At 38.6% G+C, this 72089-nt stretch overlaps 3 protein-coding genes across 4 annotated transcripts; 1 reads left to right on the forward strand and 2 right to left on the reverse strand.

Annotated features, from left to right (window-relative positions):
- Nucleotides 1–17286: 17286 nt before the first annotated feature.
- On the reverse strand, nucleotides 17287–26060 carry LOC110890123 (uncharacterized protein At4g15545). 2 transcript variants are annotated; one of them, XM_022137695.2, is made up of 10 exons: nucleotides 25615–26060; nucleotides 25453–25521; nucleotides 23602–23655; nucleotides 23396–23459; nucleotides 21608–21682; nucleotides 21282–21518; nucleotides 18154–18199; nucleotides 17996–18074; nucleotides 17806–17915; nucleotides 17287–17476 (listed from the first exon to the last, which is right to left on the reverse strand). In XM_022137695.2, the coding sequence occupies exons 1-9, from the start codon at nucleotides 25903–25905 to the stop codon at nucleotides 17823–17825; spliced, it is 1008 nt and encodes a 335-aa protein (XP_021993387.1). In that variant the 5' UTR covers nucleotides 25906–26060; the 3' UTR covers nucleotides 17287–17476; nucleotides 17806–17822. The 2 variants fall into 2 exon arrangements, with proteins under 2 accessions (XP_021993387.1, XP_021993386.1); XM_022137694.2 differs by having other exon boundaries at nucleotides 17289–17476; nucleotides 17786–17915.
- A 3939-nt stretch (nucleotides 26061–29999) lies between these two features.
- LOC110890122 (putative late blight resistance protein homolog R1B-17) lies at nucleotides 30000–31853 on the forward strand. Its single transcript, XM_022137693.2, has one exon. The coding sequence runs from the start codon at nucleotides 30368–30370 to the stop codon at nucleotides 31817–31819; it is 1452 nt and encodes a 483-aa protein (XP_021993385.1). The 5' UTR covers nucleotides 30000–30367; the 3' UTR covers nucleotides 31820–31853.
- Nucleotides 31854–33294: 1441 nt separating this feature from the next.
- On the reverse strand, nucleotides 33295–36761 carry LOC110890121 (protein unc-45 homolog A). The gene is made up of 3 exons (XM_022137692.2): nucleotides 36489–36761; nucleotides 34514–34702; nucleotides 33295–33948 (listed from the first exon to the last, which is right to left on the reverse strand). The coding sequence occupies exons 1-3, from the start codon at nucleotides 36651–36653 to the stop codon at nucleotides 33586–33588; spliced, it is 717 nt and encodes a 238-aa protein (XP_021993384.1). The 5' UTR covers nucleotides 36654–36761; the 3' UTR covers nucleotides 33295–33585.
- Nucleotides 36762–72089: the final 35328 nt, after the last annotated feature.

The raw sequence follows: 72089 nt of genomic DNA on the forward strand, positions 1-72089 counted from the left end.
AAAAACATTGTTCACATCATCTGACACATCCATCATTGCCTTAAATCAAAGAAAAAGGCAAAAGCAGATTGATGAAGAAGATGCACAGAGAGAAGCTGAAATCATGAAAGAGGCCATCAAGAGAATGTATGAAGAGGATCCTGCTTCAAAGCAACAAGAAACTGCCAAAAGATTAATGAGCAGGCCTCCTTCTCCAAACTCTCATCAAATAAAGTCCATCCCAAGAAATCCATTGAACTCAAAAATACTAAAGTGGAAGTCTGATAAAAAGACCCATGTATTGACTCTGCTCAAGTCCAATGGAAAAGTTGAACACATTTCAAGGAAGGATGCATTAGGTCTGGATGCAGGTGATCTCCTAGATATTTTAGACCTTCAACTTTGCAGGGATGAGGATGATGAAGACTCCATAAACTTTGAATTGCAATTCAAAGGGCAAATCAGGGAGAAGCTGATGAGAGAATAAAGATCATGAATAATGAAGTGTTTTGGCATCATATGTTCTAGGGGGAGATTGTTGGCCCATGCATTCAATCCCAGAAGAACAGATGATAAGGAAAGCCAAAACTGGTTCACAACAGTTGATCATCATAAGCAGAGCTTGTTCTAGATTCTCCCCATGACAGTGGCTATCTATCATCTGATGCACTCTAAGTACTGATCTTCTCAACAACTAATAGCCAAAGACCTGATGAAGTATAAAGACTGAAGCCCTAACTACTGTTGTCTCTCAAGTACTAATGAAGATTAAAGCACTGCTCATTCAAGGACTGATCACCCTTTGAAGAAAACACTGATCCTCAACATCAGTGCTTAGGCTACAACAGTGGAAAGCTGCAGCAGTGTTTATGTATAATCAGTGTCTAATGTAATCAGTGTTTTCTATTATCAGTGTTTAGAGTTTGTTAGGTTGTTAGATGTCACTTTCTAGGTGACGTCAGCAAAGATGCTCAGTGGTTTAGTTTGTACTATAAATTGAACAGTATATGTACTGTTCTATTAGCTTTTTTGCACCAAGTCATCTTGTACGAACAAATCAGTGAGCTCAGGCTGAGGGGGAGTCTAGTTGCATGCATGCATAGTTGAATTTTGTAACAGATACAATCTTTTGACTGAATGAAATCATGTTTGCTGAAAACTATTCTTCTTTGAGTGTGTGTTAAAATTTATTTCCATTTCCACTGCACATTAAACTCTGTTTTCATCTTCCATCTTTGTTAAACAACACAATCTAAGAAACTCAGATCCTAAGAATTTGCCCTCCAAAAATGTCATATGTACACTTCATTCGTAGCAAACACCCACGCTGGCACATAATCGGAATAGAATCCAGAGCTTCTGGATTGTCATTTAGTTGCAGAACGGTGTTGAGAATTTCAGCAGACACATCCACATTCCATTGCTTTACTTGCCCGCGAATGATCTCCTTTCCGTCAACCTCTATCACATTCGTCGAATCCCAGAATTCTTTCACTAGTGTCTTGTATATCGGCATCTGATGAGTAATCGCCTCATTTATCCTTGACTCGCGTAACCACCTTGTAATTTCGTTGAACTCAGTTATCTTTCCTTCCGGATCCAGGTACGCGACCATATTGTGGCGAGGCTCAGACATTATTTGTTCCTCGGTTTTATCCGTCTTCTTCATAGCGGGCTTCCGTTTCTGTTCCTTAGGAGCCATTCTACACATGAAAACGTCCACAATAAGAAGATAAACAAGGACAGTTGATACATGATCTTGAACATATGCACATTGTATAGTGACATTCAACAGTGATCACAACACACTGTGAAAAACCCAATTTTTCACTAAGTGTGGAACCCACGAAGAACCTATTTTATACTGATGAACTACTGGACGAAGAACCACCCTTGGACGAAGAACCTATCTCTACGGAGAATCAGGTTCTTCGTGACCATGACCTACGAAGAACCTAAGTCAAACTAAGTCTCTATTCTTCGTTAAGCACAGGGGTTCTTCGTCTACTCTTAACGAAGAATGGTTCTTCGTCTGCAATAAAAGGGAGGTTTTTCGTCTGTTCTTAGTTCTTCGTCCCCAATCAGTTCAAATGTTCAATAATTCAATGTATTAATTCAAGTGTATCCAAACTGACAACAAAGGTCATTTATAACAATCTGACAAATCGAATCAATATAGAAACCCAGGTGTACAAGAAAACATCTTAACAACATCTAAAACAAAATCTTGACACTAAAAACAAGAACCCCTGTTCTAACGATTAAAAATCCAAACAGTCAATCTCATTCAAAACTCTCAATCCATTAATAAATATCATCAACCTATTCATCTAGTTTCTGATTTTGGTCAAGAACAGAGGTTTCGAACAAGAAAGATAATTAAAATAGGGTTTTTAACATGAATATTTTGAAGAAACTTGGTTCGATACCCACACATACACCTGTTACAGATCTTCATATATCTCACAATAATATTAAAGCCAAATAAAACATGAACAGATTTGAATGTGGGTTTTATTAAACATTTGAGAACAAAAGGGCTTCAAACATTCATCATACAAAAACAGAGGGTTTGTAAAGTCTTGATTAGGATGTTGATCCATTACTTTACCTAGGTGTAAGACAAGAATGGGTTTGAGTCGGTTAGGGTTTTCTCGAAGAAGAAGATGAAAATGGGGTTTTGCATAGAGAAGATGAAAAGTGAGTTTGAATTTGTGATAAAGATAACTGACAAGGCACTCATTTTTATACCCTGTCCCCTACGAAGAACCCTCTTTCACGAAGAACCTGAAATGGGTCACGAAGAACCTTGATGGGCTAAAACAGTTAAGCCCAAATACCTTGATCCCCGAAGAATGGGTTCTTCGTCGATTGACCAACCCAGCGAAGAACGTGTCATGAAGAATGGTTCTTCATTGACTTGAGGTATTCTTCGTTGACCAGAGGTTCTTCGTTGAACCTTTGGTTCTTCGTGACTTTCCCGAATACAAACCAGCATTCTGGTTGTTTCGAAGCTAGTTACGTGTCTGCACACCACTTTGGACATCTCCTATAATATTCTGCCGAGGATGAGTATCATGGATTCGAGTTTCAGGAACATCAGGAACTCGAGCATTTGTACCAAATTGTTGATATTCAAATCAACAACGAAATCGATGCCTGGAGACGTGGTAGATGTGGATGCATTTCCTTCAGCATTGTCTTGATTCTGCACCTGAGAAGTTGCTTCAGAAACACGTTGAACAGGAGCTTGGACAGGAGCTGAAGTTGCTTCATTTACATCATGAAACTCCTCATCTTCCGATGAAACATTATAATCAGCTGCATCTTCAAACTCCTCATTTTGAACAACATTATTGACCGAAGTAGACTCTTGTCGGTTAACCATTATTGGTCGCACTAATGATGAGTCAACTGCAGCATCACCTTCAAGTAACATTTGTGTTGCTGCAGACGCATCATCAAAAGTTGGCCGATTAAAGGAATCAAACAGTCCATCATAATCAAACATCCAAGGAGCACCCGGAGCTCTCACAGATTTAGTGTACCTTGGAACCTTAACTTCACCCCATTCTTCAATCCTTTTAGTCATCAGATTCTACACCCTGAAATTTGGAGTCACATACCCAAGAAAGAAACCTTCGATAGCCTTTGGACCAAACTTACAATGTGGATCGATCATAGTGCATGGAGCTCCAAAAGGTTCTAAGTAAGACATATCCAGTTTCCTTTTATGTAACAATTCGTAAGATGTTTTCCCATGCCTTTTAACAGTAAGAACTCTGTTCAAAGTATAACACGCAGTCGCCAGAGCCTCTCCCCAAAACTAAATAGGAAGCTCCGACTCCACTAACATAGTTCTTGCCGTCTCGATAAGCATTCTATTCTTCCTCTCAGCGACACCATTTTGTTGAGGAGTATAACAAGAACTGTATTCATGCAGAATTCCCTTAGAAGTACAAAACTCGCCCATAACCTGATTCTTGAATTTCGTGCCGTTGTCACTTCTGATTCGCTTTACTTTCAACGTGTACAAATTCTCAAGTAAAGTGAGAAGATTTTTGAGGATTTCCGCCATCTCACTCTTGTGTGCCATCACTGCTACCCATGAAAATCTTGAATAGTCATCAGTAACAACCAAACAATAAGCATCTCCAAACATAGTCTTGTGCTTCATAGGTCCAAAGAGGTCCATATGAAGACGTTCAAGAGGCATGTTGACAGTGTTGACTTTCTTGATCGGATGTGACTTCTTCGCTTGCTTTCCTTTTCGACACGATACACAGACGTCTTGTAAATGAAAACTCTTGACTGAAACACCATTCACAAGATTATTTCTCACCAAATGGTTCATTTTCCTCAAGTAAATGTGACCCATACGTCTGTGCCAAGATATAGACTCCTTTTCAGTGGCCTTTGAGACAAAACATGTAACTTGTACAGACGAAGTAATAGCTTGGCTCATGTCAAGAATATACAAATCATTGATTCTTGGAGGCGTCAACACAATCCATTCTTTGGGAATCTTGAAACCGGGTTTCAGCACATAACAACTGGTATCATCAAAATGAACCGTGAACTTCTTGTCACAGATTTGCAAAACACTAAGAAGATTGTGATCAATTTGACGAACATAATTGATCTTGTCAAAACTCACAACACCATTGGAAATCATTCCTTCTCTAGTGATGTAACCGCCTTTTTCTCCAGCAAAGGCAACATAACCTCCCCTAATGCTTTTCACATCATACAGGAGCCTTAAGTCGCTTGTCATGTGCTGGGATGCTCCACTGTAAACAATCCAAAGACTATTCACAGTTCCTCCTAGAACACCCTGCACAATACAATACACTACACAATCAGTTTACGATGGGGACCCAAGCCTTAGTGGTCTTGGGTCGACCCTTATCATCAAGAAATGTGATTTCTATTTCTTGATGATTTGGAAATGGTGTGCCTCCCCTTGAAACTGTACCAGGTTTAGGTTTCCAAGATTGTTGTCGTTTACCAGATTGATTGTTATTTACATATTTAGACATTTCTGGTTCTAACGAGTTTGATGAACTTGGTTCCTTTTTTACAACATCCAGTTTTAACGGTTTCTCGATTACCTTAACATTTTTACGTCGTTGTTTTGCTTCTTGTTCCTTAACAGTACGTCTGTCTTGTTTAGGTGACGCAGGGCGATGTTGGTAATCCTTTTCAGGAGGGGCATTTTCAACAAACTTTGGTTTTGGTGGGTTTGTACAATTTTTGATTATATGACCAAACTCCCCACATTTAAAACATGATCTCCTTTCAACAAATTTAGGAGATTCCGTTCAATGTCCCGGTGTTGAACTTGTAGGCCTTGAGGTACTTGTTTCATTATCACACCCATTTGTATGTTGAGTGTAATTGTTTTCACTGTTACGTTTCAAAATTTTGACTTGTTGGACAAAATCAGTATTAGATTTGTTTTCAGAAGTCTCAACTTTGGCAGTACCGCTTGAGGCCACAAATTTAACATCCTTTCCCTTTTTCTTGTTTCGAGCCCCTTTTGGTTCAAACTTAGGTTTTTGAGCTCGTTTTTCCTGTTGTTTACTTTTAGGGGCGATTGGTTGTCCCTCGGTTGGTAATTTTTTATTCCCATATTGTTTTCTAACTTCAGATTTTGGAATAGGATCACACTGAGTTACTGTAACTCTCGGGATCGCCTTACCCAAAAACTTACTAGTAGAATCTTCTAAAACTCTATCAATCATGGATGGATTAAAGTTTTTAATTGGGAAATCCTTGTTAGAGTAAATTTTATCATCACCAATAAAAGTATACAACACATTATCGCCCTTAAACGTAGACACAGATTCCTCCACAGATTTGATCGAATCAATCTCTTGTTTTGCAACTGATTGCGCAATAGGGGCAACTGGAGTAGGAGGATCACACAAGATATGATTCTCAACTGGAATTTCTACTCCTTTTTCTTATCAAGAGATTGATCTTGATCACTCACATCTGATTCATCATCTGACGAAACATAATCCTCAATTATTGGAGGACTTTGTTCCGCAATACAAGACACATTTTCTGTCTTTTCAGATTCCTTTGATGAATCGTCCAGTTTGAACCCTAATCCTGTTGCAAACTCTTCGGGATTAAGAGGTACAGATGGTTCAAACCGTGGCATTTCCTCCTCATCAGGCAACTTGGTATAATTGTGTCTCAACGGAGGTGGACACGATTTATACCCAATGTGCTTAACATCTCCTTTCAGCTTTTGAACCTCGATGATATGATCGAGCACATATCGGGAGTTAGAATAACTCTCCAATTTGAGCTTGGTTGCATCATGCTCACATTTGGCAATGGCTAACTCCTTTTTTTGTTTCTTCAATGATATTAATATAGTTATTAATACCCGTATGCTTGTTCAAAAGTGTTTTTGTTAATTCAGATACACTTTTCTTGAGCGTTTCAATTACAGATTTGAATTCTTTTTCATTATGAGTTAGAGCCATATTTGCCTCCTTGAATTTTGAAAGATCAACTACCAACCCTTGATTGTGACTAGTAACTACTTCAAGCTTACGTTTCAATTCTACACAATCATTGCATACGATAGGAGTTTCGGTGTGTACCTTATTAGTCGAAGCTGCAACATTTACCATAAAGGCGGTTTGATAAGAAAAAGATCCATCCTTGGTGAAGAATTTTTCCATTTCCTTGGATGCAACTTCAGCTTTCCTTATCAACACAGATTTCTGACTTTTAAGCTCCTCAGCTTCTTTCAGCAAACTGTCAACCTCAGCTTCTTTCAGCAGACTGTCAACCTCAGCATCAAGATTTTCCTTTACATCCGAATCTAAACTATAACCTCCCGCACTTGAGCTTTCCTCATCCGAACTACCACTATACCCAGAACTGTCATCATCCTCAGAAAACTCCTCTCTGTGAACATGTTTGATGTAATTGATGATCTTGGCATAACAAGCAGTTCCTCCATTTCCTTCATTTCCCTGATTTCCCAGTTGAACTGACCAGTCACATCCTTCATCTACATGAACTACTAAGGCACTGTTTGAATTTGAAGGCCCCGACTGGTTTGAGTTACCCAGGTTGTTAACTGCAAGAATGCTCCTTTCATTGTTAACTTGATTTGCGTTGGATGAGCTTGATTGGTTTCGGAAAGGATTTTGATTTCCTTGTCTGCTGGGTCGAGTGCATTCCCGTTTGAAGTGACCTTTCTCACCACAATTGAAGCACGTAACTGCATCCTTATCAAAACCATACATAGTATCCCTTTTACTCTCCAAGCTTGTTCTACCTGTTCTTCTCATGTAGTCCTTAGCTCTTCTCACTGCACTTGCAAACGCCCATTTTATATCCATTAATTCCATTTCCTCCCTGTCTATTTGTTGATAGTCTTCATCTGTCAAATTAATGTTTCCAATTTGACCGGCGACTAATCCACAATAAGCACTCACCATTGTGTTTAGAAGTTCTATATGTTCCCGAGCACCTTCCACACTGACTTTGGTGAACTTTGAGGTATCAAATCTGACAGTGTTGGGGTTTGAATGTTGAGAATTGTTGTTGTCATAAAAGGCTTGTTGAGGAGCTGGTTGAGAAGGTTGTTGTTGAGCTTGTTGTGGAGCAGCTTGTGTGAAGGGAAAATAGGCTTTAGAATCAAATGAAGAAGGTTGTTGTTGGGTTTGTTGAGGAGCAGCTTGTGGAAAAGGAAGATAGGCTTTCAGATCGAATGGTCGCCCATAAGGGTCTGTGAGAGGACCAAAAGATTGAGCTGGCTTGGGTGGTGGTTGATAGGCTTGTGGGTCAAATGGTTGTCCATAAGGGTTTGTATTTGACACAAACGCGGTTTGAAGCTTCAGTTGCTGATTGGTACTAACTCCAGTGTTAATACCTCCAAAGTATATCTCAGGGTTTTGGGGAACTGGAATTCGTTTTGCCTTTCAAATTTCTTCTTCATCCTTGTTCTCAAGCTTTTGAATGAATTCATAAATACTAAGTGTATCTAAAACACCGGTATGCTTTATCAAGTCAATGAATTGACTCCACTTGGGTGGCAAAGCATCAGCAAAACGCATGACCATTTCTTGTTGTGTAGCAGTAAACATGTATGAGTGCATCTCACTAAGCAAATGGTAGTACCGAGTAGCCATGTCGTATAATGTTTCATTTTCCATGAACATAAATCCCTCAAACTCCTTCTTTAACAAATCATGACGAATCTTTCTCGTTGCTGCATTTCCTTCTCCCCTCGCTTCCAAGATGTCCCACAAGTTCTTTGTACTGGTACAATAAGCGAATTGATGATAAATATCCTTATGAAGTGCTTGAATAAGGATAACAAAAGCTTTCTTCTCAAGATCATAAGCCTTCTTATCATTATCGCCCATTCCCGCCAAAGTAAGTGGATTGGACCCTGCTTCTTCGAGAGCTACATTATACGGTGTAGTAAAGCATGTCCACAATTCGGTATTTTGCCCTAGAACATACGTATGAAAACGACCTTTCCATGTTGGATAATCGTTCATGTGATTTAGCTTTGGTGGACGATTATTGCTTCCCATTTCACTCTCGTTTAAGAGAAGATTTTGAATGCTATGATTCTGATTTGCGACACATGCCCATTGATTCGCAGTAATTTCTTGTTTGGGCATTAATCCTTTGATCCATTGTGAAGGATCTTGGCTTGTACTTGAGTTATCACTCCAATCCCAAGGATTTGAGCTCATTTTGGATTGTTATTTTAAGATGAGTACTTGAAAGTTTGAAATAACTAACAATGAGTAAAATAAAAACTTTCTGTCAAAACTGTCCAACTATTGAGTCACGAAGAACTATACCACGAAGAATGGACTCCACGAACAACCAATTTCAACGAAAACTAGGTTCTTCGCAGGTAAAGGTTCTTCGTGTGAAGTCAACTCACGAAGAATGGGTTCTTCTTCGGAGATCAACTCACGAAGAACAGGTTCTTCGTCTAAGGTTCTTCGTCGATGATGTTTTTCACCATAAGGTTTTTCGTTGAATGGTAGGTGAAAAGTTACTCAAAAAGGCAGAATCTTATCCCTGAATTTTAGAATGGTGTTTGGTGAATGCCTCAAACTGGTTAACAAACAAACATTCAAAAATTTCAAATTTTAGAAGAAGTACAGGAATATCCTTCAACAAAAGGAATATTCCGGTGACTTCTCCGGTCAAACCCTTGCCGGAAAAATTGTCGAGCCAAAGTTTTGCAAGAAATTTCAAGAAAAACAGTATTTTAGCATGTTACCATGTATTTTAACAAGGTTTTTGTAAAATTTTTCAGCAAAACAACAAGATTTCTTAAGTTTTCAGACCATTTTCTAACAAAAACTTCAAATATCTTGTTTCAAGCTCAAGAACACTTCCAAGATGCTTCACAACTTGTTCAAACACACTACTATGCTTGGTCTTCAACAAGAAAGAGAGCCAAAGCTCTGATACCACTTGTAGGTCCACTCGGAGGATCAAGAAACCTACTTTCTTGTTGTTAGAACATAAATACAAGTGCGGAATCCTTGTAAATATGCAACCAAAGCAAAGTATAAAGCACACACGTAACCAAAGATTCACTTATCTTGATTAAATGGAAGAGAACACTTACAAACACATACACACAGTGTTTACAGACTCACCAAGCTCTCTTAACTATTCTGCACAACACAAACTATCTTATATAGACCTCACAGCCCAGTAACATCACGAAGAATGTTACTGGGCCCACGAAAAACCAAAGCCTACGAAGAACTAGGTTCTTCGTGAACCATCACTACGAAGAACCCAAATGTGCATGAAGAAGGTTCTTCGTGAAGGTCCTATCCCACGAAGAATAGGTTCTTCGTGGGAGGCTGCAAACAACACATATATGATAGAAACATATGCAGAAACAGATAAGATAAAGCAAACATATGCAGACTGCATGTATTGTAGCTGCATTACAAACAAACATACCAAAACTATACAAATGTCGTACCAAGTCAAGATAGAAGGATATCTTGACTTGCTCGACTCGACCAAAACATACAGACTCAATAATACGAAAACCTTTCATTAAAAAAGGTTTGCGAGACCTCTTTTTGGTGCAGACCTCTGGATCTATGTCTTCTAATCTCTTTCATTTTGCCAGATACCAAAAACAAAACAGAACTCTCTTTCCTTCCTTCCTTTGTGCTTTGTTGCGGTTGTAGGGCTTCTCCATCACCGTCGCCATCCGCCGTATTACACCATCATCATCATCGAAGGTAACTGGTTATACTTGATCCTCTTAATCTTTACCTTTCCTTTGAAGCCCTAATCAATTAAATTACACTATTTGATGATCTGCATACATATTGTTTCTATTTCCTACCATCTTAGCAACAGCGGAATCTCAAACTCTTCACCATTAAAAAAGTCGTCGTCGTGCCGGTACGCCCGGAAAAAGTCCGTATCACGTAATCTTTGATTTCTGTTCGGTTTTGGAGGTAAAACAAGGTTATTATTGTTCGATTTGATCGTAATGTTCGATTTCTATTCGGTTTTGGAGAAGAGTTTGACTCGAAAAGCAACTGTGAGGTGAAATTCATATATGATAATAACGAAACAGAATGAACAGTAGTAATATAATAATTTAAAATTAGAATTAAGAGATGAGTAAATGGTATCGGATGTAGGTACCGATCTCAAATTTACTAAACCGGTGTATTTTCGGTACCGGTTCTGCACAGGTATTCATCGATTTTTACCCTCAAATACCGGTGCCGTACCAGTACCGACCGGTACCGAACCGTACCATAATGGACAGTAGTGATTTATTATTAAATTAAAATTAGAATTAGAATTATTTAAAATTAGAATTAAGAGATGAGCAAATGGTATCGGGTATAGGTACCGGTCTCAAATTTACCAAACCGGTGTATTTTCGGTACCGGTTCTACACAGGTATTCACTGGTTTTTACCCTCAAATACCGGTGCCGTACCAGTACCGACCGGTACCGAACCGTACCATACTAGGTATATTCGGTACCGGTACCCACTTTTGGGGATTTTGGTAACGGTATTTTTGGTACCGGTTGGTACCGAGCTCATCAAATCCTGTAGCAACGCAGCAATGCAAGTAATTGCACCGTTTAGATTACTTTTCATACACACAGTAAGTAAACTGTATTTCGTTTGAATGAGGTTTTATATACACAATAACTTATTTTGCTTACTTTTTTGTTTTTTTTTTTTTTCTATAATGAATGAATTGTAGCATGTAAAATTAACTTGAATATTTAGAATATTGATGAGCAAATTATATCAAATCCTGTAAACGAACCGGTATCGTATCGGTACCAAATTTAATATACTAAATCATTTTCGGTACCAATTTGGTACCCACCTTTTGGCGTTTTCAGAATCGTTACTTTAGGTTCGACACCGGTCTAGCACCATACCTGTATTTATTGATTTTTACCTTCAAATACCATACCGTATTGTACCGAGAATTTTCGGTGCCGGTACCTAATTTCGATGATTTTCCAGATTGGTACTTTCGCTTCCGTTACCGGTACCGAGCTCATCCATATTTTAACGTGTTAGCACCATAATAACTGAACTGAAAACAACCGAATTTCCAACGTGTAGGACGTGTGGGTCCTATTATTATATAGTAGGTTATTTAAAATCGTTTTTTTATGACGGAGTGATTATCCTTACCACGTAATTTTATTTATATTTTAATATTCGATATCTGTTTGCCGTTGCTGACACGTCTTTTGTAGTCATTGGGTCCCGCCGCAATGTGCGGGAGGAAAATAACTAGTTAGGTTATAATTGTTCAATTTGATCGTAATTCTTCGATTTTTGTTCTGTTTTGTAGTAGAATTTAGCTAAATTAGGTTATTAATGTTCAGTTTGATCATAATTCTTCAATTTTTGTTCAGTCTCAGAGTAGAATTTAACTCGAAAACCAAATGCAGAAGTTAAAAAACAAACAGTCTTCTTCTTGCAGACTGCAGAGGTTTGATCCACCTCTTCTGCTACTGGTGTCTGCAGATGTGGTCCGCAGACTGCAGACATTTTACCTCTGAAAAAACAAACAGCACCTAAAGCTCAACTTTTATTTATTCAACATATGACATTAATGAACAATATAAAAAATGGCATAAGAGATAGACGCCGGGAAATGAATTATAAATACACGACAAGAATATGCAAGGATCCATATCTTTAGTGAAACATAGGTTTCATTGTATTGTAATCTTATAATAGATTAATTTGAGAGGTGAGTGATCGAGTACTATACAATTGATGGACCCACCAGATAATATTTTACACGTTTAATTCTAGTAATTCCAATCGATTAACGTCAATCTCTCCCTCATAATCACATGACATAAATCAAACTTGTTTTTCTAGAAACATTCCTTCTCATTAATAATATAGACTATAATAATAAAAAAAAAGTTAAATGAGTGTAAAACTTGTTATTATTGCAGGAGATTTGAAGAATGATTTCTATGAATAGGATTCGAAGAAACAAGAGTGAGGACTATTTTGCAATTGCACCCCCACTAGACCACCTTCTACTTTGAAAAGATATCTGACCTAATTCCTAGACCTAGAATCTAGCATGTGCCCTATCCACCCCACTTTCATACTTCTTTCTACAGTGCCACTATCTTTCCAATCTCTATAGTGTCGGCCGTATTATTACTAAACCATAAAAACTAAACCTTACGACTTTAAAAGAGTGAGGTTAAATACAGAGAGTTAATATTTACATACCACTCTTTTCTATCTCTTTTTATACATATATAGATATAAAGAGAGATAAAGTACGTAATAATAAAATGTATAAATGTAAGAATAAAATGTAGGAATGTAAGAATAGTAAGAGCCCAAATATACCATTCTGGTATACATAACGCCTTGTTATACATAGCACACCCTCTATAAGATAAAGTAAATGGGTGATAGCGCACCTTCTATGAGACAAAGTAAAAGAGTGATGCGACTAATTTAGTTGCTGGAGACTTTATTGTCAAGGTTTATTCAGGCGCGCGTCTAGGCCCACTTCTCAGGCCCAGCCCAGCCTTCTCGATTTGCTTCAAAAGACCCATTTTCAGACCCTCGGACGCATTTTCAGGGCCAATTTTTAACGAAATTCCGGTCAAAAATCGTTTGAACAGTTTTGAACATGTTTGAAACAATTATAAAACCCTAAACAAGCCTTGAAACAACCTAAAACAACTTAAACTAGCCCTAAAGAAGCCTATTACATGTCCAAATTCCCTAAAATTTGTATTTTTATACTAAACGACTCGCTTAAAAAGTACTCGCTTTTTAAGCGCCTTGCATTGAGGCCCATGGCTCACCCTTTGCGCCTTGCGCCTTTGACAACTATGGTTGGAGAGGGGTATATTTGGTAAAAACTTTGAAAAAACGAATACGTTTACACCGTTTAGCACAACCCAAAAATAAACCGAGCTTCTCATTTTGGCACTGTCGATTCCATCAGTTAGGCTATAGGGTGTGGTCATGACCCTCATGACCACCATGACCCTTCACGTCAATACCATGTGACCCACCTCTAATCCACCATCCAAAACAATACCCTAAGGGTGTGGTAATGACCCAAACCACTATCATCTTATTTATTTTAATTTATCTTTGTCTAAAGAAAAAGGAAATTAATTTTTTTTTTTTTTTGAAAAATGGAAAGGATGACCATGGTTGCCATGGTTTAATGCATACAAACCATGGTGGATCATGCAAAGGGTAGTATAGCTTTCCATTCATGTTTCCATATGACGAATCATGTCCAACCATGATGCCACACCCTTTCCCCTTATAACAATTTATGAATACCCATTACTATTTTAGAATGAGCCATTACTATTTTAGAATGAGGAAATCTAAACATGGCCTTGACTTCCTTTTATATATTATAATCATTTTATAAAACATGGCCTTGACTTCTCTGTTTTCAAACCTTTAATCAGTTATTTTTAGAAAAGGTTATATATTATAATCATTTTCTCTTTAACTTTTTAAAACTGCTTTAAATGTTCATCCTTTTATATACACTTCCTTAAATCAGTTATTTGCTTTAAATGTTCATCCTTTTATATACACTTCCTTAAATCAGTTATTTTTAGAAAAAGGTTATATATTACGATCTTTTTCTCGTTTACTTTTTAAAACTGCTTTGAATGTTAATCCGTTCATTTTAGACACGTTTTTATCATATTTATTTATTAATTATTACTATTTATTTATTATTATTTTTTTGTAACTTGCTAAATTGGAACTTGAGACTTTTTGTATCTTTTATATTTATTTTTTATTTTTTTGTAACTTGTTAAATTGGAACTTGAGACTTTTTTATATCTTTTAGAAAATGGTTTATTAGGAGATTTAAAACGGCTGTGAACATATTCCAGGTCTTGTTACTTAAGTTATGCCTGACTACTTTGAAAAGCATGGCAAAAGAAAAGAAGATTGATGAGATTTATATGGGTATCAGGTGCCTCTGTTTCCTATCCCACAGCCATAGCCATCGCCATCAGCCCCGAATGTATGTCTTATAAAGCATCATTGTGGTTCGTTTTCAAACAAAAATATATCGCAATCATCCACATGAAAACGCGATAATCGTCTATAATTCTCCTTTATATTATGATGGTTAAAACTAGCCTTTTGAAAGCGACCTTTTTGTTAAAGTTTTTAAGATAATATCAATAGTTCTGTTACAACTATGTTTCTAGAGTATTTAACCATCCTTGTATTCACTTAACAGTTAACATCGCCTCACGTGCGTGATTGCAAGTTTTTCATGATAAAAGGAAAGACCATGATCACGAACCAGAAGATGTGGAACTTGTGATTGTTTTCGTTTTATATGTAAATTACAAGTAATCTTGTACCAAATTTAACCTTCTAACGGGTGGTAAGTGTCTAAGTCATTGTAACAGAGGTCTCAGATTCGAATACAGCTTTCACTGATTTTCTAACACAAGCTACATTTTATCTGATCCCATTATTGTTTTCCGTTTTATTTATAAATTACAAGTAATCTTGCACCAAACTTAACCTTCTAACATGTGGTAAGTGTCTTAGTCATTGTAACAGAGGTCTCAGATTCGAATACAGTTTTCACTGATTTTCTAACGCAAGCTACGTTTTATCTGATCCCATTACTGTTTTCCGTTTTATTTATAAATTACAAGTAATCTTGTACCAAACTTAACCTTCTAACGGGTGGTAAGTGTCTAAGTCATTGTAACAAAGGTCTCAGATTCGAATACAGCTTTCACTGATTTTCTAACGCAAGCTACATTTTATCCGATCCCATTATTGTTTCCGTTTTATTTATAAATTACAAGTAATCTTGTACCGAACTTAACCTTCTAACGGGTGGCAAGTGTCTAAGTCATTGTAACAGAGGTCTCAGATTCGAATACAGCTTTCACTGATTTTCTAACGCAAGCTACAATTTATCTGATCCCATTAGTTATCAATCAGTCTTATGAGTTTTCTAATAACACATTTTCAAGGCTACTAAAAAAAGTGGTTATTAATTGGTTTTTACAAACCTAGGACATACCAAGTTCTTAACATTATGACCCTACCGCAAAGAATAAGGCATGAAAGTTAGTCTAAGTCAGTCAAAAAACAAGTCATTTGGTTCAAACATTTCACAGAACCAAACAGTCATGTCTAAGAAGGCAATAATTTAGTGGGCTGCAAAAAGATATGCGATAGTCTAAATCAAATCCAAGAAGAAAAAATGAGAAAAATTTAGAGTAATATTGTTTGGCTGGCTGCAGCTTATTTGGTGAGGGTTCCAACAATAGCTGGTGTAAGATACATACTGCCTTGAGAAAGTGAATTTTGGAATTAGCATCAAATCTATACCTGTTAGATATTGTTCAGAAACACATACACAAAAGGACAAACAGATAATGACATTTATGTATAAACAATAATAATAACTCTACTTTCTACACATATATTCTTGCATTCAACAACATAGTATGACTCTTTATAATCATCACCCTATCTTTATCCAGAACATCTATACATATTTGTTCAATCGGGTCGGCTTCTAAACGCTTCTTCAAGTACATGCACTGATATATTATGAACCGCAGAATTGTAGGGTTCAACATGCCAGAGATTTCAACTTGTTTACTTTATTTAGAGAATCTGATTTTATTGTAGCAGTATAGTTTTTTTTATAATTTTATACAATACATTAATTATGTATATGAAAAATGGATGCAATAATATGGTTACCGATCAAATCAACCCAAACTACTCGTCAATTGTCATCTCAAAGTTCCATCCACTAAATAAGGTTTGTGTTATGCTAAGAATCGCACTTGGTTTTATTCTTATAGGTCACTAATCGTATTTGAAAACATAACACCTTTGTTCCGATCTAAATCCTACAAATCTCCCCAATAAGCATGTGGGTTGGCAGGTCGAAAATGAATCCAAAATCATGTCAAACACAAATCCAAACCACAGTAACCCAAACACTTATTTTTAATAACAATTGCTCTAACGCAACGAATCTTGTTCTCTATTAAAATTTAAGGGTAAGTTGCATTTTACGTCCTTTAAATTTTAGCAATATTTCAGGCGTTGACTAACGAAATTACAGCGAATATCCTTTTATGTTCTAATTTCTTTACAGGCGGTGTCCTTTCTCCCTAAAAAGGTTACAAAATTAAGGACATCCGCTGTAAAGAAATTAAAACATAAAGGACATCCGTCGTAATTTCGTTAGTTAAAGGACAACGCCTGAAATTTTTCCTGAAACTTAAAGGACGTAAAATGCAATTTACCCAAGAATTAACAAAAAAAAATTGACCCAAGACCAGCTAATTAGCTAAATGTGTTTGCGGCTTCGACCCAAACTGTTCCAAACCCTTTAAGAGTAAACCCAAACCACAGAGTTTCATGTTAGGTGCATATTGTATCCAAATAACACCCATGACCATGGGAACAATCTATCCATAGTAAAAGATATAGGGATGAATATTCAAAGATATGAGAAAATTACCATGCAAAAAAGTTGACTCAATTCGGAAAAAAATTACATTTGTCTTTTAATGACATAAAATTATTCGAAATTCAAGCAAGATCAATTCAAATATTGAAATTCAGAGAATATCTCATCAGATCTTGAAAAACAGATGGGACACACAATAGGTGAGCGATGAGGGATTAAAGATGAAAAAAGTGAAATCCCATGCATATGAAACCAATCTCAAAAAGAAAAGGAAAAATTATAAAGAAACTTAAACACCAAAAATGCTCTTTTGAACTTAAGCATTGCAATAAGTAATTGAAACAACAAATTGGTTCATTGGTCATAGTGATTGATTCAGTAATTTACACTTCATACAGGAATAAAATCAGGTCAAACTAAACCTAATCAGCTTTTAGCTTCCCAATACATGGTTTAATCCATAAACCCCGTAATCGGTAATCCTATTAGCATGGAAAGAAGACAAAAGTCAAACTCTGCAATTGTTGTGAAAACTATAGGTGGCAATTTTAACCCATTTAGTTATCAATGGGTTGATTCGAGTTGTATTCTATCTCTAACGGGTCAAGTAGATAATGTTAAAACTTTAGTTAAAAACTTAAAAGTCGTGAAGGTGATTTTTTAGCATACCAGTTAAATAGCTAACTAGAAAACTTATTACATTAGAGTAAATACATAAAATGCCATTTTGGTTTCATAAAATTGCCACCTCTAACAAAATTAACACACACAGAAGCAGGGTGGGGACTCACGCTTATTCAAATAATATAACCTCAATCAACGATGTCCTCATTGTTTGTTGCGATTTAGTAGAGCTTGAAATGATAGATAAAGATCCTTGTTATCAGACCCAAATATTTCTTCTGCCTTCCTCAAAGTCTCCTGAAAAAGACAGCAAGATAAAGAGTTTATAAAAACTAAAAGAGATCAATAGGTGTGACAGCAGAAGATGTACTACTCACCTCACGGGATTGCTTTTGAGAATTTAACTCCTTTATATTTGCTAAAAACGCACTAAATTGCTCATAAGATAGTCGACTCCTGGTAAAGAAAGAGAGATATTAGGCTTTTTTCAATGAATAGATTAGCCACTTAAAAATTTGTCCTAAAATTAATTCACCTTGCTTGACGGAAGACCTCTTTTCCATCAATCTTAGTAGCGCGCCCTATAAAAAAAGTCATGTAAGATGAATAAACATATAAACGAGGGGTGCTAAACCATAGTTACCTAATTCGTGGTTCGCTCCGGTACGATTACGTGGTTCGGGTACGCAATTCGGCTCATGGAGCGAATTCGGTACACATGGGGGTAGTTTCATTTCGGTAGGATACGATATGGTGTACCATAGAGTCCGGTTCGGTTTGTACACATCAGAAAGAATAATAGTCTTTTTATTATATATATATATATATATATATATATAAAGATCATGTGAATACTCTCAACGGTTGAGAAGTATTTAAGGAATTTTGATAGATAGATAGTTGAGTAAGGAAGGTTAATTAGAATATAAGGTAATTTAGAGATTTTGACAATCATTTCCATAAACTCTCCGTGCGAGCATGCCATCTCATCAGCCAGATTCCTTCATCTAATTTAGCTGAAGTTGATTTCACGAAACAAGGATTGAAATCAGATGGTTCTTGGACACATTTCAATTTCGATTTCAAGTGATCAGAACGTCCCAAAAACAATCCAGCTGGCGTATCGGAATCATAAAATTCACAATTGGAATCACAGAATTCGCAATTGATCTTCTTAACTGGATTGACAATTAGGATCCTAGAATTTGCGAATTCCCGTCAATTTGGATCGCGATTTCACAGAGATCGGTACGCCAGTGATTTGCAATTGGGTACAACATCACGTACCAATCTTGGTTTAAAAAAGCGCGAGGCGCTCCGAAGCGTTTTGGTTCCAAAAGCTTTAAGCGAAGCTTCAAGCGCGAAGCGAGAGCTTCACGTATTCGAAGCGCTCAAAATAAAAAAAAAATAAAAAAAAATATTATACACATCAATATGACCTATTCTACTTGTTAATCAATAATAAACAAAAAAACATGATTAAAATACACACTTAACACATAAATGAGCTTCTGAACTGGAATTGGGTTGAACTCGTGCCCGCACGTCCTGCGGACACGAATGCAGCTCCGAAAACCCGGGCCTGAAGCCTATGCTGAAGCGTCGTTTCAGACCAAATAAAGCGTTTTTGCCAAACGCTTAAAGCGCGCTTTTTTAAACTAAGATACCAATACGAAAATCATGGCTCTTAGAACGATTGTGTTCATGGGTTGGCGGATTCAAACCAAACCCAAAAATTTTGGTCGAACACGACCCAAACCCGAAAAGTGTGTCATACATATGAACCTGAACACGGCCCGAATATTCCCGAGGTGACCCGAACACGGCCCGTTCAGCCAGAATTTTTTTAATTATTATTTTTTCCCATAAATTAATATATTAAATTAAAATATACTAAAATAACAAAAATACATATAATACAATTGCATTTAAATAATAAAATTTGATGTTGATTTCTCTTTTTAAATGATAATTATGGCATAAAGTACACACCCAATTTAATTTACGACATAAAACATATTGTAAAATAAATAAAATTTAATATAAATGGGTTAAATGGGCCAACCCACCAACCCAACCGGATTAACCCAAACCCGACCCGTTTGGCTAAACGGATTCGCGGCTTCAATCTAGGGGTGAGCATTTTTAATTACCCCACCCGAGAACTCCCCGACCCGACCCGAGAACCGAGACCGTTGTATAATCATACCCGATTAAATACCCTAAAGCATGGGGTCGGTTCCTGTTATTTAACACTCGGGCATATCGGTCCGGAGCAAAATATCCAACCCGACTCTTAATAATAATAAGTAAAACAGAGTGTTTCAATTCCTATTCCAATTATGCTGATTTTATAGGCATAGTTATCAAATGCGCTAGGCGCACTCAAGGCGCATAGGCCTCGCCTGGGGCCTAGGCGCAAGGCGCAAAAAAAAGCGAGGGCCCGAGAAAAAAAAAGCGCACATAAATGAAAAAATAATAAAATGTATTATGTATTGAAAAAGATATAAATATATCTTATATGTGTATAAAATTAATAAAACCATCCAACTAGTTTAAAAAAAATAATAATAAAACCTTTTAAGATAATTTTTGTAAAAGAAATTCTAACAAAGTTGAATACTTGCTATAATAACTTAAAATATTTTGAAAGAAATATGAATTTTGGTAGCTGTTGACACAGTCTCCTTTCTGCACAAGTGCACAGTGCACAGTGCTTATCTTTTTCTGCAAAACACTGTTAAAGTAAGTTTTTAAGCAAAAATTCTGCTCTCCTCTTCAAAAGTGAAAACACAGTCTCCTTTCTTGCAAGTCATGCTGTCTCTCATTCTTTCATCTTTCTCTTCCTCTCCTCTTCAAATTTCTGTCTCCGTTGATCCATCCAAAACCACAAATCTGTCCACAAGGAAAGTGGCACTAACTTGGAGAAGTTCGCCGGTAACTGGGCAGGAATCTAGCCGGAATAGTCGCCGGAAAGTCGATTTTTGGCCGGAAGCTTAGCAGAACAGCGCCTTTAACGGCACAAGGCGGTAAGGTTGCGCCTCGCCTGAAAATTGCGCCTAGGCGCACCAGGCGAGCGCTTTTGATAACTATGTTTATAGGCATCAACAACAATCATATAAGCAATACATGCATCTTGGACAAAGAGCAAACTATGTATTAGTACCTGAATACACTAAAGATTGTACAAGTTTAATGCAAGGAGTACGGCTTATAATCGTTAGTAATTCTTCAAAAAATCGAATATCCTCCATGAAATTGAAAAGAATCACGCTATGTTAAAGTTATTATGTATTCTTCCCCAGAAAAGTATATATGCCTAATTTCGGTCCAGTTGTATACTCGGGTTTTTTCGGGTTTTTGGACCGACCCAACCCGAACCCAGCTTATTGTGAAACTTAGGAACCGATCCTTGTACCTACCTTATACGGTTCGGTGTAGGTAATTTTTCGAGTCGGTTATCGGGTATTTTCGGTCCAGCCCAGATTATGCTCACCCCTAGTTAAATCTGAAACTCACCCGAACCCATTTAGACTAAGCCCATACCCACGAATTTCGTGTTAGGTTCGGGTCGTGTCAGAAATTCACACCCCATTAAACTACAGCAAAATATAAAAATAAAACAATTTGTTAAGCCTTTGCTGAGGTGTAAAGCCTTCAAACCTGGTATAGGGGGGCCACGAGGAGGAGAGTTTCCAGCTGAAGATTGTTGACTTGATGGGTACCATGAAGACATTGTTGTACGGCTTTCATATTGAATTTTTGTTGGGGATGTAGTGCCAGAAGCAGAATACCTTCTAGGAGACACACTTGCAGAGGCTGTTTTGGGGGTTGCAGTTGGAGTTACACGTGTGCTGATATACGGTGTCACAGAAAACCTTTGACCAGTAAGCTTTGAGGCTGTAATAAGAAGGATAATTATATTACAATTAAGTGGGAGCTACACAACTTGATCAAATAAAAATCTTAAACATAAACAGTTTTGGTACCGTCATCATGTATGTTTCCACTATCAATAGAGCCACTGTAAGAATGGTGTCTTCTATAGCCATTTGTCTCCTCTTCTGCAGGGTACGAGTAACAACGATAAAGCAAATCACAACCACAGTCAAAGCGTATTTTTTATTTGTGCATCTCCTAAATTTTCTTATTTATAAAAGCTAGTAGGTTACCACCTGCGCTCCACAGCAGGTTCGAAACGTAGATAAAAATAAGCAAATCGTGAGAGTTAAAGTTGTTTAATTTAATGTTTTAGCTAAGGGCCTAAACATATCATTATTAGAGGGGCTAAACATGGCTTTGGTTTAAAAAAGCGTGAGGCGCTCCGAAGCGTTTTGGTTCCAAAAGCTTTAAGCGAAGCTTCAAGCGCGAAGCTAGAGCTTCACGTATACGAAGCGCTCAAAATAAAGAAAATAAAAAAAAAATTATTGTACACATCAATATGACCTATTCTACTTGTTAATCAATAATAAACACAAAAACATGATTAAAAAACACACTTAACACATAAAAAGCATAGTTAAAACATAAATTAAAGTCGAAACACACTTAAAACATAAACATAAAATAGTCTTTAATCAATAATCATCATAATCAAGTACATATTCATCTCGGGTCACCAGATGAGAAGGACTTTTCCGAGGCAGTAGTAGTGCTGTTTGATCCTGAGGCCATTATGATTTCTAAACAGAAATCAAGTTGCAGAGAGAATAGAAGGAGAAAGAGGAAGACAGCGGCTGATATGTTAAAAGACAGCGGCTGATTATTAGGGTAAAGAAGTAGGGCCTCATTTAAACCCTATTGGGCCTAAAAATGGCCCAAATGTGACCTGATTGGGCTGAAGCGTCGCTTCAAACCATCATCGCTTCGCGCTTAAAGCTCTCTTCAAAACGCTTCACGTGTTGTAACGCTTCAGACCAAAAAAAGCGCTTTTCCAAACGCTTCAGCGCTTCACGCTTAAAGCTCGCTTTTTTAAACACAGAACATGGCATTAATTAAGTTAAGAGGTTAAATTTGTTTATTATTGAAGTTGAGGGGCTAAAATCGTGTTAGTTAAGGGGCTAAAGATGTCACCATTAAAGTTGAGGGGCTAAACATGTCATTATTAAAGTTGAGAGGCTAAGGTTGTTTATTATTAAAGTTGTGGGGCTAAAGTTGTTTGATGTAGTTAAGGGGCTAAACATGTCATTATTAAAGTTGAGGGGCTAAAGTTGTTTTAGTTAAGAGGCTAAACATGTCATTACCAAAGTTTAGGAGCTAAACATGTCATTACCAAAGTTTAGGGGCTAAACAAGTCATTATTAAAGTTGAGCAGCTAATGTTGATTAATATCAAAGTTGAGAGGCTAAAGTTGTTTATTATTAAAGTTGAGGGGCTAAAGTTATTTTAGTTAAGGGGCTAAACATGTCATTACCAAAGTTTAGGGGCTAAACATGTCACTACCAAAGTTCAGGGGCTAATTACGCCATTATTAAAGTTGAGCGGCTAATGTTGATACATACCAAAGTTGAGGGGCCCAAGTTGGTTGATGGGACAAAATTGCATATTTATAGTATATAGAATAGAATTAGATTATTATCGTAATAAGTAATAACAGAGTTTTTTAAACATATTGAATGCATTTTCTATCTTTAAAGAAAATGAAAAGAAAGTGTTTATAGGTCAACCCGACCTGTTACGGCTCGTATTATAAACAAGTTTCAATTACTGACAAATATCATCTCTTATCTAAGAAGAGAAACAACTGAAAACTATTTTCAATCAAACTTAAGACTTACCTTTAACAGGATAAGCTTTAGGAGCAGACTGGTCATAGGTGCCTCTATCTACAGTTGCTGTCGCCTGAAGACACAAATCATTGAAAGGTTATAATTGGTTCAGCAAAACTAAGAGTTATTGTCAATTAAGTTATTAGGGAAAGCATGATCAGACCCATGAAATGCATGGAGATATAGAAGACAGAATAATGGTACAACAATCTTACAGTTGAATCATTGTCGTTCAATGACTGCATTAGTTGTCGCTTGAAGGCCTCCAGCTGTCAAATATTAAAAAAAAAACAAAATACACTAAGTGACTACAAGATGAAATATAATGATCCCATTGCCATAGTGTCATATATGAAAAGAGAAGCAAAAATAAGTTATTGCAAAAAAATAAAAAAAAATAATTCATGTGGACAAATTATCTGCGAGATTTGGACTCTGCCAAAATGAGAAAACAACCCAAACTAACATTTCTTTGTGGTCAATTCAAACCTTTAAGCCATTACTACGTGTGCAATCATCTGAACTTTTAAAAAAAGGGGATAATACAGTTATATAACATGACATTTAAAGCTTAATCAACTTAGTATGAACAAGCTAATGCGTTAGTGAGAAGTCTAATTCAAGAGCTAATCTAGGAGTCTACATAGGACAGAAACTTATCTATGTATAAACATAACTAAAACAATGCAATGTGAGGAATACTGCAAATGGGGAAAGAAAATGTTGGATCAGATTCGGTCAAGCAAAACAAAGACACTGGAAATTTTGGGGAACTCCCTTGACTCTTCACTTTTATTAACAATGGAAAATCTCTTAAAGAATTATAATAGACCGTACCACTATTTATAAGGAACAATTATTGGAAATCAAGTTAGACTCTATTCGAATTCTAAACTAACCATGCTACTTAATTTTCAACATTTAAATGCTAAATACTAAGCCTAATTCGATTAGGCTGTTTACTCCAAACTTGTCCTCCAAGTTTTCGCATGCAAGGATTAACTTCGCATTCACCCCCTTAATATGTGTCTTGTGAAAACTATACTTTTAAATAGTTTTTAGTTTAAATCCAAATAGAGTCTAACTCCATTTCCAAGTAATTGTTCCTTAATTAATTGTGATAGCATCCATTGTAATTCTTTAAGAGCTTTTTCGTTGTTAATACAAAAAAGAGTCGAGAAAGTTCCACAAAACATATAGTCTCTTTGTTTTGCTTGACCAATTGTTCCACAAAGCATCAGATGCATGAACGCAATCGCCTAAACAAACTATATCATCACAAAAAACTAGACCTACAGTTTGATGAGTTCGTAGACCTTGTGGGCCCTACATGGGCTTAACTTGGGAAGCAAGTTTTCTAAACCCTAATTATTCTCTATAAATATAACCTATGTACTTGTGATTTGATTATCACCTCAATAAAAAAAATACCCTAGTTGCCACCCGTGGACCTAGGTCAGTTTAGACCGAACCACATAAATCTCGGTGTTCGTTTATCGCTTTTGTGTTTTGTGTCCGTATTCATGTGTGCCTGATCCTAAAAAACATTTGTGCCAATTCGGCAATTCCGTCCTCAACATTTTTGAAATGTACCCCTTCAGTCCAAAAAGATAACGCCTTGCGCCAGTTCCATCCTCAATGTTTTTAACGGCGCTTTTATCTTTTTGGACTGAAGTGGCATATTTCAAAAATGTTGAGGACGGAACTGGCGCAAATTTTTTTGGACTGAAATGGCATTTTCCACCAAACCACATGGACGAAAATGGCAGTTAACTAAAAAATATACCCTAGTTGCCACCCATGGACCTGGGTCAGTTTAGACCGAACCACATAAATCTCTGTGTTCGTTTATCGCTTTCGTGTTTTGTGTCCGTATTCATGTGTTCCTAACATAGTTACATACTTCAAACTCTAGGGCCAAACATAGACTATCAACAAAGATATGTTCCGAACAAAAAGTACAAGCAAAGGACTATCAAACATCACTATAGGCATAAGATAACAAATTACACCAAATCCAAAATGAAAAATCATCCAAATTAAGAACTGCAAACCAAAATCCAAACCTTAGCTAAATCACGCCCTAATTTCTTAGCAGTCACAGCCAACGCATCTCTCTCCTCCACAAGTTTCCTCTTCAATCACCAAACAAACAATCAAAAGTAAGTTAACCACAAAACCTACACAAAAATCAACAACAATCAACAGTAACCTAAAAACCGAATTACATTATCTTCAACCGTAAGCTGCAACCGCAACTGAACATTATGACACGTTTGTTGAAGTTCCGAAACTTTCTCTTCAAGCTCCATAACAACACGATCTCGTTCGTTCAACTTATGCCGCAACATACCTGCTTCCGACTCCAGTTTCGACACGCGTGATGCTAGCGCCATTGAAGTGATCTTCCGAGCAAGATCCAACTGGTCGTACGGATCCGTAGGGATTACCGATAGTATTTCATCTGGTAGGTTGAAATCTGGACCGCTGGCCGTACTACCTGTGCTGTGTTCTGACATCGTGTGAGTATGATCGGAACCCTAACTGCTGTATGAAGATGATCGGAAACCCTAGGTTTTGATGAACAGGTTTGAATGGTGTGTAATTTTGGCAGCAGGTTGTGTGTGTATTTTGGTGAATGATTTATTAGGTATGAATGTGATTCGACACCAAGTCCCAACTACTATTTAGGACAAAGCCATTAAGAATAGGGTTGTACACAAAAAAAAATGTAAAAATAGTCCTTGTATTATTCCCATATTTCATATTTTGTTTTTTAACTTTTCATTTTTTGTTTCGAAGCATAATTCTGTCAGACTACTCGTACAGGGTGTTATTGCATTAACTTGTGAGTGGATGAAAGAAAAAATGTAATGATAAATATATAAAATATTATTTAATTGAATGAAAGAAGATGTAGTGTTATTTAGTATAATTATAGGATAGAAATGGTGTAAGGGATGTAAATGCTCTTATAAGCCCCTTCCACGTCACCAATTCCTAGAGCCAAAGATCTCTTCGTCAAGGCCATTGCGGGCGTGAAGTGAAAGGTGAGAGAGTGATTAAAAATTTGTGGATTTGATAAATATGACAGTAAAGTTATATCAACTTTTTCACTTTTTTAGTTAACACACTACACACAAACATAAATATGACATATGGGGGATTTATTGTGTTCATGATAAAACCATCACTCAGTAAGCAACACTTTGCACTTTGTGTATCGATGATTATGCAAACAATGATAAAAAAAAAAACATATAAAAGTAAAGTAAATGTAACGATAGTTTTTTTTTTTTTTTTTTTTGAATTACAAGTCAAGAACACAATATCATCATTTTATCGTCGTGAAGTGCACTGACCTAGTTTTTTCGCTAGAACCATGTTAATGGTGATGGACTGATGGTGGATGGATTGTTTGGTTATAAGAATTAGGGTAAATATCTTGTACAAATAGTCTTATCGTACAAAACGTACGAAAAGCGTGAAAAGGTAAAAAAACGCGGTGACATTTACGTAACTATTTTACTCGTAATTATCCTACAGGATCAAAATTACCCTACAAAATCAAAATTACCCTACAAGATCATTTGTAGAGTAATTATGATACTCTACAAAATTACCCTACAACATCAAAATTACTCTACAATATCATTTTACAAAATTATCCTAAAAGATCAAAATTACCCTACAAGAATTTGTAGGGTAATTTTGATAACTACTCTACGAGTAAATAATTACGAAAATGTCATCGCATTTTTTATCTTTTCACGCCTTTTCGTAGGTTTTATACAATAAAATTATTTGTATTTGAATTTTTGTCATAAGAATTAATATGATGAGCAAAACGTGTCAAAGAAAGTGTCATTGAACTAAAAGTGTAACTTTTGAAAGGGTACAAGGACTATTCTTGCAATATGTTTTTATAATATTATATTTGGAATATTTTCTTGGTCTTTGGCATTTTAAAATTGATTTCCCCCCAAATTTTTCAATGTGATTAAATTTACAAATATAGACGGTGTCTTAATTTAATTTCCTTTCTTTTTTAAACCTGTTACTATATTTGTTACCGTTTTGGGCGTTTTTTTTCCAATTAGACGAATATGGATCTTTGATAACAAGTTTTTGAAAACCGGAGCGTCACTTAAATCGAATCCTCAAAAACTGTTCTGTCAACATAGACCAAAAGATAAACAGTTTTCATCGGTTCGCTAGAAACATATCCGTATATTATGCCCGATGTATTATGTTAGAACCAAACCAGCAATTCCAGTTTAACCAGTGGTTGTTTTTTCCAATTTTCCCAACACTAGATTAAGGATGGACATTTGGTACTAGGTACCAGTACCGTAACGTACCGGGTATATTCAGTATTGGTACCCATTTTCTCCGTTTTTCAGTACCAATTTTCCCCGTTTTTTGATACTGCTACTTTTGGCACCGGTACCAGTTCGCTACCGAATGGATATCATGCTCATCCCTACAATAGATAAAGTGCTTTCAAGTCATTCTAAAATTGGTTATTTAGGGATAAAAAACAATTCATATTTTTTTATTTTTATCTTATTGTAATAAAGATACGTAATTGTTGATATACATCTGAATATAGATTTCACACCAGTTTTTATAATCTACAAATTTATTATGTCAGAAATTAAATATATTATGATGTGCATAGTGTTTGTGTCAAACAAAAGATTACTTTTGCGGTCATAAGATACATTAAAAGAGGTTCTAAGATCGTATTTTTAGATATGCATACCCTCGCATCATATAAGTAACAAAGGTATAGTTACATATTACTAAAGATTGATTTTATTTCTGTTATAGGGGTCTTCAATTATATGTTTATAGGAAGAGTAAACTGTTATTTACATTCCTATAGTTTGGCATTTTTATTATTTCTATTCAAAAGGTCTTTTTCTGGTATTTGGGTCACTCTGGTTTTAAAAACTTACCAGTTTCATCTACTTCACTAACTTTGTTTGTTTAGACTGAAGGGTATCGGGCCGGCTGAGGCCCGGCTAGGACCGGCGCCGGTCCCCCACACCGCCCCCCTGGGCTCGGCTCAGCACAAACGACTCCCCACAGCCGGGGAGGACGGGCCACCTTTTGAATGATTTAGCCGTTACAATGGCTATATAAATAAAAAAAAATTCCTTTTTCAATTTAAATAAATACCCTCTATCTCATCTATTTTTATAAAATTATCTCTCATTCTTCTCCAATTCTCTTCCTTTTTTTATAAAAAACACTCCATATTTTTTATACCACTTTCTCTAATCATGAATCCATTCAACCCAAACAACCCCAACCCAAACAACCCCAACCCGAATAATCCCAACCCGAACCACCCTAACTTTTTTTCGACTCCCGCTTACACTCTGACTATGGATCCTTCGTGATTTTTATTTTTAGGAAATGTAATTTTTTTTAATGTTATGAAATGAATTTATTTAGGTTTGTTTTATGTTGTAATTTTTAATGTTTTTAAAGTTTTTATTAAGTTAACAAAAAAAAAACTTAGAAAATTATAAAATAATAGGTGGGGTAGGCTCATCCTCCACCCCCCCTCAAAATGCATGGAGGCCCATCCTCCATGAGTTGGTGATGTGACGCCTACGTGGCGGCCAGAGCCGTCCCGAAAACTCTTAAAAAAATTTAGGCCTCGGGCGACGAAAAGAATTGGGCCCAAAATTATGGTTAAGGGTAAATGAATTACAAAAATAAAAACTTAGTGATGGAGCAAAGTTTCGAACTTGAGACCTTTGCATTATTTTAAGATGGTTTTTGCCACTACACCACCAATATTGTTTTGCATATAAAATGGATGAATATACTAAATATATAATTTAATAAATATATACAAACTTATAAATATTTTTCGGGCCCTTCGAAATTTTGGGCCTCGGGAGTCGGCACGGGTTTGCTGGGCCCAAAACCGGCCCTGGTGGCGGCTCATCCTCATGGGGATGAGCCTCCCCATACCCTTTAGCCTTATTTTATTAGGCCAGAGGGTATGGTGATGGTCCTCTAAGGGAGGATGATCCGCCACGTAGGCGCCACGTCATATTCCTCCTAAGGATGGTCCATCCCACTAAACTAGAGGGTATGAGAGGATGGTCCTACCCCATCCCACTATATACAAGTATCCATGCCTAATGTACAAATCTTATTCACAAACAAACAAAGAATAGGGGACCCACTTGTTTTGCTCCGTCCTGGACGTCGAAATTCCGACGGAGACGACGCGACGGGATGAAGACGGAGGGGGCGGCATTGAGGTTGGATCGGCGCCAAGGGAGGACGGGCTGGACGACGCAGCCGTGCAGCCTTTAACTTACAAGTTTATAACTTTTTGCAAGAAAGTGACAAAAGTGGCCACAAAAGAAAACAACAGCTTACTTGATTACATTATGGATGACAAGTTGACAACCGTAGAGCACAACCAAAATGTTGACTTTTATATTTGTGGATCTGATAAAAGTCATAATTTTAAAAGATCAAAGATGGACCACGATAAGTCAAAAATGTTGACTTCATTATCTCCATTAAAATTGGTTGGAAATTTCATCCTTTCCTTCATTATTTCCATTGAAATTGTTCAGAAATTTAAACCTTATCATTATACTTTTTCTTTTTCTAAAATTCAGAAAACTAATACTTCTTTATTCTGTACATTCTAAACTTCTGTTATTCCAGGAACAAGATGGCATATGCAGGGATCCAGATGTTCATGGAGAAGTTGAACCACCTCATTAACAACGACCACATTCCATTCATCAACAACCCCTCAATTATACGCCAAAGACCTCAGTTCCAACTTCTCTATGATGACCTGGACCCTATGATCCGAACCCTTTTCATCGATGAACACCAAGACCTCGAAAAAGTTAATGATCTGAAGAAAAGAAAAGATTCGCATACGCAGCAGAAGAGGCACAATATATCGTTGATCTCTTTCTATCCAGTGTTCACATGAGGAATAATGTGGACTTTAAACGATCCTTCGATCTTAATGATGTTAGGAGATCACTAAAGTCTGTCGAGGTAGACTTCATGAGTTTGAACGTCGATAGGATGAAGACGGATTCTTCTCCAAGACCTCAAAGAACACTAAACCAATCTTCTGCTACTCAAAGTACTACGTCCGGAAATTCACTAGGATCGAAGAAAATTTTAGACAATATCTTCGTGGGGATTGATCGTGATGCTGAGCTCATAAGAGATAAACTTGTGGATGATGGAAAGAAGCTAGATGTTGTCTCTATTGTAGGTATGGGTGGGATAGGTAAGATAACCGTGGCGACCAAAGTATTCAATGATGGGTATGTTAAGCATCATTTCCGTATCCGTGTATGGGTCACTGTTTCTCAAACATATGATAAGCGGGCTGTGTTGATTCAGATTCTGGAATCCATTCGTGATCAACTAGACCTTGAAAAGGCTAGTGACTCTCGACTTCGTGAATTGGTGCATAAACACTTAATGGGTCGGCGATATTTGATTGTGATTGATGATATATGGCACATAGAAACATGGGATAACCTGAAATTATTTTTCCCCCATGGTGACAATGGAAGTCGAATTCTGATCACCAGTCGCATAACTGAAGTTGCTAAGCATGCAAATTTAGATGGAATGATTCTTCCCTTAGGATGTTTGAACAAAGAAAAAGGCTGGGAGTTGTTGTGTCAGAAGGTGTTCCGTGGCAATAAGTACCCTGAATGGTCACTTAAACCTGGAATGCGAATAGTAGAAAGTTGTCACAGATTACCACTTGCAGTGGTTGTCATTGCAGGAGTTCTAGCAAAAGAAGCATGGAATGAGAAGTTTTGGATGGAAATTGCTTATAGTGCCAGTTTGTACATTGTTGGTGACCAAAATGGATGCCTGGAAATATTAGGTTTAAGTTACAATAATCTTCCTCTCCACTTGAGAGAGTGCTTTCTTTATCTTGGTGGCTTCCCAGAAGACTACATGTTTAAAGTACGAGATTTGATCTGGTTATGGGTGGCTGAGGGGTTCATTCAACAAACTGAAAATAGAAGCTTGGAGGATATTGCAGAGGGCTACTTGATGGATCTAATTGATAGGAATCTTGTAATTGTAGCACACAGGAGCAAGTCTAATGAAGGTGTCACAGCTTGTAAAGTGCATGATCTTGTTAAGGAGCTTTGCTTGAAAAAAGCCAAGGAAGAACGATTTATCCTTCAAACAGAAAGGCTAGTATTGTTCTTTCACCGTTATAATGTCATTACACCACCATATAAGCCGGTCCGTGTGTTCATAAATAAAGATATCTACGATCCACACATTGCTCATCCGCCTCCCCAAAACCTTCGATCGATATTGTGGCTTATAATTCCAGAACGTTGGGTGATGACATTGCAAGGTGTTTCCTTTCTTTTGTGCTACTTAGGGTGTTAGATCTACAAAAGTGTAGATTGACCACTTTTCCCAAAGGCATGGAATTGCTAGTTAACTTGAGGTATCTTGCAATCTGGAAAGAATCGGCAGGTTTCCCATCTTTAATATGCAATTTATGGAACCTTCAAACTCTTATTTATGTTACACCTCATATCCGTACTGTTTTACCCAGTAACATATCGGATTTGGTATATCTGAGACATTTGTTGACTTATCAACCTTCTAAAGGGGACACCGTTAAAAGGGCCTTTATTCTTTGTTCCATTGAAAAACCGATGAATTTGCAAACTATTTCAAAAGTGATGTTGGGATATGGTGTAGACAATTTTCAAAAGTGTTTTCCCCACGTTAAGGAACTTAGATGTTCTACTTTCCCAGGAAAGGAATATGACTTCAAATCCCTTGCCTGCCTTGAAAAGCTCACATTAATTGACTACCGCAGAATAAGGAAATCAAGTTGTGGAGTGAATCGCGTTACATTCCCAGCAACATTGAGAATACTTAAACTAGTTGAGTGTCGTCTACCATGGAGTGATATGTCAATCCTTCAGTCCTTAACCAACCTAGAGGTTCTAAAACTAAAACTCAATGCCTTTGAGGGAAGCTACTGGAACACAAATGAACAAGAGTTTCCACAACTAAAGTTCTTGAGACTCGAGATGTTGGATATCAAACTGTGGGAAGCGTATAGTCCAAGCTTCCCGTGTCTCAAACGGTTAGAAATTTTCCATTGTTACCATCTTAAAGAGACCCCCCTTGGAATCGGGGACATATCAACACTTGAGCTTATTAAAATCAAGGGCGGTAGCCATTCTCTTGGTGAATCTGTTAGAAGAATTCAAGAAGACCAACATGACTTCGGAAACTACGACCTAAAGATTGATGTCATTGATGATCCACAATACTTGATTTTTGCATCTCGAACACTTTCCGACTCGACTTTAACACCTGAAACACTTTCCGAGTAGTAACACTTTTGGTCTCTTCTCTATTTTCTTACATCTTTTCATATGATGACTTTATTGTTGTCCCTTGTGGTTTCCTGTAATTTGCTTGCTGTTTTTGTCTTATGACTTGTTTGTTAGAAGTTATAAACTGTTGTTGTGGGTTTACGAAAACAGACATTAAGGTTCCAACAAAGTTGAATGGACACTTAACCTTAGTTGAATGGGTGTTAATAGAGTTCCAATAGCGGTAAAAGACATTTAGCTAATGTCAATGACCAAACAAACAATCAAAAGTTAATGTGATACATTACGAATATAGCACGAATAGTAACTTAATGTGAAACATTACGAATATAAGAGTTTTAAAAGATGTAGATGAGCCTCTACAATTCGAATAGCAACTTAATGTGAAACATTATGAATATAGCACGAGCAAACGCTGAAACGTGTAAAAGGTTGATTGTTCTCAACAAACCCACAGGTTAAGTTCTAGGTTCAGCAATCATTGATAAAATGGGTGTATTGTGAAACAGATTAACACAAATAACTTTTTAATACGAGTCAAAACTGTTTGCGATAGGCGGACATGCACCACTGGACCCGCCTACATTTGTTTGTACACTTCTTTTACAAGTAATTTATGTATTAAATAAGATTATTAAACACCCATTTTAAATAATATCCGATTTGAAATCGCCAACTCTACTAAAACCTGTACAAGGTATCATCTTGCATACCGTTCGTCCTCACTCTTGTACGACGCAAGGCTGAGAGGCCAGGGGTATGATAGTAATATACTATGCTCATTCACGCGTTTAACTACTTCACTGACCTTACACCAATATTTTTTACACGAAACCGATACTGAGGTTGAGAATCTTCTTCATCATCTTCATCTTCACTACTATCATCTTCAACTTTATCCCATCTTGAGTAATCAAGACGCGAATGCCCTTTCGGCTTTGGAATCTCCTCCTTTGGGCTTTGAGTTTGAGGGGTAGTGATGGTAATTTTAACGCTTTCCGGGTTGCTGACATCATCCTTGGACGCGGGTCCATTTGAGTCATGGCTATGGTTTACTGCTAGTTCTAATGAAGTCGACTCTTCATTTTTGTTATCTTCCTCTTCATCCTCTTCATCTTCTTCTAGCTCGGTTTCATCCTCTGGTATTGGAGCGAGAGACTTTCCTTGACAAAAAATATAACAATTTTAACAAAAGCTGAGAAATAGACAAAAGAGTAAAATGTCATTTTCGTTCCTGAGGTTTGGCCAGTTTTGTGACTTTCGTCCAAAGCCAAAGGTTTGTTTAAAGTGAAAAAGACCGAATTGCCCTTTAAGTTAACAAAAAAGACGGAAATACCCTTCACTTAACGGAGAAAAAGGGATGGAGTTAACGAGCCGGATGAAAATGGAAAAATTTCAAACCTTTTGGATCCAGATGCGGAAAAACAAACCTTTAGACGAAAGTCGCAAAACTGGCCAAACCTCAGGGACGAAATTGGCATTTTACTCTAGACAAAATACGTAAAGAATCTATAACGTGCGTATTGGAACTATTTATATGATATTCAATAATCAGATTCTAATAATCAGTTTTGTTACCAAAATAGTATTATAATCACAATCAAGATCCAAATACTAGAAACTGACTATTATAAATTCAAGCTGCATTGATCAGATAATCAATCTCATATCATAAACCTAAACGTTCCCTAAATTTTGTTTGCAAATTGGATACAGGGTGTACCAGTTGTGTTTTTAAACGGGCTTCGAGATTTTGATATACTTCTGAGGAAGGATTTAACTCAATGAGGCGGTTTACATCAAACAGCGCCGAGTGGTACTCTTTGAGAGTGACAAGAGTTTGAGCGCGTAACATCAACGCTCCTGTATGCTCATAATCGAGCTCCAGCACTGAAGTACATTCATCTGCTGCCTAACATGATTGGCAAAATGTCAGTCAACTAAATTAACTGCGAAAATTAGATAGTATAAGTAAATGATTGCAGCTTATCTTTTTTATTATTTCAACCAATTAATGGATTTGTTTGATTCGTTGATCGGCTAATTATTGCAACTTATAGTTTAATTGATAACTTGAGGATCTTAATGTGATTCAATAATATTGCATAATGTTCACCAATTATTGATGCACAAAAATGTATGAAGTATGATTGCTCGTAAGTAGCTCAATTTAAAATGTATAACTATTCATCAATTATCGTAGAGCATGTTAGACGGTATAACATGCATGATTATGCATCATTCAACCATAATTTAATGTATGATATAATTTAATTAAAATGTATGATAACTTCTCAACATATGAAAATCTCCCAACCTGCCAAGCCCGAGTAACACGAGACCGACCCAAACATTTGTGGCCCGGCCCTCAGGTTGCATTTCCATCATTATTGGTTCCGGCTCCGGCCAGATTCAGTTTTGACCCGACACACACGACACAGCCTTGGTTGCATGCATTTAAAATAAACCACCTAACTTTAAACCAAGTCTTGATCTGTTCAACCCGTTCCCCTTTTAGCTAAATTTATTGATATAAGAGTCAAAAACTGCCACGTCTATCGCGCATAGTATTCAAATTGACTCATAAACCATCTGATTTTAATTTAAACTATATAGAAATCAAGCTACAGGGTCATATTCACATGTAGTCCTCCAGGCGACCCAAATTTATTGCGTAAAGCACCTATGAAGACAGTGTTAATGTAGATGAGTAATTAGTGTTGATATAAAGCTAGTAACATAGTTGTGACAAATCGACAAGTTATCTGCTATTCTGCCAGCACATGTTAACGATTGACATCCTAAATCATATATGATTTTACTTGAAGCCTAATGGCATCTACTTCATTCAATCACGTGTTGATAAAGTAACAACATCAGGGTTATCGATCTAGTAAAGCAGGCATTCCTCCTAGTTTTCCAATTTAAAAAGAACTAAGAATTCTGGAACAAGTTATAATATCTTTACCCGAACTTTAACCTACATGTGATGCACAAAAGGTCACCATCACAGTGGCGAAGCTTGAGATTTCCGACCGGGGACGGCGGAAGTCACCGGACCTAAAAATTTCTATAAAACAAGGAGGTCGAAAACGTATATACCCAAAAATTTCTATCCGAAAACTACATACTCTCCATTACTGAGCGAAAAGTTCGAGGGGTCAGCCACCCCCTCCCGCCCCTTAAAAGCTTCGCCCATGTACATGAAACGCTGCCTCATCTATGCCTTAAGTCGTTTTCCATTCACTTTTTGCGCCTCTATGTGCGCCTTTGTACAGACCGCACTTTACCTACAGCGCCTGAGGTCGCCTTTTGCCGCTTTTTTAAACCTAGTTCTTTTAAACCTAGTTCATTTAATTCCTCATCTATAAAAGGTACATGTCAAGATTATCGGAATTTTATTGTCAACTCTATCTGGAACTCTTGTAGTACTCCTTTGAAACAAAAGCTTCTTCACACTATTTACTAGTTGTGAAATATCTAAAATAACAAGGTATAAATAAACCCCCACCCAAATCAATACCTTTAATCCAATAAATAAGCAATTGAAAAGATTAATCTATGTCAAATACAGCAGATATATGAACATTCAAATCAATCCTAATCCTAGGGTTCATTCAATTCAGATATCAATATTCAGATTAACAAAAACTAATGATTTTGTGGTAAAGAAAGAATCAGAAGAAAAAAGTAGGTACCTTTTTAAAGCGGTGGAGTTTGAGAAAACAAGCGGCTCGATTGCTGTGAAGGGCGATCTTCTGAGGATTTGTTTTGGCAATGGAAAGGGCTTGAGTGTAGAATTCTAGGGCTTGTTCGTAGTTACCATCCCTGTACATCTGATGCGCTCTTTCTATCTTGTTCATTGCGATTGGAAAAAGACAGAAAGAAAGAAAGAAGAGATGATTTCTGCTGCTGATTTGGATGGATGGATGGATGGAGATGATGAGGAAATGGAGACGTGGACGTTATGATTTAATTAGAGGGACAGGTGAAAATTGTCTTGATTAGGTTGTGTTTAAAATTTGAAACATGAAATGTTTGGATAAGCTTTTTAAAACTTATTTGGCTTTTTAAAAAAAGTCTGTATAGACTGACTTAATGGTTTTTTCTTCTCACATATACCCTTATTGTTAAAAATTATTTTGGAGCTTATGACTTTTCAAAAAACCAATAACTCAATAAGTTGTTTCAAAAAAGCTTAGCCAAATATGCCCGAAATAGGTAGAAATTCGATTTTTGGCCTACTGCACACACCAGATCTTAAAGCGGTAACTTTGGGGTTTCGAGTTTTGATTCTATTAAAAGTGGATTTTTCGCGCTATGTGGCTAGAATTCAGGCTCTATCAGTTGATTCATTACGGTAATGACACTTACTGTTGTAACCGGAAAAAAGGTCGTCATAACTAAACCGAGTTGTTCGATTGGAATCAGTTTGGCTCTTCAGGGTACTGGCACGGTACCGACACTCGTATAGTCTATAAAACTGTAAGAACACTTTATTTTGGATGTAACTTTGTTGTCAGTAAAATTTATAGCAGAATGTCGAGAAAAAAATTAAACACATATGTGTATTTAGTCTTTTAAAAAAATAACGAACACAAATTACCGGAGAAAATTGAATTAGACTTGTATATTATTATTTATAAGTATAAGAGGTGAAACTAAAATTCAACAACAAAGAAACTATTCATATGATTTTTTTTTTTAATTTCATAAAATATTCTGTTAATAATTGTTCTACCCTGTAATAACCACATGTATTAACAATAATTAAGTAAAAATCCATGTACGTAAATTGCTAAAAACAATTAAAAAAATCACACCCATCCAGCCTTAGGCGATCAAAACTAGCAACCCAACGTAACACAACTCTTTAGTAAACTACTCTTCTTCAAGGCTAGTTTTCAAAACTAGATTTTTAAAGACAAATTTCTATTGATTTATGTTTCATGTTCAACAGCACGTGTATCACAAAAAGGATAATTGATCCATTGCCCTAAGGCTAGAGGGTATGGGGTTCGTCCCTACCCCCGTCGAGGACCGGCGACGCCGACTTACCATCCCCCCCCCTCGTCCCGTCTTCACCGTCGAGTTGTTGACGTTGGCGACGGTCCATATGCAGACAAAAAAATGGTGGGTGTTCTTGTGTAAAGCTTTTGCAGAGGTGATTTATCTATATCTATATATGTGTACCTATATATGTGTGTTTTGGTCAAAAATCAGGCTAGGATAATGCAACCAAATCTTTGTTGTGAGGGATGATGCTTGAACTAATGCATGAATAACTTGCAAATGCAATGAACAATTGACACAAAGATTTATACGAGGAAAAAGCCCTTGAGCAAGAGTTGATCTCCGGCATAAAAAACCTCGGGTGATGGAAACTACCGATCACCAACTAAGATTAAACAAAAGATTGTTACAACTCGGGATGATAATAAGCTTGTTACAAGGATCACTAGTGTGCAAAAACGTATGAAATTGCTAAGTAAACTGTTGAGAGCTATTGAGAGCTGTTTCGAGAGTGTGTGTTTGCTATCTTAGCCAAGTGTTTTAACTCAAGCTTGTTATCCCCTTTTTAAAATTAGAAATAACTAAAACAACTAACTATCCGCTAAATGTGCAAGCTTCCCACGATCTCCATAACGTTCACAAGGGCCAAGCACGTGCGGAATATTGAGAGCATATTCTCCAAGAATATCGGTAAGACTTGGTCCATGCATATACTCCTGCAAAACAAACTCACATACAAGGTAGACAATCGTTAGTACAAGGATAACAATGAGGATCCCGGATCCTAATCCTGCAACACCTTCTGAGGATCCTTAATTCAAACAGAATTGAGGATCCGTGATCCTGACAGTACTTGAGGATCCATGATCCTTAGGATTGGAAAATTCTCCCCTAACAATTGCCCCCAAAATATAAGGAGTAAAAATGTAAATTAGCGAGTTATATTTTTGATCTTATCTCCAACTGACTAACGGATATATAGCCGTTTGGATCGAACTAGCCGTTACTGATCTTACGTCATTGAAGTGACAATCCTGCAGAATCATCATTATAAATAGGTTAGAGATAGAGATCGATAGGCATTTAAATTCGTGCGTTACTTCCTTTAAATCCTCATTCAAAGATCAATCAGGTATCTTTCTTCTCCTTTTCTCTTCATCTTCTCACTCTGTTCTTCTTCGAAATCTTTAGATAAAAATGAAATTACGATCGTCCCCCGCCAAGGATCACCAGAAAGATAGTCCTTTGAAAAGCCAAGGGATTATCAAAAGTACTCCGAAGGAACTCTGCAGTTTCACTGATCCGGAGATCGACCGGATTCGCCATTGTTTTCCGGCGAACACCGTCTTCAAGCCCTTTGACCCTACCACCAAAAGTGATCTTGTTTCTAAAACCTGGGTTGCTTTTTCGGCCACTCCATTCCTGATAGGATACTCCTATCATTTCCTTGCCTTCACTGAATCCTTCTTTTCTCTCACCGGCATGTGCTACATTCAGGCCATGCCAATGATGTGGAGGGTTTTATATACCCTAGAGAGAATCATTGAGCAGGAAGGTATAGAGTTGGGGATGTCGAAACTGGCTGATCTGTATAACCTTGTGAGCCATGGTTCACACCGCTTTTTATTCAAACACAAACCCGGTGATGCACACCCAATCCTCAAGAGCACCAAGAATGACACCAACTGGAAGAAGCGTTTTTTCTTCGTTAGGAGGGATTCTATCCCGGATGGGAAGGATCTCCCAAGAAAATGGGCCACCCATGGTAGGATAGAGGATCCTTATAGAAGGATCATAGGATAACCCTGTTCCTGTGAGGATAACTGATCCTTTCTTTTTTATTTTGCAGCTATCTCTGTCTCTCATATCATTCCATCACCTGCAACAAAAGAGAGGATCACTGCTTTCTGGAGTCTTAATCCTGCAGCAAGATCATTCCAAGCAAACACCAAGGATTCTCAAGAAGTATCCTCCGGCTCAGTCACGATGTCAAGTAAGTATCCAAGTCTTTATATAATTAAATGTTCAAATAAAAATAAAACAAGAATACTTATCTGTTGTTTTGGATTGGTAGGTGCTGGAAAATCTTCAAGGTCGGCCACTCGCTTCAACGTCAGTGATCTCGACACCATCACTGCCCGTTCTGGGAAGAAGAAGGCTGCTGCTAGCCCCATCGCTCCAATGCCTAAGCCCACTACCTCCAAAGGCAAGGGAGGAAAGAAAAGGAAGGCCACCGAGGCTGATAATCTGGAAGGCTTGCCTCTCATTCGCCACCAGTTTGAGGAATACTTTGCCGATGTAAGGATCACTGATCCTGATTGATTATCCTTCCCACTTGAGGATCATGAATCCTGAACTTTACCTCGTCTTTTTTGCAGAAATTCGCCGAGATCCAGATGCTCTCTGATGCATATGTCGAAGAGGCTGAGCAGAAGCATCTGGAGTTCCAAAAGATCTTCCTGGCCAAGGATCAAACCATCTCCTCCCTCGAAAAAGATCTCAATTTGGCAAAGAAGCAGGTGGTCGTGGCCCAGATAAATGCTGATCATGAGAAGCTTGAGGTGCTGGAGGATGCTAAAGTCTCTGCTGCCATCACCATGTACAAGATCAAGCTGCAAATGGCCCAGGAGGCTGAGGATCCTGACTTTGACAGGACCAATTGGGACCCGGAGAGCTGGAAGGCGAAGCTGGCTGAGCTGGATGATGAGGAGGAGGCTACAGAGGTCTTGGCGATTGAGGCAAGTGGCAACGGGGCTAAGGATCAAGCTGGTGATGCTGATGCTGGTGGTGATGGTGATGCAGCGAAGGTTTGAGTTGCAGAAATGGGCGATGATGGATTTATCTAGACGCGGTCGGAGCCCATTTTTTATGATTTGGTAGTGGTTTTTGTTTTGATGGTATTTTGATTTCAAAGAATGATGGTCTGTAATAACTTAGACAATAGTTTTTAGGGTTGAGGATCATGTATCCTTTGAACAATAGGTAGGATAATAGGTGGTGGAGGGATCCTCTGTTTGGGGGATGAAACCACTTGTTATCCTACCATCTTTTATTTCCTGCACTTTTAAGACCTGTTAACAATAGACACCCTTTGCCAACCCAAGTGGACGGGCCACGTTTTGCTGGTAGAAATTTGGGTTGGCAATTTTGACAACCTTTTAAGGGTTTAACTTTTGATAAATAAATAAAACTTTAATCTTTTGGCTTATCATGTGTTGTTATTCTTGTGAATTCTTCATTTTTCAACTGTTGTTATATACTTTGTTTGAATTCATAAGTAAAGAATAAAGGTTTAATAAATCATGTCAAAAAGTTTAGGATATGATCAAGGATCAAATATCCTATAATCGATAAATTCAAAAAAGTAATGTAACTTAAGGATCATGTGTCCTGTTGTCAAAGAATAAAGGTCGCTTAGATAAATAAAGAATAAAATCAAAATAATCAAGGATCATACCTGAGAATCCAAGTTAGGATCCTAAACCTCTAACATTTACAATTAGGATAACCAAAAGACAAACCTTAGTAGAAGGTAAGGATCAAGGATCCTTGGCTATTTAACTTCAAAAACCTGAAATGGAACATAACTTGGGACTAAGCCAATATAAGAAAAGAGTTAGCAACTGGGGACAAGCCCAACAATTCTGGGGACAAGCCCAATATACTGGGGACAAACCCAAAAAACTGGGAACAAGTCCAAAGGATCTTGCGTAAACTGGAGTATGGCCCTCACTGGCGACTATCCAAACTTAACGACATGATAATTGTTTTGGTAAAAAATCAAGCTAAGACAATGTAACCAAACTTTCTGTAGTGAGGTATGATGCTTGAATTGAAGAATAACAATAAGGATCACTCAGAAATGAAATGCACAAGTGACACAAAGATTTATACGAGGAAAAAGCCCTTGATCAATGAATGATCTCCGGCATAAAAAACCTCGGGTGATGGAAACTACCGATCACCAACTCAAATTAAACAATAAACGTGTTACAACTTCAGATGATAGCGAGCTAAGTACAAGGATCACTATAGTGTATTGTGTAAATAATGTGTGGAATTGCTAAGTGTTTCGCCGAGAGCTGGTGAGAGCAGTTGCACGAGTGTGTGTAGCCAAAAAATAGCCAAGTGTTTTCTAATTAGCTCGCTACCCCTTTAAAATAGAAAAGTAACTACACTAACTAACATTTCGCAAATCATGCAAGTCCTCCACGACTCCATAACGTCCACTTCCAGCCAAGCACGTGCGGAATAATCGTGGAATATTCTCCAGGAACGTTGCCAAGACCAAGTCCAAGCTGGTACTCCTGCAAAATAATACCATATTCAAAGTAGACAATCATTAGTATAAGGATCCTTAGGATGATCCATGATCCTGATCCTGAAGCACTTCTGAGGATCACTAATTGACACAGAAGTAAGGATCACCAAATAGAACAATAACTGAGGATCACAGGTCATTGAGAAATCCTCCCCTAACAATTGCCCCCATAATATAAGGAGTAATTATGTAAATAAACGAGTTGTATTTTGTCGTTCTTATCTGCAACGAACTAACGGATATATAGTCGTTAAGATCGAACTAGCCGTTACCCTTTTGACGTCACTGAAGTGACTAGCCTGCAAGATCATGATTATAAATAAGAGTTAGAGATAGGGATCGATCCGTATTTAAATTCAAGAGAAACTCCCTTTTATATTCGTATCCGAAGATCAATCAGGTACTCCTCTCTCCTTCTTCCTCTTTTTACTCTGTTTTTCTTTGTTTACCATCATCACGGCAAGAATGATGCTCCGATCCTCTCCCGCTAAGGATCACCAGAAGAACAGCCCTCTGAAGAGCCAAGGGATCATCAAAGATTCGGCGAATGAGAGGTGCTGCTTTACTGATCCACAAGTTGACAGAATCCGGCACCGCTTTCCGGCGAACACCTTTTTCAAACCGTTCGATCCCACTGTTCTGAGCGATTATATTTCAGAGACTTGGGTAGCTTTCCCGGTCACTCCTTTCACCATAGGATACTCGTATCCTTTCCCTGAATTCACCCAGTCTTTCTTCTCCCTCACCGGCATCTCCTATATTCAAGCTATGCCAATGATCTGGAGGGTCTTATATACCCTTGAAAGGATCATTGAGCAAGAAGGGATTGATTTAGGAATGTCGGAGTTGGCAGAGATGTATGACCTCACGACGTTTGGATCCCACCGATATCTATTCAAGCGAAAACCCGGTGAAGAACACCCCATTTTCAAAGACACCAAGAACGATACAAACTGGAAACGGCGTTTTTTCTTTGTCAGAAGGGATTCTATCCCAAACGGAAAGGATCTACCAAGGAAGTGGACCATCCATGGTAGGATAGAGGATCCTGAGAAGGATCACCAGATAATCTTGTTGTTGTATAAGGATCACTAACACCCTTTTGTTTTTTGTTGTACAGCTGTCTCTGTTTCACACCTTATACCATCACCTATCACTGAGGAAAGGCTTGCTGCTTTTAGAAGACTCGAACCTGCAACAAGGTCATTCAAAACAGACACCCAGGATTCACAAGAAGTATCCTCAGGTTCGATCACCACGTCAAGTAAGTATCCTGTTTCTTGTATAGTTAAAGACTTAAATAAATAGTTTAAATAGAAATAAGATAAGGATACTTATCTGTTTTGAATGTGTAGGTGCCGGAAAATCTTCCAAGCCTGCCTCTAAGTTCAGCATTGCCGATCTCGACACTGTACGATCCACCAAGAAGAAGGCCACTGCAAGCCCTAGTGTCTCGATCCCCAAGGCACCCACTAAGGGAAGAGGTGGCAAAAAGAGGAAAAACTCTGAGGTTGAGGATCTGCAAGGCCTGCCACTGATACGCCACCAGTTCCTTGAATACTTCAATGACGTGAGGATCACTGATTCTGCCTAGGTATCCTGCTTATTTGAGGATCACCTGATCTTGAACTGTGCTCTATCTTTTTTGCAGAAATTTGCTGAGATTGAAGACTATGTTGGGAGCATTGAGGAGTTGGACAAGAAGATTGCTGACCTCCAACAAGTCGCAGTGCTCAAGGATCTCAAAATTGCTGATCTTGAAAAGGCCCTTCAAGACGCCAAGACCCAGACAGCTAAAATCCTGATTGACATTGACTACGAGAAGCATGAGCTCGTGGAAGGTGCAAAAGTCTTTGCTGCCATCACAATGTACAAGACAAAACTGAAGATGGCCCAGGAAGCTCAAGATCCTGACTTCGACAGAAGCAGCTGGGATGTTGAGGGCTGGAAGGTGAGGCTAGCTGATCTGGAGGATGATGAAGAGGCTGAAGAGGTTTTGGCAATCGAGGCTGGAGACAGTGGAAAGGATCAGGTGAAGCATACTGGAGCTGGAGGGGATGATGATGCAGCGAAGGTGTAGGCTGCATGATTGGGCGATGATGGACACTTCTAGACATAGCCGGAGCCCAATTTTTAAATTTGGTAGTGGTTTTTTGTGATTGTGATGTTTTAAACAATGATGGTCTGTACTTGAACAGTAGTTTTAGGTTTAAGGATCAAGGATCCTTTGGACAATAGGTAGGATTACAAATGGTGGATGGATCCTCTGTTTGGGGGATGAAGCCATTGTGATCATGCCGCCTTTAATTTCCTGCACTTGCTATAACCGCATAAACAATGGACACCCTTTGCCAACCCATGTGGACGGGCCACGTTTTGCTGGTAGAAACATGGGTTGGCAATTTTGACAACCTTAAATGGTTTAAACTTTTGTTAATAAATAAAACTTTAACTTTTGACTTATCCTGTGATGTTATCCTTGTTATTATTTTACTTTTCAACCGCTATAATGTTCACTTTGTTCAAACTTATCAAGCGCTGACAATTTGAAAAATATCCAAAAAGTTTAAGATATGATCAAGGATCACATATCCCATAATCGATAAGTTCTGAAAAATAATATAGTTTAAGAATCACAAGTTCAGTTGTCAAAGTATAAGGGTTATTTCAAATAAATGATGAATAAAATCAAAATAGTTAAGGATCATACCTGAGAATCCAAGTTAGGATCCTAACCCTTAATATTATAATCAGGATAACCATAAGACAAACCTTAGGAGAAGGTAAGGATCAAGGATCCTTGGACGTTTAGCTTCAAAAACCTGAAATAGGATACAACTTGGGACTAAGCCAATATAAGATAAAAGTTAGCAACTTGGAACAAGCCCAAAGGATAACTGGGGACAAGCCCAAGGATAACTGGGGACAAGCCCAAGGATCGTATGTAAACTGGAGTATGGCCCTCACTGGCGACTGTCCAAACTTAGTGACATGAAAATGCCAAAACCTTAGCTAACGTGAAAACGTTAGAAACCTTAGGAACGGATGTATGGTACTGTTAGGGGAGGATTTTCTATCAGTTAGTGATCCTTACTTGTTATCCTAATAGTGATCCTTATTTCTGTGACAGGCAGTGATCCTTAGAGGAGCTTCAGGGAGCAGGATCATGGATCACCTTAAGGATCATGGATCACCTAAAGGATCCTCATACTAACGGTTGTTTCTTTGTATTTTGTATTATTTTGCAGGAGTGTTAAGCTTGACCTGGTCCTGGTAACGTTGTATCGGAATATTCCCCGGGCATTTCGCAGCCATTTGAACGAAGATGGACGTTGTGGAAGAACGTGGGGGAATGGCACAAAAGTCGGGCAGTTAGTTAGCTTAGTTTAACTTTCATATTTAATGGGGCGACGAGCTAAAATTAGAACACTTAGCTATTTTTTGCTTACACACACACTCGCCTACTTGCAGTCAAGAAGCTCTCGGCAAACACTTCACATTTCTTACACTTTCACATAACTAAACATAGTGATCCTTGTACTTAGCTCGTCACTATCCGAAGTTGTAAACATTTTTTGTTATATTTGAGCTTGATGATCGGTAGTTTCCATCACCCGAGGTTTTTTATGCCGGAGATCTTCTAAAGATCAAGGGCTTTTTCCTCATATAAATCCTGGTGTAGTTCTTACAATTTATTTCATAGTGATCCTCATCACACTTCTTCATTTCAAGCATCATTCCCCATACATAGAGTTTGGTTGCAATATCCTCATCAGATTTTTGACCAAAATAGTTTGGCGCCCACCGTGGGGCAATTGGTGCTTCATTTCTAAGAAAGTTTTCTGTTGGTGATCATTCCGGTTCATTGCAAACGAATACATGGCTTCATCATTGAAGAATACTTCTACGGCAATGTCTGCGGTCAATTCATCTCAGGGTATTCCACCTCTGCCTCCACCACCTACTGGATCTCAGAAAAATGCTGAGAAGAGACCAACTCCCATTTTCTCTAAACCTCCAACTTCTTCTGCTCCAACTTCTTCTACTCCCACTACTAGTGATATGTTTACTTTGATTTTGCAGATGAAGGATCGTATTCAGCGGCAGGATGAGACCAACGATAGGATCCTCAAGGAAATCGGAGATCTCAAGAAACAAAAGAAAGCGGCAGAGGATCACTCCCCGTTGGTGCCCAGATCATTGAATTTTGACACTCCAGTGATCACTTCTCAGCCATCGATGGTTCCAGATGTTCAATATGTAGGTGGACCGAAAGAAGTGCACTACGGCTCAGCAATAATGACTCAGGCATCAGGCCCATATTTCCAGCCAGCAGGATCTTATCCGCATCATATGGGATCCTTCATGAATTCAGGGGCGTACTCAGGAGTGCAGCAGAGTCAAGGATCTTCCTTCGTTCCAGGATCATCCCAGGTTCAAGGATCCTCCTTTGTTCCAGGATCATCCCAAGTTCAAGGATCCTCCTTTGTTCTAGGATCATTCCAGGTTCAAGGATCCTCCCTTGTTCCAGGATCATCCCAGGTTCAAGGATCATCCTTTATTCCAGGATCATCCCAGGTGCAAGGATCCTCCTTTGTCCCAGGATCATCCCAGGTTCAAGGATCCTCCTTCGTTCCAGGATCATCCCAGTTTCAGGGATCCTTCCAGATGCCAGGATCCTTGAGGAGCTTGCAAACAGGAAGTTCCGACGTCCATCAAGGAGATTTTATTCCCATGCAAACCATTGCTTCTACTGGCCCCTCCATCATTCCAGAGTCCAAGCAATTTGGATTCACATCCAGTATCCCACACTTAAACCCAATGGGAGGTAACATGTTTAATAATTCTCTTACGACTAACCATGGATCCATGCAGGATACAGGTATCAACCATGCCATGGCCAGAGAGTTGCAAAAATTGAAGGATATGATATCAAGTGTTCCAGGAGTGGTCAAACCTATCCCGGAGATTGCAGATGGAAGTCATAGGATATCTCGTTTTGCACCACCAATCTGTGATGCTGAGATACCCAAAAGGTTCCATGTTCCAACCATGAAGCTGTATGATGGTTCGACAGATCCTGAGGAGCACATAGCACAATACAGGGAGAGGATGGAGATCAATCCAATCCCAGAAAGGTTAAAGGAAGCATGCCTGTGCAAGGGATTTGGATCCACTCTTACTGGATCAGCTCTCAAATGGCTGCTAAGTCTTCCCCCTTACTCTATTACCTCATTTGCTAATCTAGTTAACTTGTTCAATAGTCAATTTTCTTGTAGTAGAAAGTTTGAGCGATTAACTAGTGATCTATATAGGATAACCCAAGGTCATAATGAATCATTAAGGGATTACATAACCAAATTTAGTAAAGAATCCTTAGACATTCCCAATTTGGATATAGCCACGGCTGTTGAAGCCTTCAAAATGGGATTGCTTAGGGACTCGTTGTTTTATGATGATCTTGTTATGACACCTTGCAGGAACCTCGATGAGGTAAGAACTCGGGCACTCAGGTTCATCAGATTAGAGGATGACAAGAGGATTCAGTAGAGACTGGCAGGATCCTCAAAGCAAGACAAGCAAGGATCCTCATTTAAGAATAACAAGTTCAGATCCTATAATAGATCTGATAACCAGAACGTGCATGCTGTTGATCAAGAAGAGGATGATGAAGATTATCCTCCAATTTCTGAATATTGTTTTTCTGTTGATAACAATGAACTGATACTTGCGATGCAGAATTTAGGTGATAAAGCCAGATGGCCAAGAAAAAATGATAGACCAGGTGCAACCAAAGATAAATCCAAGTGGTGTGCTTACCATGAAGATTTTGGACATCTAACAGAAGAATGCATTGCATTGAGAAAGGAAATTGGATACTTGTTGAGCAAGGGGCATTTAAAAGAGTTGCTGGGCAGAAAAAAGCCAAAGACTCAGGATCCTGAGAGGATCCCCGAGAAAGCTCCGGCCCCTCCAGCAGATGCACAAGTGATAAACTTCATTTCCGGAGGATCAGATATTTGCGGTACATCCTTCTCAGCAGCCAAGAGGCATGCAAAGGAAACTAAAATGGATAATGGAGAAAGACCTGTTCGAACATCAAGTGTCCTCTGAGGGAAAAGTTATAACCTTCGATGAGGATGATCGTGTTGATATCCAGGATCCTCATCATGATGGATTAGTTATTACACTTTTTATTTCTAACCAATTTGTCCGCAGGATCCTTATTGACGGAGGAAGCTCAGTGAACATTATCCAGCTAGATGTTCTGAAGAAAATGGGTATTCCTGAATCAGATATCATACCAAGATCCTCCGTGCTTGTGGGATTTAGTGGCGAAACGAAGAATACCCTGGGGGACATTAAACTCCCAATATATATATAGAAGGCTTACATTCTTATCAAAAATTTTGTGTTATTGACTGTTTATCTTGTTGTAATGTTATCCTTGGCAGGCCTTGGATACACGATATGAAGGCGGTCCCATCTACCTACCACCAGTGTGTAAAGCTCCCTAGTCCTTGGGGAATAGTCAAGATTGATAGTGATCAGCAGGAGGCTAAGAACTGCTACACTTCATCGATGAAACCAGCCTCGAAGTCAAGGGAGCAATAGCAATCAAAGTATCCTCCAAGGGATGTCTTGGAGGCGAGAGAACAGGATGTGGTAGAAATCCTCATGGATCCTGATGATCCTGAATCCAAAGTCTATATTGGATCAGGGATCCTTGGCCAAATGAAAGAAGACCTCGTATCCTTCTTGAAAAGAAGGAAGACTACTTTTGCATGGAAGCATGAGGATATGACAGGTATATCTAAGGATATTATAACTCATAAACTTGGCATTGACAGGTCATTCAAGCCGATTCATCAAAAAAGGAGGAAGTTTGCACCAGAAAGGAATGCCATTATCCAGGAAGAGGTAGAGAAACTGCTCCGGGCAGGTATGATTAGAGAGGTCAAGTATCCAAGATGGTTGGCCAATGTGGTTGTTGTTCAAAAGAAGAATGGAAAGTGGAGGGTATGTGTCGATTTTACAGATTTAAACAAGGCATGTCCCAAGGATCCTTTCCCATTACCCCACATTGACTCCATGGTGGATGCAACGGCGGGTCATGAAATGTTGACTTTTATGGATGCTTCCTCTGGATTCCAACAAATCCAGATGGAACCATCTGACCAAGAGGATACGGCTTTCATGACTCCAACCAGTATATATTGTTATATTGCTATGCCGTTTGGATTAAGGAATGCAGGTACCACATATCAAAGGCTGGTGAATATGATGTTCAAGGACCAGATTGGACAAACTATGGAGGTTTACATAGATGATATGGTGGTGAAATCCATAAAAGTTGAGGATCACCTGAAGGACTTGGAGGAAGCATTTGATATCCTTGATAAATATAACATGAAGCTTAATCCTTCAAAATGTCACTTTGGTGTCAAAGCAGGTAAATTCTTAGGATACATGGTGACCAAGAGAGGCATCGAAGCTAGCCCAGAACAAATTAAAGCCTTGGTGAATATCAAGTCTCCTGCCAATGCAAAGGATGTCCAAAGGTTGACAGGCAGGATAGCAGCTCTAAACAGATTTATATCTAAATCCTCGGAGAAGTGCAAAGAATTCTATGATATCCTAAGGAAAAACAAGAAATTCGAGTGGACTGAGAAGCATGAAAATGCCTTAAGAGCTCTCAAAGACTACCTATCCTCAGCCCCGGCCTTGATGAAGCCAGAAAAAGGTGATGTGTTATCCTTATATCTGGCAGTATCCTCAAAAGCAGTAAGTGCGGTCCTTGTTAAGGATCACGAAGGTACACAGCATCCTGTCTATTATGTAAGTAAAAGTTTACTTGATGCCGAATCAAGGTATTCACACCTTGAAAAGCTTGTTCTTGCATTAATCATGGCATCTACTAAGTTGAGGCATTATTTTGAAACTCATTTTATTGTCGTTAAAACTAATTTTCCAATTAAGAATGTCCTCAGGAAACCAGAAATGTCAGGAAGGATGGCTAAGTGGGCAGTGAAGCTTAGTGCCTATGATATAAGATATGAGCCCAGGACAGCCATTAAATCCCAAGCATTGGCCGACTTTGTGGCTGATTTCAGTAGTGATTTACAAGAGGAAGCCGAGTTAGAAGTCCAGCAGCTAGAGGAGACCAAGGATCCTTGGATACTCTATACTGATGGATCCTCAAATATCAAAGGCACAGGGCTTGGTATACTACTAAAATCGCCACAGGGGGACATAATACCCCACTCTATAGCTTGTGAGTTCCAAACCACTAACAATGAGGCTGAGTATGAAGCCTTGATTGCTGGTTTGCAAATTGCTAAGCATATGGGGATCAGGTATCTTATGGTACATGTTGATTCTTTACTAATTACAAATCACTTTAATGGATCCTATACTGTTAAAGGTGAAAAACTAACCAAGTATTTAGAGATAGTCAAAGAGTTGGCACTCTCTTTTGTTTCCTTTAGTTTGACACAGGTACCAAGGGAAGAAAATACAGAAGCTGATGCATTGGCTAACCTAGGATCCTCCCTGAAGATCCCGGAGGATATAAGTATCCTTATTATCCATATCTTGGCTCCCGCCATTAAGGATCATGTGGCTATGGAGATAGGAGAGGATTCTGCAATTATCCCTAGTGAGGATACTCAATCCCATTCAGGATCATGGATTTCACCGATTATGAGATACTTACAACAAGGAGAGATTCCTATGGGAGAAAATCCTAGGGCTTTCAAACAAAAGGTATCTCAATTTACAATCTTAAATAACAAGTTATATAAGCGATCTCTTGCAGGACCATATTTGAGATGCATTGAGGATCCTGAAGTTCAAGAAGTTTGTAAAAGACTTCCATGAAGGAGATTGTGGAAACCACACTGGGGGCAGGGTATTGTTCTCTAGGATCCTAAGGACAGGATACTACTGGCCAACAATGAAGAGGGATGCTGTGGAGTATGCCAAGAAGTGTGATCCTTGTCAGAGACACAGTAATATCCTTCATCAGCCGGCTGAATTTCTACATCCTATATCCTCCTCTTGGCCATTTATGAGATGGGGCATGGATATAGTTGGCAAGCTCCCTAAGGCACCTGGTGGGAAAGTGTTCATGCTTGCTATGACTGATTACTTCTCCAAGTGGATAGAGGCTGAAGCTTTTGCCCAAGTCAGAGAAAAGGAAGTTATATCCTTCATTAAAAGAAATATTATGACTAGATTTGGTATTCCTTCTGAAATTATATGTGATAATGGTTCCCAATTTATTGGGGGCAGAACTACTAACTTTTGTGACAGCTGGGGGATTAAGATGATAACATCAACACCAGTCCACCCACAAGCTAATGGCCAAGCAGAGTCATCCAACAAGATCATCATCAACAATTTGAAGAAGAAGCTTGGATCCAAGAAAGGGAAATGGGCAGAAGAGCTACCTTATGTGCTTTGGGCTGATAGGACAACCCCTAAGAATGCTACTGGTCAAACACCATTCTCTTTGGTATTTGGGGCAGAATCGGTGATCCCAACAGAAATGGTGGTTCCAACTGCTAGAACAAGTACCCGTGATCCTGAGGAAAATGATGAGAACCTGGCTCAAGACCTGGATACTATTGAGGAAATCAGGGATTTAGCTAGGATAAGGATGGCTAGTTATCAACAAAGAATGGCCGGTGCTTATAACAAGAATGTCAGGATCAGGAAGTTTCAAACTGGTGATATGGTATTAAGGAAAGCATTTCAGAATACCACCAATCCTGCTGATGGAAAGTTGGCACCAAAATGGGAAGGCCCTTATTTGATTGAAGCTGAAGCAGGAAAGGGGGCATATAGATTGCTGACCATGGAAGGTGATTTGTTACCAAGAGCTTGGAATGCTGTCCATTTGAAGAAATATTTCATGTGAGCAGGATCCTCTTTGCACATGTGATCCTTACATTAGGGGTATCCTTGAAGGATCCTTAAAGCGTCAATGATCCTCACTCTGGTAACATCCTAATCTTGAACTATTTCATTTATTTACTTTCCCATACAAGGATAAGGATCAGGTATCCTTTATCCTTCTCTCACCAGATTTTGAGTTTTGAAAGTTCAGGTATTCTTAGCATAATGTTGATTATCTACATAAGTGATCCAAATCCTTGGGTTTAACCCCAGTTATTTGGGCTTGACCCCAGTTCCGCCTGTAGCGCATGATGATCCTGGTATAGTTCAAGGCATTGGGACCAGTACTCGCTTTAGGGGCTGATAATTCCATTGTACTGGCTATACCTAGGATCCTACGTATAATGGTAGACGTACCATACATCCGTTCCTAAGGTTTCTAACGTTTTCACGTTAGCTAAGGTTTTGGCATTATCATGTCCCCAAGTTTGGATAGTCGCCAGTTAGGGCCATACTCCAGTTCACACACGATCCTTGGGCTTGTCCCCAGTTATCCTTGGGCTTGTCCCCAGTTATCCTTGGGCTTGTCCCTAGTTATCCTTGGGCTTGTCCCCAATTATCCTTGGGCTTGTCCCCAGAATTGTTGGGCTTGTCCCCAGTTACTAACTTGTCTTTTATATTGGCTTAGTCCCAAGTTATATTCTATTTCAGGTTTTCGAAGTTAAACAACTAAGGATCCTCAATCCTTATTGTCCACTAAGGTTTTTCTTATGGTTACCCTGATTATAGTGATTAAGGTTAGGATCCTAACTTGGATTCTCAGGTATGATCCTTAACTATTTTGATTTTATTCATTATTCATTTGAATAACCCTTATACTTTGACAACTAAACCTATGATCCTTAAAATAAACTACTTTTTAGAAGTTTTCGACTATAGGGTATTTGATCTTGGATCATATCCTAAAATTCTTAAACTTAATTTGTTTAACTTTTCTTATTCAAACAAATGTATTACACAACAATTGAAAACTAAAGGATTTACAAGGATAACAACACGGGAAATAGTCGAAAAGTTGAAAGTTTTATTTATCAACAAAATATTTAACCTTTTAAGGTTGTCAAAATTGCCAACCCACATTTCTACCAGCAAAACGTGGCCCGTCCACATGGGTTGGCAAAGGGTGTCCATTGTTCATGCGGTCATAGCAGTGCAGGAAATAAAAGTCAGCAGGATAACAAGTGGCTTCATCCCCCAAATAGAGGATCCATCCACTACCTATTATCCTACCTATTGTTCAAAGGATCATAGATCCTTACCCTAAAAACTATTGTTCAAAGTACAGACCAACCACCAAATTGTTCAAACAAACAAACAAAAAATTGGGCTCCGGCTATGTCTAGAAATTTCCATCATTGCCCAATCCTGCAGCCTAGACCTTCGCTGCATCCTCACCACCAGCTCCACTTGCCTCACCACCTTGGTCCTTGCCAGTGCCTCCACCCTCAAGCGTCAGGATCTCTTCAGCCTCTTCATCATCCTCCAGTTTAGCCAGCCTAGCCTTCCAGCCCTCAACATCCCAGGTGCTCTTGTCAAAAGCAGGATCCTGAGCTTCCATGGCCATTTGCAGCTGGATCTTATACATAGCTATTGCGGCAGAGACCTTGGCATCCTGGGTGATCTCATGCTTCTCATAGTCAAAGTTGATCAGCATCTTGGTAGCCTCGTTCTTGGTGGCCTGGAGATCCTTCTGGAGGTCGGCTATCTTGAGATCCTTTAGCACAGCAACCTGTTAAAGATCAGCAATCCTCTTATCTTGATCCTCAACGTGGCCCACGTAGTCCTCAATCTCAGCAAATTTCTGCAAGGAAGACAAAGGATAATGTCAGGAATGAAGGATCCTCAAGCAAGCAGGATATGCAAACAGGGACAGTGATCCTTACATCGTTGAAGTACTCGAGGAATTGGTGGCGGATCAAAGACAGGCCTTGCAGATCCTCAGCCTCGGAGGTCTTTCTCTTCTTTCCTCCTTTTCCTTTGACAGGTGCCTTGGGGATAGAAGCACTTGGACTAGCAGGGGTCTTCTTCCTGGAGGATTTAACATTGGTGAGGTCAGTGATGCTGAACTTCGAAGCTGACTTGGTGGACTTTCCGGCACCTACACAATCAAAACAAGATAAGTATCTAAATTTTATTGCCATTTCATTATTTAATTAAATCTTTAAAACAAGGATACTTACTCGACATTGTGACAGAACCAGAGGATGCTTCCTGAGAGTCTTGAGTGGTGGTCTTGAAAGTTCTTGTTTCAGGGTCTAATCTCTTGAATGCTAGAAGTCTTTCCTTTGCAGCAGGAGTCAATCTAAGGTGTGCAACAGAGATAGCTGTACAACAAAAGAACAACAAAAAGTCAGTGATCCTTATGTGAAAGAAAAGGTCTTCTAGTGATCCTCCCTAGGATCCTTCCTCCTACCATGTATAGCCCACATTGTGGGAAGATCCTTCCCGTCAGGGATAGAATCTCTCCTCACAAAGAAGAAGCGACGCTTCCAGTTGGTGTCATTTTTTGTGGCCTTGAAGATTGGGTGCTCCTCCCCAGGCTTTCGTTTGAACAAGTAGCGATGGGAACCGAAGGTGGTCAGATCATACAGCTCTCCTAACTCAGCCATACCCAAATCTATCCCCTCCTGCTCGATGATCCTTTCCAGGGTGTATAGAACCCTCCAGATCATCGGCATAACTTGGATATAGGATATGCCGGTCAGGGAGAAGAAGGATTGAGTGAAAGCTGGGAAAGGATATGTATAACCTATGGTAAATGGGGTGACAGGGAAAGCAACCCAGTTATCAGAGATGTGATCACTGAGAGCATTGGGGTTAAAAGGTTTGAAGACAGTGGTTGCCGGAAAACAACAGCGGATCCTGTCAATCTGTGGATCGGTAAAGCAGCATCGTTCCTTGATGGAATCTTCGATGATTCCTTGGCTTTTTGGTGGACTGTTCTTCTGGTGATCCTTAGCAGGCGAGTTCCGGAGCAACATTTTCGACAGAATAGTAGAAGAAAAGAAAAACAGAGCAAGCAAGAGAGAAGAAGATGAAAAGGAGAATACCTGGTTGATCTTCTGAATACGGTTATAAAGGGAGTCACTTTGAATTTAAATGCATTTGATCATATCCCTATCTCTATTTATAATCATGATTTTGCAGATATGTCACTTCCGTGACGTCACAGTGCAACGGCTAGTTAGCATTTAACGGCTATAATGTCGTTGAGTTTGTTACAGATAAGATCGAGAAAATATAATCCGTTACTTTTACATTTCACTCCTTATATTTTGGGGGCAATTGTTAGGGGAGGATTTTCTATCAGTTAGTGATCCTTACTTGTTATCCTAATAGTGATCCTTATTTCTGTGATAGGCAGTGATCCTTAGAGGAGCTTCAGGGAGCAGGATCATGGATCACCTTAAGGATCATGGATCACCTAAAGGATCCTCATACTAACGGTTGTTTCTTTGTATTTTGTATTATTTTGCAGGAGTGTTAAGCTTGACCTGGTCCTGGTAACGTTGCATCGGAATATTCCCGGGGCATTTCGCAGCCATTTGAACGAAGATGGACGTTGTGGAAGAACGTGGGGGAATGGCACAAAAGTCGGGCAGTTAGTTAGCTTAGTTTAACTTTCATATTTAATGGGGTGACGAGCTAAAATTAGAACACTTAGCTATTTTTTGCTTACACACACACTCGCCTACTTGCAGTCAAGAAGCTCTCGGCAAACACTTCACATTTCTTACACTTTCACATAACTAAACATAGTGATCCTTGTACTTAGCTCGTCACTATCCGAAGTTGTAAACATTTTTTGTTATATTTGAGCTTGGTGATCGGTAGTTTCCATCACCCGAGGTTTTCTATGCCGGAGATCTTCTAAAGATCAAGGGCTTTTTCCTCGTATAAATCCTGGTGTTGTTCTTACAATTTATTTCATAGTGATCCTCATCACACTTCTTCATTTCAAGCATCATTCCCCGTACATAGAGTTTGGTTGCAATATCCTCATCAGATTTTTGACCAAAACAGGTACGTCTACCATTATACGTAGGATCCTAGGTATAGCCAATACAATGGAATTGTCAGCCCCTAAAGCGAGTACTGGTCCCACTGCCATGAACTATACCAGGATCATCGTGCGCTACTGGCGAAACTGGGGTCAAGCCCAAATAACTGGGGTTAATCCCAAATAACTGGTTGCTTCTGTGGATAACTAACCCTTTGCTAAGGATACCTGAACCTTCAAAACTCAGAATCACGTGAAATATGGATAGAGGATGCAGGATCCTTATCCTTATGTGAGAAAGTAAGAGAATGAAACAGTTTGAGATTAGAATGTTACCAAAATAAGGATCATCTGTGCTCTAAGGATCCTTCAAGGATACTTATCATGTGAGGATCATGGATCCTTATCACATGAAGTATTTCTTCAAATGGACAGCATTCCAGGCTCTAGGTAGCAAATCACCTTCCATTGTTAGCAATCGATATGCCCCCTTTCCTGCCTGAGCTTCAATCAAGTAAGGTCCTTCCCATTTTGGTGCCAATTTTCCATCAGCAGGATTGGTGGTAATCTGAAATGCTTTCCTCAACACCATATCACCAACTTGGAACTTCCTGATCCTGACATTTTTATTGTAGGCTCCAGCCATCCTCTGCTGATAACTGGCCATCCTTATCCTTGCCAAATCCCTGATTTCTTCTATAGTGTCCAGGTCTTGAACCAAGTTTTCATCATTTTCTTCAGGATCACGAATACTAGTTCTAGCAGTTGGAACCACCATTTCTGTAGGTATCACTGATTCTGCCCCAAATACCAAAGAAAATGGAGTTTGGCCTGTAGCTTTCTTAGGAGTTGTCCTGTCAGCCCAAAGCACATAAGGTAGTTCTTCTGCCCATTTTCCTTTCTTGGATCCAAGCTTCTTTTTCAAATTGTTGATGATGATCTTGTTGGATGATTCTGCCTGACCATTAGCTTGTGGGTGGACTGGTGTTGATGTTATCATCTTAATCCCCCAGCTGTCACAAAAGTTAGTAGTTCTGCCCCCAATAAATTGGGAACCATTTTCACATATAATTTCAGAAGGAATACCAAATCTAGTTATAATATTTCTTTTAATGAAGGATATAACTTCTTTTTATCTGACTTGGGCAAAAGCTTCAGCCTCTATCCACTTGGAGAAGTAATCAGTCATAGCCAGCATGAACACTTTTCCACCAGGTGCCTTAGGAAGCTTACCAACTATATCCATACCCCATCTCATAAATGGCCAAGAGGAGGATATAGGATGCAAAAATTCAGCCGGTTGATGAAGGATATTGCTGTGTCTCTGACAAGGATCACACTTCTTAGCATACTCCACAGCATCTCTCTTCATAGTTGGCCAATAGTATCCAGTCCTCAGGATCCTTGAGAATAATGCCCTGCCCCCAGTGTGGTTTCCACAATCTCCTTCATGGAAATCCTTTAGGACTTCTTGGATTTCAGGATCCTCAATGCATCTTAAATATGGTCCTGCAAGAGATCGTTTATGTTTTGGTCAAAAATCACTTAAGGATAATGCAACCAAACTTTATGTAAACGGGGAATGATGCTTGGTATGATGAACAAAGTGAAGGATCACTCAAATGTAAAATGCACAAGTGACACAAGGATTTATACGAGGAAAAAGCCCTTGATCAATGATCTCCGGCATAAAAAACCTCGGGTGATGGAAACTACCGATCACCAAACTTCAATATAACAAATAATGGTTACAACTTCGGATGGTAACGAGCTAGGTACAAGGATCACTATAGTATCGTATGCTAAGGTGTGTAAGAAATGTGTTCTCCCTTCCGAATGTTCAAGAGTGCCTTTTATACAAGTGTGTGTGGTTCTATTTTAGGCAAATCACCTAACTACTAGCTCGTTACCCCTTTAGAAATAGAAGTAAATTTAGCCTAAATAATCGCCCTTGAATTGTGCTGAGTTTCCATATTCTTCATAACGTCCATCTTTGATTATGCATGTGCAAAATTAGCGTGATAGATTCCTTCATAACGTCCATCTTTGAACATCATATTCACCAGCCTTTGATATGTTGCACCTGCATTTCTTAATCCAAAAGGCATAGCAATATAACAATATAAACCGGTTGGGGTCATAAAAGCCGTATCCTCTTGGTCAGATGGTTCCATCTGAATTTGTTGGAATCCAGATGATGCATCCATAAAGGTTAACAGTTCATGACCCGTCGTTGCATCCACCATGGAGTCAATGTGGGGTAATGGGAAAGGATCCTTGGGACATGCCTTATTCAAATCAGTGAAATCGACACATACCCTCCACTTTCCATTTTTCTTTTGAACAACAACCACATTGGCCAGCCATTTTGGATATTTCACTTCTCTGATCATACCTGCTCGTAGTAATTTTTCTACCTCCTCCTGGATAATGGCATTTCTTTCTGGTGCAAACTTCCTCCTTTTTTGATGGATCGGTTTAACTGACCTGTCAATGCCAAGTTTATGAGTGATAATATCCTTAGATATACCTGTCATATCCTCATGTTTCCATGCAAAGGTAGATTTTCTTCTTTTGAGGAAGGATACTATGTCTTCTTTCATTTTATCAAGGATCCCTGATCCGATGTAGATCTTGGATTCAGGATCATCAGGATCCAAGAGGATTTCGTCCACATCCTGCTCTCTTGCCTCCAAGACACCCCTTGGAGGATACTTTAATTGCTATTGCTCCCTTGATTTCGAGGCTGGTTTCATTGATGAGGTGTAACAATCCTTAGCCTCCTGTTGATCACTATCGATCTTGATTATTCCCCATGGGCTAGGAAGCTTCACACACTGATGGTAGGTGGACGGGACTGCCTTCATATCGTGTATCCAGGGCCTGCCAAGGATAACATTACAACAAAACAAACAGTCATTAACACAAAATTTTTGATAATTATGTAATCCTTCCACATAAATTGGGAGTTTAATGTCCCCCAGGGTTTTCTTAGTTTCGCCACTAAATCCTACAAGCACGGAGGATCTTGGTGTGATATCTGATTCAGGGATACCCATTTTCTTCAGAACATCAAGCTGGATAATGTTTACTGAGCTTCCTCCGTCAATAAGGATCCTGCGGACAAAATGGTTAGAAATAAAAAGAGTAATAACTAAACTATCATGATGAGGATCCTGGATGTTAATTCTATCATCCTTATCAAAGGTTATGATTTTTCCTTCCGAGACACTTGATGTTCGAATAGGTCTTTCTCCGTTATCCATTTTAGCTTCCTTTGCATGCCTTTTAGCTGCTGAGAAGGATGTACCACAGATGTCTGATCCTCCAGATATAAAGTTAATCACTTGTGCATCTGCCGGAGGAGCTGGAGCTTTCTCAGGGATCCTCTCAGGATCCTGAGTCCTTTGCTTTTTTCTTCCCAACAACTCTTTTAGATGCCCCTTGCTTAGCAGATATCCAATTTCCTTTCTTAACGCGATGCATTCTTCGGTTAAATGCCCAAAATCCTCGTGGTATGCACACCACTTTGATTTGTCTTTAGTTCCGGCTGATTTGTCATTTTTTCTAAGCCATCTGGCTTTTTCTCCTAGATTCTGCATTGCAAGGATTAGTTCATGGTTATCAACGGAAAAACAGTATTAAGAAATTGGAGGATAATCTTCATCATCCTCTTCTTGGTCAACAGCATGCACGTTCTGGTTGTCAGTTCTGTTATAGGATTTGAATCTGTTGCTTTTGAAAGAGGATCCTTGCTTTTCTTGTTTTGAGGATCCCACTTGTCTCTCCTGGATCCTCTTGTCATCCTCTAACCGGATGAACCTGAGTGCCCGAGTTCTTACTTCGTCTAGGTTCCTGCATGGTGTCATAACAAGATCATCATAGAACAATGAATCCTTAAGTAATCCCATCTTGAAGGCCTCAACAGCTGTGGCCACGTCCAAGTTAGGAATATCCAAGGATTCTTTACTAAACTTGGTTATATAATCCCTTAATGATTCATTATGACCCTGAGTTATCCTATATAAATCGCTAGTCAATCGTTCAAATTTTCTACTACAAGAAAATTGATTATTGAATAAGTTAACTAAATTAGCGAATGAAGTAATAGAGTAAGGGGGAAGACTTAGCAGCCATTTAAGAGCTGATCCAGTAAGAGTGGATCCAAATCCCTTGCACAGGCAAGCTTCCTTTAACCTTTCTGGAATAGGATTGATCTCCATCCTCTCCCTGTATTGTGCTATGTGTTCCTCAGGATCCGTTGTACCATCATACAGCTTCATAGTAGGGATATGGAATCTTTTGGGTATCTCAGCATCACAGATTGGTGGTGCAAAACGAGATACCTTATGGCTTCCATCTGCAATCTCCGGGATAGGTTTGACTACCCCTGGAACACTTGATATCATATCCTTCAGTTTTTGTAGTTCTCTGGCCATAACATGATTGATACCTGTATCCTGCATGAATCCATGGTTAGTGGTATAAGAATTATTAAAAGTGTTACCTCCCATCGGGTTCAAGTTAGGAAAATTGGATGTGAATCCATGTTGCTGGGATTCTGGGATGATGGAGGGACCAGTGGAAGCAATGGTTTGCATTGGAATAAAATCTCCTTGATGGACATCTGGACTTCCTGTTTGCAAATTCTTCAAGGATCCTGGTATCTGAAGGGATCCCTGAACATGGAATGATCCTGGAACAAAGGAGGATCCTTGAACCTGGGATGATCCTGGAGCAAAGGAGGATCCTTGAACCTGGGATGATCCTGGAACAAAGGAGGATCCTTGAACCTGGGATGATCCTGGAACAAAGGAGGATCCTGAGCTCATGAAGGATCCCATATGCTGAGTGTAGGATCCTGCCGGTTGGAAATATGATCCTGATGCCTGAGTCATTGCTGCTGGGCCGAAATGTACTCCTCTTGATCCACCCATATGTTGAATGTCTGGGACCTCTGATGGCTGAGAAGTAATCATCGGAGTATCAAAATTCAAAGATTTGGGCATCAGTGGGGAATGATCCTCTGCCGTTTTCTTTTGCCTTTTGAGATCTCCGATTTCTCTGAGGATCCTGTCATTAGTTTCATCCTGCTGCTGCATACGATCCCTCATCTGCAAAATCAAAGTAAATATATCACTAGTACTGGGAACAGAAGAAGTTAGAGCAGGAGATGATGGTTTAGAGGAGATAGGAGTTGGTCTCTTCTCAGCATTTTTCTGAGATCCAGCTGGTGGTGGAGGCAAAGGTGGAATGCCATTAGATGAATTGACTGCAGACATCGCTGTGGAAGTATTCTTCAACGATGAAGCCATGCTACACTTCCGGAATGATCACCAACAGAAAAATTTTCTTATGAATGAAGCACCAATTGCCCCACGGTGGGCGCCAAACTGTTTTGGTCAAAAATCACTTAAGGATAATGCAACCAAACTTTATGTAAACGGGGAATGATGCTTGGTATGATGAACAAAGTGAAGGATCACTCAAATGTAAAATGCACAAGTGACACAAGGATTTATACGAGGAAAAAGCCCTTGATCAATGATCTCCGGCATAAAAAACCTCGGGTGATGGAAACTACCGATCACCAAACTTCAATATAACAAATAATGGTTACAACTTCGGATGGTAACGAGCTAGGTACAAGGATCACTATAGTATCGTATGCTAAGGTGTGTAAGAAATGTGTTCCCTTTTCCGAATGTTCAAGAGTGCCTTTTATACAAGTGTGTGTGGTTCTATTTTAGGCAAATCACCTAACTACTAGCTCGTTACCCCTTTAGAAATAGAAGTAAATTTAGCCTAAATAATCGCCCTTGAATTGTGATGAGTTTCCATATTCTTCATAACGTCCATCTTTGATTATGCATGTGCAAAATTAGCGTGATAGATTCCTTGTTTACGTTGTTAAGACCAAGTCCAACTAGTAATTCCTGCAAAACAACATTTAATCCAAAGAGAACAATCGTTAGTGTGAGGATCCTTAGGATGATCCGTGATCCTGATCCTGGAGCTCCTCTGAGGATCACTATCTGCCAAAGAAGTAAGGATCACTTGTTAGGATCACATGTAAGGATCATAGGTCATAAAAATCCAGCCCTAACAGTTTATACAACATATTATTTAATATTGTGAATTGAGATACCTTGATTTTGAAAGCCCTAGGGTTTTCTCCTGTAGGAATCTCTCCATGTTGTAAGTATCTCATGATTGGGAGGATCCATGATCCTGAATGAGATAGAGTATCATCACTGGGGATGATTGCAGAATCCTCTCCTATCTCCATAGCCACATGATCCTCGATGGCAGGGGTTAGGATATGGATAATAGGGATACTTATATCCTCCGGGATCTTCAAAGATGATCCTAGATTAGTCAATGTATCAGCTTCTGTATTTTCTTCCCTTGGTACCTGTGTCAAACTAAAGGAAACAAAAGAGAGTGCCAATTCTTTGACTATCTCCAAATATTTGGTTAGCTTTTCACCTTTAACAGCATAGGATCCGTTAAAGTGATTAGTGATTAATAATGAATCTACATGTACCTCAAGATACCTGATCCTCATATGCTTAGCAATTTGCAAACCAGCTATCAAGGCTTCATATTCAGCCTTATTGTTAGTAGTTTGGAACTCACAAGCTATAGAGTGGGGTATTATGTCCCCCTGTGGCGATTTTAGTAGTATTCCAAGCCCTGTTCCTTTGACATTAGAGGATCCATCAGTATAGAGTATCCAATGATCCTTGGTCTCCTCTAGCTGCTGGACTTCTAATTCAGCTTCCTTTTGCAAATCACTACTGAAATCTGCCACAAAGTCAGCTAATGCTTGGGATTTAATGGTTGTCCTAGGCTCATATCTTATATCATAAGCACTAAGCTTCACTGCCCACTTAGCCATCCTTCCTGACATTTCAGGTTTCCCGAGAACATTCTTAATTGGAAAATTAGTTTTAACAATAATGGCATGAGTTTCAAAATAATGTCTCAATTTAGTGTTTTGGTCAAAAATCACTTAAGGATAATGCAACCAAACTTTATGTAAACGGGGAATGATGCTTGGTATGATGAACAAAGTGAAGGATCACTCAAATGTAAAATGCACAAGTGACACAAGGATTTATACGAGGAAAAAGCCCTTGATCAATGATCTCCGGCATAAAAAACCTCGGGTGATGGAAACTACCGATCACCAAACTTCAATATAACAAATAATGGTTACAACTTCGGATGGTAACGAGCTAGTGTAGGATCGTTTGTCAATCTGACGAGTCGTTCAGAAGAGTGCTTAGACTAATTCAGAGGCGGAATTCATTGAATAAGTCTTTGTAAAGCTTGATTTCACTACTTAACGTCTCCTGTATTGATTAACTGTCAAATTACAAGCTCTTGGAGACAAACGGGCAGAGCTTCGCCGTTACACACACACATACGCTTCTCTACTGCTGCTGGAACCGCTCATATGACCTCCTATATATAGGCACACTGGATCGCTTATATGGACATGTCCATATAGGCGATCCACTCATCATGTCACATAAGCGATCCACCTTAGTGACAGATAAGCGATCCAATATATAGATTGACAAATAAGCGGTCCACACTATATACCCTATAAGCGACCCTATCTAATACAAGATTTCTCGTTTCTCGTTCACAATACAATCAGCCCTGCCCTAAGACTCGAACGAAGATGTAGTCGACAGACAACTGCACCAACAGACTCCCCCTTGAATGTTGACGGAATCTTCAGTGAGAGTCTTCAATCATTCACAGCTCTTCAATCTTGTTCGGTCTTCTTCAGGAACTCAGCCTGGAATCAAATCTTCTTCAGAAATTCCTTCCTGAAACCATATGCCTGGATCTTTCTCTGGCTCTAACTTTCGTCAAACTTCCCCTATCATCATGCTGGGATCTCTGTTTGGAAATCGTTATCACCATTGAAATCAACTCCTGGCTTTCTCTGTTTAAGCTCTACTCTGGTTCTGATGTGTCTCCTGGCTATCTATAGCAACAGGATCAGAAACCTACAAAACTCAACCACTCTATCACAAACCAAAATAATTGTGATTCAACTTAATGAATCAACTAATCATTTGATACTTTTTACAATTAAACACTGATCACAAATTTGAAATATTTCAATTTCTGATTCAACCTAATGAATCATTTTAAACATTTCAAACGACTTAACCAACCTGTCTGTTTATCAAGTTTAGCCTTTGAGATTTTGAAAATCAGCTCTTCAACATCAGTCGTCGAAAATCTTTTTGGATTTTTCAAAATATTGAAATGTAAATGCAACGACAGAAATTTAAATGCAAAACAAACATATTTTTGTGAGTTTGTGCAAGAGGATCATATCAGTTTTTTTAGACACATCACAAGCACCGTTAAGCTTCTAATTGTTTTAAGTTCTAAACGATTCACGTAGATTGACGATATAATTATCCTCTTAAATTTTCATACAATTTTCAATCTATTCAGGATACTATTTAGGTATTTTATGAACTTAGTTCAATTCATGTGTCCCACCTCTTGAATATACTCCCGTATCCAGAATCCCAATATTCAGTCTTACAGGTATGAACACTACAATGATGTCTGTACATAAATTAGGGGAAAAATGCGAGAACTGAGGGATCTCAGGTCAGAACTTCCGTTCAGCAGAGAGATATCAGCTTTGACTTAGCAGTGTGTCCCCTTTAGAGGATCTCTTCAGCTACAACAGATGATTATCAATTTTATTGTCTAATCAACTGAGGGCTTTATGCTATGTTTCAAGCATTTTGCGGAAAGTATTAGCCAAGGACTAGGTCAGAACTACCGTTCAGCAGAAGTCCCGGAATAATACCCCAGACATCATAGAGTATAAACACCTAGTATATCAGAATATGAGACCTTTCAAACGAGATTTCAGGGGTTACCTATATATCCAAGTAGTGTTCCCCACGAATTTCACAAGTTTGAAATTTTAGGTTTATATCCCAAATAAATCTACTAAATGTACAGAAACCTATCGTCACATCATCAGTGAGACCGTTTATCACATTTTGGCATTACATTTCTTTAGCGTGCTGTGATAGTCCTACTGATTTACTATCATTTCCTCTTGTTTCGCAACAAAACTCGTTTTTTTTAAATTTTTCAATGTTTTTGACATTTTCAAATTTTCTAATTTTTTTTAAAATTTTACTCCCCCTAAAATCAAAATATGTTTCAATTTTGATTTTCTGGGAAAATTTGAAACAAACTGTACAAAAAAATGACAACATGATGAGAATCACATCACTTCTCCATCCACCTGGCATAAACAATCAGAACTCCCCCTCACAACAAACTATTTTCCCATAATGATTTCAAAACACTTAAGTTTGTTTTAATCAGAATGGTTTTTCCGGAAAATAAGTTTAGTTGTTTTTACATTTGTAAAATGGGGTTCAAATCATCACTTTGTTTACCAAAATCTTTAATGATAATTAAATCAAGTCCAATTCAATGACCTTGATTTAACCACTTGTAAGATCAACTGGTTCTCGTTCTGAACCAAATATAACAATCACAAACATACAACTACTTGTAAGTTTAGCAATTCAAGCTCTTCAAACCTGTTTTTCAACCAATTACCATCTGTTGGTTGAATTCTCAAGGTGCCGATTCCTACTCCTCGCTTACAAACCTGGGAGTTCCGGCAAGTCCTGCAACTTTTCAAACAGATTTAGAAAGATGCCGATTCATGATCCACAATACCATCTTGGGATCTCCGGCAAGTCAGGTTTTTCATTTAAAAAGATCCACCCAAGCCCGACCAGCCTTGGGTGTTTTCGACAATTTTACCTCAACCAATGGCTCTTCTGGCTTTGACGAACCAGAATCATTGCCTGAATGTGGCTTGTCTGACTTTACTGAGTCAGATTCATTGCCGACATGTGGCTCCTTTGTTTCCGAAGAAACAGATTCATCGCCACAGAATGTTACCTTCTTCTTCTTCTTCTTCTCCTCTTTTGTCCCCAAATTTGTATCTGATGAATTCTTTTTGCTTGTCTTTGCAACTGAGGGAGTAGATTCATCAGAACTGTTATTCTGTTTGTCCCGTGAACCCGAGGACAAAATCTTCTCGAGATATTCTCTCGCTTTCTTCCTCTTCTTCCTCAGTCGGTCTTTCTGCCCCTGTGAAAGCTTTACTTTCTTTTCCTGAATTGACTGTTCTTGAACTTTAGGTTTCAGAACCTTCTGTTTTTTGGGGCTTGACTTTGACTGGAATCTTTGTTGCTTTCTGAGAATTAACCCTCAACCTTTCACTAGATTTCCTTGGGCAATCTCTGGCAATGTGACCTTTGATGTTGCAATTAAAGCACCTCCTGGTCTCATAACTCCAATACTGGCAGTTAACAGCAATGTGTCCATGATATCCGCAGCTGTAACACACTCTGTTATCGTACCCATCACCATTTTGAGTCCAAACGCTCAGATCAAAGCATTGTTTGGCTTGGTGATATTCCTTCCTCAAGTTTGCTGGATTTGGCGCTTTAGCACTGTGGTCCAACCTGCACCACTTATTACCAACAATTTTTGAGTTTTCATTTTTTACTTTTTGTATTTTTTTCTTTTGATTGGATGAACGATCTGATGAACTTTTAATATCCTTTTGAACGATTTTCTCATTTTTAATTTTTTGTTTCTGTTCTGCTTTCTTCTTCAAAGGTTTTTGCTTCGAGCATTCACCCTTTTCAGTTGATTGTAGAACAGTTTTCTGAAATTTTTCTTGTTTATCATCAGATTTTTCATCACAATCTTTAACTTTGACTTTGTCAAAGTTTGTGACATTGTCACTCATTGGAACAGAGTTGATTGGTTTTGGACAAGGAATATTCAACTTGTTAGATGAAGTCACAAAACCGATCAACTTCTTTTCAAGTTCATCAATTCTGTTTCTCGAATTCTCAGCTTCACTTTCAAGCTGAGATATTCTCTCAAAATGAGACTTGATAGTTTTTTCATTATCAATCTTCAAATTTTCAAGAACAGATTTTTCATTCATCAAAACTTTTATCTGTTCCTGAAATTTTGATTCACTCGCTTTCAGGTTTTTGTTTTCCAGCTTAATCCAGAAATCCTCATCTTCTGAAGATTTCGTTTTGCTTTCAAACTCTTTTTCCAGCTCTTTGATTTTCTTTCGAGCACTTTCACCTTTCTTTTCAAGTTTAATAATTTTCTGAAGATGTGAATTGATCAATTTTTGTTTCTCAATGTTGTTTTGGCTAAAAACATTTCTCCCATCTTCAAGAATTTTCAGTTGATTTTGAAATTCTTTTTCACTCTTCGATTTTTCAATTTCAAAATCTTTAATTTTTTCTTCAAAAACCTTTTCTTTTTCTTTCAACTTCTTGTTTTCAAATGTCAAACTATTCAAATTACTTAACAGTTTGTCATTTTCAGCTTTCAACTTCTCACAATTTTCCTTCAAAATAAGAATCTGATTATCATCAGCTTGCTTCACATCTTTTAACTTCTTGACTTCCGATGTCAAACTTTCCGCATCCTTCAAGAGTTTGTCATTTTCAGTCTTGAAGCGGTCACATTTTGAGCATGCTGATGCAGAACTTGAAGATTCAAACTCTACAGATTCTTCATCTTTTGGAGCATCCTTCGTTTCCATCTTGTCGATTCCTGCACGAAAGAGTTTAACAAAATCAAAAGGATTCATATTATCATCAATATAACATTTCCTTTTGATATCATATTTCAGAGTACTCTTTGTTGCAAGAAAACCACAAACTCTTCTATCAACTTCAATGAGTACATCCAGCTCCAATCTATCTAAATTCTTTTCCATCTCAGACAAGAATTCCCTCCTTTTCTTTTCTTCCTTATACCACTCTGCTCTAACTTCATTAAAGAACTGATATGGAAAAAGCCCTGGAAAGAAATCTCTCTGTTTTAGCTCAACCATAAACTCATCCCATTTAGCAGGTAATGCAGTTGTCAATTTTGATAGATATTCATCATTCGACATCTTAATACCCCTATACCACATATTGTCCGTTAAAATTTTAAACCGGTTTTCTATTTCTTTCAACGTTTCCTCCTTTTGACATATGAATAGTTCAAAACTTTCAGTCCAAATATCCAAGCTCACATTTCTATAATCGGTATCCATATTTCTCATATACCAATTATTAAAATCCTCAAGCTTATTGTTTTCTTGTTCATCGAATAACATCGTCATTTTTCACAAAAACTCAGCACGTGTTTGTTGACTAAAAAGCGAATCAGAACAACAATCGGACACAAAAGCGAACTAATTGGGCCAAATAAGCGAACTATAATGAACCAAATAAGCGGTCCAGACTAACTGTCCGAATAAACGATCCAGAAATGGTCCAAATAAGCGATCCACAATCAGTCGTATAAACGGTCCAAAGCAGTTCAAATAAGCGGTCCAAACAAGGTCAAATGAGCGGTTCAAATGAGTTAATTTGGAGCGGACCAGGTCACTTGACTGAATAAGCGATCCACAATTAACCAAATGAGCGGTCCACAAATGTGAAATTACGAGCGGTCCAGAATAGTTCAGAAAAGCGATCAGCTTTCGGACATCATTTTGATGTACAATTTCTTCGAATTTCGACACCAAACTTTCAAGGATTTAACTCTATGCTATCGTGCACAATCCCTGAGATTTTGAGACGATTCCGACCGTTAAAACTTCTCGAACTAAGAAAAGAAGGTGTAGAAACCAGAATTTGAGCGAAAATCGAGCTAAACGGCAAGAACTCTTCCTCCTGAGCTCTGATACCACTTGTAGGATCGTTTGTCGATCTGACGAGTCGTTCAGAAGAGTGCTTAGACTAATTCAGAGGCGGAATTCATTGAATAAGTCTTTGTAAAGCTTGATTTCACTACTTAACGTCTCCTGTATTGATTAACTGTCAAATTACAAGCTCTTGGAGACAAACGGGCAGAGCTTCGCCGTTACACACACACATACGCTTCTCTACTGCTGCTGGAACCGCTCATATGACCTCCTATATATAGGCACACTGGATCGCTTATATGGACATGTCCATATAGGCGATCCACTCATCATGTCACATAAGCGATCCACCTTAGTGACAGATAAGCGATCCAATATATAGATTAACAAATAAGCGGTCCACACTATATACCCTATAAGCGACCCTATCTAATACAAGATTTCTCGTTTCTCGTTCACAATACGATCAGCCCTGCCCTAAGACTCGAACGAAGATGTAGTCGACAGACAACTGCACCAACAGCTAGGTACAAGGATCACTATAGTATCGTATGCTAAGGTGTGTAAGAAATGTGTTCTCCCTTCCGAATGTTCAAGAGTGCCTTTTATACAAGTGTGTGTGGTTCTATTTTAGGCAAATCACCTAACTACTAGCTCGTTACCCCTTTAGAAATAGAAGTAAGTTTAGCCTAAATAATCGCCCTTGAATTGTGCTGAGTTTCCATATTCTTCATAACGTCCATCTTTGATTATGCATGTGCAAAAGTAGCGTGATAGATTCCTTGTTTACGTTGTTAAGACCAAGTCCAACTAGTAATTCCTGCAAAACAACATTTAATCCAAAGAGAACAATCGTTAGTGTGAGGATCCTTAGGATGATCCGTGATCCTGATCCTGGAGCTCCTCTGAGGATCACTATCTGCCAAAGAAGTAAGGATCACTTGTTAGGATCACATGTAAGGATCATAGGTCATAAAAATCCAGCCCTAACAGTTGCCCCCAAAATATAAGGAGTATTTATGTAATATAAACGAGTTATATTTTGCTGAATCTTATCTCTAACTAACTCAACGGATATATAGCCGTTAAGAATGAACTATCCGTTGCGATCTGACGTCATGGAGATGACAGCCCTGCACAAATCATCATTATAAATAGAAATAGGGATAGGATCGTTTGCATTTAAATTCGAGAACTCTTCCCTTTATAACCGCGATCAGAGGATTGAACAGGTATTCCCCTTCTCCTTCTATCTTGCTTGCTCTGTTTTTCTTTTTCTTTCCATCGTCTTGAAAAAATGTTGCTCCGGAACTCCCCACACAAGGATCCTAAGAAGAACAGTCCCTTGAAGAGTCAAGGGATCATCAAGGATTCTCCCACTGAGAGGTGTTGTTTTACTGATCCTTACATTGACAAAATCCGTCATTGTTTTCCGGCGAACACCCTCTTTAAATCTTTTGACCCTACCGCTCTGAGCGATTATATTTCTGAGACTTGGGTAGCTTTCCCGGTCACTCCTTTCTTGATAGGATATTCGTATCCTTTTCCCCAATTCACCCAATCTTTCTTCTCCCTTACCGGCATCAGCTATATCCAGGCTATGCCGATGATCTGGAGGGTGTTATACACCCTTGAAAGGATCATTGGGCAAGAGGGTATTGACCTTGGCATGGCAGAGTTGGCTGAGATGTATGATCTTACCACTTTCGGATCCCACCGATACTTGTTTAAGCGAAAAGCTGGAGAGGATCATCCTGTCTTCAAAGTTACCAAGAACGACACAAACTGGAAGCGACGGTTCTTTTTTGTTAGGAGAGATACCATCCCTGATGGAAGGATTTGCCCAAGGAGTGGGCTACTCATGGTAGGATAGAGGATCCTGGAAGGATCACCGTAGGACCTATCTTTTAGCATAAGGATTACTGATGTTCTGTTATTTTTTGTGCAGCTATCTCCATCTCTCATCTGAAGTTGACACCTGCTGCAAAAGAGAGACTTTTGGCCTTTAAGAAGCTTGATCCGGAGACAAGAACTTTCCAGGTTGCTACCCAGGATTCTCAAGAGTATCCTCTGCCTCTGTCACAATGTCGAGTAAGTATCCTCATTTAAAAAGTAATTCTATGTAGGATTTTCAAGTTTAATTAGAATACTTATCTTATTTTGGTTGTGTAGGTGCTGGAAAATCCTCTAAGTCTGCTTCAAAGTTCGGTATTGATGATCTTGCTAATGTCAAGTCTGCAAGGAAGAAGACTCCTGCTGCTAGCCCAACTGCTTCTGTCACACCCTGGCTTTGCGGAAGCGTGGTTAATTTGGTGTGACTTCTTAATACCATAGCTTAATCATAACAAAGCTATATGAATTAAAATATGCAAGATCATCCATTGATAATAAAAACATTAAACATTGTCTTAACGGGTTAACACCCAACAACCATAAACTTGTCTAAACATTACAAATGCAAACTTAAAGCAAAGATGGTTCAGGGACTGTGACTTGTCCAGGAAAGAGTCACAAGTCTCGAACCCTGGATGACCTCGGGCCTAATGCAGCGGAAAACAAGCCATACCGCGCCAGATCGTTAGTTTCCTGAAATACATGTAAGTTGAAAAATCAACAATAATGTTGAGCGAGTTCATGCGAAAGTGAGTATATAAACCTTTATCTTTATCAAAAACCCGGTATGTAGCAAATAAGGAAAAAGAGATCACCAATGGTTTGCAAGGCCATTGATATGTGTGAAGTGCAAGTAGGAAGACTCAAACCTAGCGGATTTATGCGTCGGGCACTAAGTCACCCCGAGGTCCGTTCAGCTGGACCTGGGGCTGGGCTCGCTACACCCAGATAGATCTACCGCTCCTGTCCCTCGGTCCTACTATGAGGATTAATGGCCTCAAGTTTCCGCCTACCCACTCACATGATCTAAGTAACAAACCTCCTTACGCTAATCATACCATGTATAAACATATTCATAATCATTGTAACATGTATTTCACCCCCGCAGTTTAGAAAGCTGAAAACAGTTAAGAGAAAAGGGGGACATGAACTCACAGTCAGTGCGTCGCTAAGTAGAGTACTCCAAATATCCGAAAGCTGTGCAACGACCTACATGTGCTAATTCTATTAGACGGATGGCCGTGCTTTAGCTTTATAGTTTAATTTTCGGGAAACAGTTAGACAACCGTTCCTTGTATATATATTTGGTAGTAAATCTCCTTCCCAAGGATGGGGGAATTAATACATGCGCGTTT

This window comes from Helianthus annuus, chromosome 11 (assembly GCF_002127325.2).
Source record: "Helianthus annuus cultivar XRQ/B chromosome 11, HanXRQr2.0-SUNRISE, whole genome shotgun sequence".
NCBI lineage: Eukaryota > Viridiplantae > Streptophyta > Magnoliopsida > Asterales > Asteraceae > Helianthus > Helianthus annuus.

What these genes read in the sequence shown, in the direction of transcription:
- LOC110890123 (XM_022137695.2), bottom strand. Translation starts at nt 25,905, where the DNA reads ATGTCAGAACACAGCACAGGTAGTACGGCCAGCGGTCCAGATTTCAAC. An exon ending in TAAAGCTTATCCTGTTAAAG is followed by an intron (nt 21,683 to 23,395) that starts GTAAGTCTTAAG and finishes CGTACCCTGCAG; the next exon opens with AAGAGGAGACAAATGGCTAT. An exon ending in TGGAAACATACATGATGACG is followed by an intron (nt 21,519 to 21,607) that starts GTACCAAAACTG and finishes TTCTTATTACAG; the next exon opens with CCTCAAAGCTTACTGGTCAA.
- LOC110890122 (XM_022137693.2), top strand. Translation starts at nt 30,368, where the DNA reads ATGAGGAATAATGTGGACTTTAAACGATCCTTCGATCTTAATGATGTT.
- LOC110890121 (XM_022137692.2), bottom strand. Translation starts at nt 36,653, where the DNA reads ATGAACAAGATAGAAAGAGCGCATCAGATGTACAGGGATGGTAACTAC. An exon ending in AACTCCACCGCTTTAAAAAG is followed by an intron (nt 34,703 to 36,488) that starts GTACCTACTTTT and finishes CAATCATGTTAG; the next exon opens with GCAGCAGATGAATGTACTTC. An exon ending in CCCGTTTAAAAACACAACTG is followed by an intron (nt 33,949 to 34,513) that starts GTACACCCTGTA and finishes TGTCAAGGAAAG; the next exon opens with TCTCTCGCTCCAATACCAGA.